This window comes from Oncorhynchus mykiss, chromosome 11 (assembly GCF_057628025.1).
Source record: "Oncorhynchus mykiss isolate SJ-2025 chromosome 11, ASM5762802v1, whole genome shotgun sequence".
Taxonomy (NCBI): domain Eukaryota; kingdom Metazoa; phylum Chordata; class Actinopteri; order Salmoniformes; family Salmonidae; genus Oncorhynchus; species Oncorhynchus mykiss.
In genome coordinates, this window is record NC_143032.1 from 82,212,811 (window position 1) to 82,281,815 (window position 69,005).

Sequence of the window (69,005 nt, forward strand, 5' to 3'; positions counted from 1 at the left end):
AGGGGTGTGAATACATTCTGAAGGCGCTGTCATAAAGAGGCCCTGTATGTACACAACAGGATGTACATTTTTCAGTCATTAAAAAAAAAAAAAACACATCAGGCATTGAACCAATCAGGATAACTTGTGTTACCGTCTAGACTGGTCTACAAGGGTCTTGGGTGGGTGGGTGTGTTACCGTCTAGACTCGTCTACAAGGGTCTTGGGTGGGTGGGTGTGTTACTGTCTAGACTGGTCTACAAGGGTCTTGGGTAGGTGGGTGTGTTACTGTCTAGACTGGTCTACAAGGGTCTTGGGTGGGTGGGTGTGTTACCGTCTAGACTCGTCTACAAGGGTCTTGGGTGGGTGGGTGTGTTACCGTCTAGACTGGTCTACAAGGGTCTTGGGTGGGTGGGTGTGTTACCGTCTAGACTGGTCTACAAGGGTCTTGGGTGGGTGGTGTGTTACCGTCTAGACTGGTCTACAAGGGTCTTGGGTGGGTGGGTGTGTTACCGTCTAGACTGGTCTACAAGGGTCTTGGGTGGGTGGGTGTGTTACCGTCTAGACTGGTCTACAAGGGTCTTGGGTGGGTGGTGTGTTACCGTCTAGACTGGTCTACAAGGGTCTTGGGTGGGTGGGTGTGTTACCGTCTAGACTGGTCTACAAGGGTCTTGGGTGGGTGGGTGTGTTACTGTCTAGACTGGTCTACAAGGGTCATGGGTGGGTGTGTTACTGTCTAGACTGGTCTACAAGGGTCTTGGGTGGGTGGGTGTGTTACTGTCTAGACTGGTCTACAAGGGTCATGGGTAGGTGGGTGTGTTACTGTCTAGACTGGTCTACAAGGGTCTTGGGTGGGTGGGTGTGTTACCGTCTAGACTGGTCTACAAGGGTCTTGGGTGGGTGGTGTGTTACCGTCTAGACTGGTCTACAAGGGTCTTGGGTGGGTGGTGTGTTACCGTCTAGACTGGTCTACAAGGGTCTTGGGTGGGTGGGTGTGTTACTGTCTAGACTGGTCTACAAGGGTCATGGGTAGGTGGGTGTGTTACTGTCTAGACTGGTCTACAAGGGCCTTGGGTGGGTGGGTGTGTTACTGTCTAGACTGGTCTACAAGGGTCATGGGTGGGTGGGTTACACCATGCATGTTCTCTTGACAAATCTGCTGTGTCTCTCTCTCTATGATGTAGTCAGAGCTCTGTGTGTGTGTCCTACCAGCTATAGGATCCATGGCCTCCCTGTTGTAGTTGGAGCTCTGTGTAGAGGTCTGTGTGGTAGAGCTCCCCCCGGAGGTTGAGGAGGTGAAGTGCATGTTGGATCGACGAGCCCTCGGCCCCCCTAGACCCCGACCCGGGTGGAACATCCTACGCACGTGCCGCACCCCGCTCGACTCATCGTGGAGCAACACCGTCAAGGAACATCATGGGCACGTCATGAAATACACACACACAGTCTCTCTATGCCCAGAACTAAAAACACACTCACAAGAGGCTAAACGGCAACACACATCAGACAGACAGCAACACACACAGAGACAGAGTTTGTTGCAGTACCCAGTGGTGATCAGCGGATGGCCCTGTGGTTCTTGATGAGCTTTACACTGACATGTTGTTGTTTCCCTGTGGAGGTTTTCCATGTTACATAGTAGACCTTCAGTGGAAAGCCCCACAATTGGAGCATTACATTGTAAGAGTAAAGTAGAGTAGTATTCTGTTTGCCTGTAAAAAGGATATCAAGTTTCTGAGTTAGGGTTAGCCTGAGTGGACTGCAGAGCAGACCAATCAATCACATTTTATTTTATATCGCCCCTTTTAAACCAGAATGCATTGCAGTTAGACAGTCTAGATTCCAAAGCAGAAACGAAAGCACAGTTGAAAGGGGAGAAGAAAAAAAAAAATCACCAAGAGGAACCAGGTTCAGAAGGGTAAAGGATATCAAGTCTCTGGGGGCTCTGTGTTCAAGTGTGAGATGAGCAGCGAAGTCGTCGGTCACATGATTAGGGTCCCCGCCGGGCAGCGAAGCACATATGGGACAGATCTGCAGAGGAGAAGGAGAGGACACAAGCCCATCTGAGCATGCTCCACATCTAATGCATTTCAACACACTGTTTTTTTTGGGGGGGGGGGGGGGGGGTTGTTCATTTTACTGAACATGGCTGCTGGATGTTGATTTGGGGACATTTTTTTGCCCCTCCCTCCTGTCTGGAAAACAATCTAGAGGAAGCACTGGTCTCTTTCCCACTGCAGAGATTTACACTGGTGCTTGGCCTAAAGACTTGCGTTTCCATGCCCGGGTCCAAGAAAAGCAGAGGTTAGACTTACCACCTCTGAGGAGGTCTCTGTGTGCTCTGCAGCAACGTGCTCCTGAAGGGAGGTCTCCGTGTAGCCCATCCTGCCACAGTAGGGACAGGTAAAGGCCTGTGGCTGCTCCACTGACAAGGCCTCTCCTCCATAATATAGGTCTATAGTAAGACAGACAGAAGTGGGGGGGACAGGGTTAGACAGTAAGGACAAGTGAAAGCAGGAACTGCTCAACAGAAGGCCTCCCCTCCATAATAGGGGTCTGGAAGGACAGAATCAGTGCAGGCAGAATCAACGTGCTATCTGACCGAAAGACAATCTGTTTTCAGGGTGTTTAGTTGTGGTGTTTGTCTTTTACGTCTCCCGTCTGGTTAATAGCTATGTACTTACCGAAGTCGACCCTGGTTAGTATGCACTGCATGGCGTGTTCTGTTGTGTGCCTGGTGGTCGTGGCTCCGCCCTCGTAGCACGACGCACACAGGTCGTAGTCGTAGCAAATTAAACACTTGTACCGCCGCCCCCGGAAGTTACCCTTCAAACACGCATCGCAGCTCACACCTGGGGAAAGACAATTCACAGACGGACCATTTTGACCAATACCCTGTCCTATAACCCCACAACACACAAGTCAGAGTATTAGAATAGATCACACGGATAGGGGTGTTGGTCAAACACACAGCAACAAAGACAACACGTTGCAGCATTTAGCTAGCTATAATACACAACCAGCACATTGGCATAACACTCATAACATGAACTAGCCTATTAGCTACACAAACACAGCAGGTTCACATTTCCAGTGTCCGTGTGACTAATCCAACAAAAAAAGATGCTGAACTGCATTGGCCAATATAGCTGCAACTCTGGTGCAGAATTGATAGCCGGTGTTATTTAAGACGATGAAAGACTGACATGAATGTAAAATATGTGTAAATGCATTGACCCAGCATGGACAGCTATCTCACCGACCTTTTTTTTTTTTTAAGGCAGGCAATTGCACGACTGGCTCTGTGCAGAACTGATGGCCCTTTTGTTATTTAAGACTGGCATGAATTTAAAATAAAATGTGTAAATGATTTACCCATCTAGATAGCCATCTATGCGGACCACCGACGTTTGAGGACATGCAGCTGATTTAGACTACAACAGTCGTGCTATATAAAATGCTAAGCTAAAGCTAACTCTGCACAGCGACTCAACACAGCTTGGTCAACATAGTTAACTACCTATAGTTTGTATAACTAGCCGGTTCAGAAGCGGGTTCTCACTAGCTAACTCCTTTTTTTAAAAAATGTATGTTTTGGTGGATATTTAAAAAAATAAATTAAACAACAACCCCATGCTAAATATCTAAAGCGCTAACTAGCTATTGATGAAGGCCTCTGTTACAAGGCCTCGTCCAAAAGGCTACTTTGATGACAGTGCAAAGAAAACAAGAATAAAAACTAGCCAGGACACTTTTTCCCAAAGGTGATGTTTTGACAAGACACGATAATGAATACATTTCCATGTATAAAATGTTGTTTTTTCCCCCTCATTTTGTTGCCGTAAACCTAGTAAAACTAGCTCGCTAGTAGTTAACTCACGACAGGTTATAAAAATAACATAAAAAGAGAGCTAAACTCTCCAGTTACCTAGTTATCTAGTTTAGCAACCTAGGTGCTATCCAACTAGGTTAACTACCGTACGAATTAGTTTAATTAAGTCTGGAAAATGGGAACTGTTTTCTTGGGCAGTGCCATTGCGCCCCAACTAACGTTAGTAAGTTACCAAGATACGTTTAAGTGTTTTAGCTATAACAATATACAAAATAAAGCACAGGAACTAGATAAAGTGGGTAAAATGTATAGCGGCAGCCATTCTAATACAGCGTTCATTACAAAATACACGAAGACCTTCATGTAACGTTAGTTAGCCAGCAATCGTTTCGCTGCGGTCTCTCGTCCAGCACTTTGTCTTTCTGTGTGGGTTATTAAACTTCTTACCTTCATGACGGGACATCCTATGGACATTAACACAGCCCCCCTTACGGGCTCACTCTGGCTTGAACCACGCAATTTAATATCGGCTGGAGAATAGAAGCCGGGGCTGGATGTCCCTGGCCTCTTCCTCATGAAGGATCCGGTTTGGCACAGTGACAGTGTCTTCTCCGCCGCCTGCTTGCTGTGTCACCGTCCAATGCGCCGGAGAAACGCCAGAGGGCACTGTTGTCCACATACCGCTACTCAAAATCAAACTTTATTTAAAACAAGTGTAACTTAGATTTTACCGTGAAAAGCTTACTTACGAGCCCTTAACCAACAGTGCAGTTCAAGAAGAGGTTAAACAATATTTACCAAATAAACAAAATAATAATAAAAAGTAACACAAAATATCAATAACGAGGCTATGTACAGGGGTTACCGGGTCAATGTGCGGGGGTACAGGTTAGTCGAGGTAATTTGTACAAGTAGGCAGGGGTGAAGTGACTATGCATAGTTAGCAGCAGCAGTGTACAAAACTGACTGTCCCCATCAGTTTTAGTGAGATCCAGAAAGTTGAAGATCATGGTGCACATATTGTGATGTAGTGCACCATTTTCGGGGACCACTTTTGGCTCCTGAGTACAACTTTCAGAACTACCGGCTAAAAAAGTATTTAAAAAACGACCTGAGAATCTCTTTAATATGATATCTGAGTGAAAGTGACTAACAAATCAATGTGTAGGGCCCTTGGGCACGTGATTACTACAAATTTAGACAGCTGGCTAGACAAACTAGATTAAATTGACCAATCTTTAAAAAGACGTTAACTGACATGGGCTAATTGAGTGACTGTCAGTGAAGGACATATAGCCTAACAAGAGGGAAACTGCTGATGCATAACCAAGTTTTGATATTGCACCTTGTGTGTTCTACTACTCGAACTCTCAACAGTAAGTTGAGACCTCAACTGAGTTTCCCCAAAAATGATTTGTTATCTACATTGTAAGGACCTCGGTGTCGCCCATCAGATACACATCAAGGCAGGTAGATACTTGAAACCTAAGATGTAGGTTAATTAACCATTTGTTTGTGTCTTTATCTTTTATAATTTCCGGGATTGTTGTCTCCGTGTTTTAAAGTAACCCAACCCCGACCACAGAGAGCAAGCAAGAACCACAGCGGTCCAGGAAAAAAACTGAAGAAACCTTAAAAGGAACCAGGCTCACAGAGGAAGCCAATCCTCTTCTGGCTAAACAAGGTAATGTATGACTATATCTGACTGTATCTAGCTATATCGAACTAGCTTACCTGGTTAAATAAAGGTGAAATATATATATATATATATATATATATTTATTTCACCTTTATTTAACCAGGTAAGGTATATATATATTAAATAGCTTTTTGGATGATTGATTGATTAAGAACTTTATACTGTGTGTTCTCCTGGCTCTTGTGTTGCCTGTCAACTGTCAAATGGTGTTATTTGTAATCCTACATCATCTCTGTGTCTTGCTGCATGTGCCATGTACCAATTCTACACTACAAGTACCCTCACAGGAACATACATCTTTACCTGATCGATCTCTGAATTTGTTTAAACTCCATTCCAATACAGCTTCTTGTTATACAGTGAGGACGTTGTAGTGTCTTTTGTTGGCCACTAGAGTGCGCTAGAGTTGAACTTTTGATACATTTCTATTGTTTTTAACCACATAAAAGTGCTATTAAGGAGAAAATAACTGTTAGTAGTCTGCCAGATTAAACTATGTACATAGACATGAGTGAAACATAGGGTTGGGTGGAAGAGAATCAAAGGACCATGATTGATAGTAATAATAAGAAACCTTAGGTGCTGGTTTAAGGCGGGTAGGAACCACAGCAGAATGTCCGGTCAGAACAAGGATGAGTCGGTTATGGGGGTTTAATTGGGGGGGGAGAGACAGACAGACAACCTCTGACCATTCTAAAATCCTATCCAGTACTGATAACTGTGGTTCTGGAAAGAAAAGAAACGAAACATGCCTTCAGAAAGTATTCACACCCCCTGATTTTTTTTCCCCCACATTTTTTGTTGTTGTTGTGTTACAGCCTGAATGTAAAATTTAATTACATTGAGATTTTTAGTCACTGGCCAACATTGCTAGAAAGCTGGCTGTTTTTACAGATTTGAAATCAACAACAAAGGGAAGACAGTCACTAAGGGGGGTGACATGAAGTCTTGTAGTCATCGAGCGAGGCAGATAGAAGTAGACCAGATGAGCTACTGGTCCAACAGAAATCCTGTCTCTTGGTGCACCTGGCCAAGGTCTTTGATACGATTGACCATAACAATCTCCACACTTTCATTCAAAGGTTGACTAAAATAGGCCTGGATCAGGTTTCTTGCAAATGGTTTGAGAATTATCTGTCTGGGGCGGCAGGGTAGCCTAGTGATTAGAGCATTGGGTTGGAAACCGGAAGGTTGCAAGTTCAAATCCCCGAGCTGATGTTCTGCCCCTGAACAGGCAGTTAACCCACTGTTCCTAGGCTGTCATTGAAAATAAGAATTTGTTCTTAACTGACTTGCCTGGTTAAATAAAGGTAAAATAAAAATAAAAACAGGACTCAATGTGTGATTTCTGATGGTGTTCAGTCTAGTTTCCTGGGTATTACAAAATGTGTACCGCAGGGGTCTGTACTGGGACCTGTTCTCTTTACTATTTATATAAATATAATATTGGTCTATCTGTTAAAACATGTGATATTCACTGTAAGTATGTATGTCATTGACCCAAATGTAGACCAGGTGTTAGAGCTGAAATCGTACTTTGTTGCCTTACAAAAAGCCCTATTTGGTTTCAGTGGTGTAAATGACTTAAGTAAAAAATACTTTAAAAGTACCACTTATGTAGTTTTTGGGGTATGTGTACTTTCCTATTTATAGTTTTGACAATTTTTACTTCCCTACATTCCTAAAGAAAATTACATAAGTTTTAGTCCCATACATTTTCCCTGACACCCAAAACTACTTGTTACATTTTGAACAGTTAGAATGACAGGAAAATGGTTCAATTCACACATTTATCAAGAGAACATCCCTGGTCATCCCTACTGCCTCTGTGATCTGGCAGACTCACTAAACACAAATGCTTTGTTTGTAAATGATGTCTGAGTGTTGGATCGCGCACCTGGCTCTCCGTAAATAAATAAAAACACGGAAATTGTGCCATCTGGTTTGTTTAATATAAGGAATTTGAAATGATTTATACTTTTGCTTTTACTTTTGATTTATACTTTTGACTTTTACTCAAGTAGTATTTTACTGGAGTCCTTTTCTATTAAAGTATATTTACTTTTACTCAAGTATGACAATTGGGTACTGGTTGGTTTAAAACGTTCTTAATGTGGGCAAAACGAAATATATGTTCTCTAAATCTCGCAAAAAAAGGTTTCGGATGGACTACATATTTATTAGTTGAATGGTTCTCCCATCAATCGGGTTCCCACCTCTAAGTATCTGGGCTTTTTGATTGACGAGGATTTAACGTTTATTTTTTTTTTAAACGTAACTGTTGAGCTAGTTAAAACGCTACGATTTAAAGTGGGCTTCTTTTTTAGAAATAGATCTTGCCACTCCCTAAACAGCGGGAAGCAGATCGTACAGTCAATTGACTATGTTAATGTAACAGTATAACTTTAGACCGTCCCCTCGTCCCCATACCCGGGCGCGAACCAGGGGACCCTCTGCACACATCAACAACAGTCACCCCTCGAAGCATCGTTACCCATCGCTCCACAAAAGCCGCGGCCTTTGCAGCGCAAGGGGAACCACTACTTCAAGGTCTCAGAGCAAGTGACGTCACCGATTGAAACGCTATTTAGCGCGCACCGCTAACTAAGCTAGCCGTTTCACATCCGTTACATTAACACAATTTACCATCTACCGTAGCGCCCTTCGCTTTATCACAGGTGACAGTTTTAATACTCATCACTACATCCTGTACCAAAAGGTTGGCTGATCCTCATTAACGCTTCAGGTTCCTCGGACCTCCACCAATTTAGGTAAATCCGCTGTTAGTTTTAATGTGCCTCGCTGCTGGAACAATTTGCAGAACTCATTACAATTGGAATGTTCTGGTGCCGCTCGGACAGTTTAGGGTTGATTGAGGACCTAGTAGCTGAGCTGTTGTTCATCGACAATGTGTTTTGTTTTACGTTGTGTTTGGTTGTTGTATTGCTTTGATCAGAGCAGCCATGGGAATGAGACCCTGGTCTCAATGGGTCTTTCCTGAATAAATAAAGAACTTAAACTTTTTAGTGACCTAGTCTCTTTTGTCTGGAGTATTTCTCCTATCTTATCCGTTGTCCTGTATGAATTTAAGTATGCTCTTTCTAATTCTCGCTCTCTTTTTCATCTCTCTCGGAGGACCTTAGCCCTAGAACGATGCCTCAGGACTACCTGGCCTGATGACTCCTCGCTGTCCCCAGTCCACCTGGTCCTGCTGCTGCTCCAGTTTCAACTGTTCTGCCTGCGGATATGGAACCCTGACCTGTTCACCGGACTTGCTACCTGTCCCAGACCTGCTGTTTTCAACTCTCTAGAGACAGCAGGAGTGGAAGAGATACTCCTAATGATTGGCTATGAAAAGCCAACTGACATTTACTCCTGAGGTGCTGACTTGCTGCACCCTCAACAACTACTGTGATTATTATTATTTGACCATGCTGGTCATTTATGAACATTTGAACATCTTGGCCATGTTCTGTTATAATCTCCACCCGGCACAGCCAGAAGAGGACTGGCCACCCCTAATAGCCTGGTTTCTCTCTAGGTTTCTTCCTAGGTTCTGGCCTTTATAGGAGTTTTTCTTGGCCACCGTGCTTCTACACCTGCATTGCTTGCTGTTTGGGGGTTTTAGGCTTGGTTTCTGTACATCACTTTGTGACATCAGCTGATGTAAGAAGGGCATTATAAATACATTTGATTGATTGATCTAAATAAATAATAATTATTCCCTCTCTGTTGCCACAATATTTAAAAGAGTTCCCCACCCCAGATTCTAATTGGTTTCATCCTGAGTTTGAGCACAAACGTCCTGTTTATGTACACATGCACGTACTACTAACTGTTTAAGTGAGAAAGATGAGAAATGCCAGAAGCGTCTAAATCTCAGTAGTTTTCCCACTACTGAGTTGAACACACTCTGCATCACTGAGTGAGCGTAGGCCTATCAATTCCTAAGGGAATATTGCACAGTCATGAAGCTACTCACTGTGGCATTGGACATATTGCAAGTGGAGGAAAACTGTTTCTACGGCACTGTACTACCAGCCCTGGAAATCTTGTTGTCCAAAACACTGAAGGACGGTGTGTGTGTGTGTGTGTACATTAGGGGCCAGTTTCTTTCCAGTCAAGGCAAAGACAACTGATCCTCTGAAACAGAGTCTTAGGGGCCCTGGGCTCCAGTCAAACCTACAGGCCTCACACTGAGAAGTAGCAGTAGCCTTGTAAGCAGTCAGACTGCAATAAAGTCGAAGGGCGTTTGGCTATTTCTAACAGCAGGTGTCAGCAGTCCACTCACGGTGTCCAACATTTCTGATGATGCAGAGATGATTCAAAATATCCAGATCTATCTATATCCGCAGACCCAGATGCTTTGAATAGAACCAATTAATATCCTTCCTTAGAAATACATTTTGGAGCAACTCTTAACAGTGCTGACAACATTATTTAACACAAGCTTACCCTTAGCACATTAGAAAGATATTGAGAGAATGGAGCCAGAGAGAATGGTGGCTATTTTATAGACTCCTGACCAATTGTGTGTATTTTCTCCATGCGCTGATCTTAACTTGTACATTTCCTACGACTGAAAATCACTTCTGGACATCAGAACATCGATCACTAACCTCCACAAGGACTTCTACTTCAATGAGTCAGAGGTGAAAGACATATTGATTATCATGGACCAGGTCCCCGACACTCGAAGGAGGAGGAGACGGTGCTATAGAGGCCAGCGTGTGGGATACCTGACGAGACTACGTCGGAGAGTGGATAAACCACCTCTACCCTCCGTTCTATTGGCGAACGAGCAATCACTGGAGAATAAACTGGACTTAAATACAGGAAAACTGAAATCCGTTTGACCTCATTTCTACCAGCATGTGGAACTAGAAGAGAAAACAACTCTAGATCACCTTTACTCCATACTAGGGTTGCAAAGAGTCAGATCTTTGTCTGTAATTTTCCATAATTTTCCTGGAAATTTTCCATGGGAACTGAAGCCAGAAATTTGGGAAATTTTGCTTAAATTCATCAAAAAAGTTAGCTGATAACGGTGAACCTTTTTAGTGGGATACACATACGTCAATTCGAGATATTGTGGCATATTTTGGTTAAACTATCCCCAATTCAATGGAATTGCATCCCTCTGCATGCACAGTGCATTCTTCCATCACATGTACAGCTGATTCTCAAGATCTTGCACACTAATGAGATGCTATTGAGCCCACACTACTACAATGTCTGAGCCAAGGACTACATGCTTTCTGGTAAGTTTTGATAACAATACTGGGTGGGGTGAATATATTTTATATGACATACATGATTTTGTTAACTAGTAAATAGTGGCCTACAGCAAAGTGTATTTAAATCATTTCTAATTTGTTAACAATTTCTGCTAGTTAGTTTTTGCAACCATGTGGGTTTTAGCTTGCCTGCTAACTGAGAAGTGTTAAATCACCTGTTTCCATACATGTTTCATTTTAAAACATTTATCTTACAAAGGAGATGTTTAATCAAACTGCACCATTGAGAGCATCTTGACTGTCTGCATCACCGCTTGGTACGGCAACTGCTTGGCATCTGACCGCAAGGCGCTACAGAGGGTGGTGCGTACGGCCCAATACATCACTGGGGCCTTAGCTCCTTGCCATCCAGGACCTCTATACCAGGCAGTGTCAGAGGAAGGTCCTAAAAATTGTCATAAGACTCCAGCCACCCGAGTCACAGACTGTTCTCTCTGCTACCACACAGAACACTGTACCAAGTCTGGAACCAACAGGACCCTGAATAGCTTCTAACCCCAAGCTCTAAGACTGCTAAATAGTTAACGCTTTGTAGTTAACGCTACAAAGTCCACCTTGTTAACATGCGACATGTCAGCATCCCTCTGTTGACAAGGAACATCATGTGGTGTCTCTGCTCCTACTACCATTACTTCTTCAACTTCACTCCTTTCTTCCACTCTTCTCAACTCCTCCGGATAGGAGACATTCTGGACAGCCCTTACTGTCAACGCCTCCGGATAGGAGACATTCTGGACAGCCCTTACTGTCAACGCCTCCAGATAGGAGACATTCTGGACAGTCCTTATTCTCAACGCCTCCAGATAGGAGACATTCTGGACAGCCCTTACTGTCAACGCCTCCGGATAGGAGACATTCTGGACAGCCCTTATTCTTGACATCTCCAGATAGGAGACATTCTGGACAGCCCTTATTCTCAACGCCTCCGGATAGGAGACATTCTGGACAGTCCTTATTCTCAACGCCTCCAGAAAGGAGACATTCTGGACAGCCCTTACTGTCAACGCCTCCGGATAGGAGACATTCTGGACAGCCCTTACTGTCAACGCCTCCGGATAGGAGACATTCTGGACAGCCCTTATTCTCAACGCCTCCAGAAAGGAGACATTCTGGACAGCCCTTACTGTCAACGCCTCCGGATAGGAGACATTCTGGACAGCCCTTACTGTCAACGCCTCCGGATAGGAGACATTCTGGACAGCCCTTATTCTCAACGCCTCCAGATAGGAGACATTCTGGACAGCCCTTACTGTCAACGCCTCCGGATAGGAGACATTCTGGACAGCCCTTACTGTCAACGCCTCCGGATAGGAGACATTCTGGACAGTCCTTATTCTCAACGCCTCCAGAAAGGAGACATTCTGGACAGCCCTTACTGTCAACGCCTCCGGATAGGAGACATTCTGGACAGCCCTTATTCTTGACATCTCCAGATAGGAGACATTCTGGACAGCCCTTATTCTCAACGCCTCCGGATAGGAGACATTCTGGACAGCCCTTACTGTCAACGCCTCCGGATAGGAGACATTCTGGACAGCCCTTACTGTCAACGCCTCCGGATAGGAGACATTCTGGACAGCCCTTACTGTCAACGCCTCCGGATAGGAGACATTCTGGACAGCCCTTACTGTCAACGCCTCCGGATAGGAGACATTCTGGACAGACCTTACTGTCAACGTCTCCAGATAGGAGACATTCAGCCCTTACTGTCAACGCCTCCAGATAGGAGACATTCTGGACAGCCCTTACTGTCAACGCCTCCGGATAGGAGACATTCTGGACAGCCCTTACTGTCAACGCCTCCGGATAGGAGACATTCTGGACAGCCCTTACTGTCAACGCCTCCGGATAGGAGACATTCTGGACAGCCCTTACTGTCAACGTCTCCAGATAGGAGACATTCAGCCCTTACTGTCAACGCCTCCAGATAGGAGACATTCTGGACAGCCCTTACTGTCAACGCCTCCGGATAGGAGACATTCTGGACAGCCCTTACTGTCAACGCCTCCGGATAGGAGACATTCTGGACAGCCCTTATTCTTGACATCTCCAGATAGGAGACATTCTGGACAGCCCTTATTCTTGACATCTCCAGATAGGAGACATTCTGGACAGCCCTTACTGTCAACGCCTCCGGATAGGAGACATTCTGGACAGCCCTTACTGTCAACTCCTCCGGATAGGAGACATTCTGGACAGCCCTTACTGTCAACGCCTCCGGATAGGAGACATTCTGGACAGACCTTACTGTCAACTCCTCCGGATAGGAGACATTCTGGACAGCCCTTACTGTCAACGCCTCCAGATAGGAGACATTCAGCCCTTATCTTTCTCCTTCACCCTAACAGGACACTTCAGATGGAGTGGGCCACCATACGGGTCAGTCGTTGTGCACCATTCACTTGATCCAATTCTTTATGTACAGTACCAGTCAAACGTTTTTTTGTTGTACTATTTTCTACATACCAAGACATCAGAACTACGAATAAAGCTGGTTGAGAGAGTGCCAAGAGTGTGCAAAGCTGTCATCAAGGCAAAGGATGGCAACTTTGAAGAATCTAAAATATAATTTATTTTGTTTTAACACTTTTTTGGTTACTACCTGATTCCATATGTGTCATTTCATAGTTGATGTTTTCACTATTATTCTATAATGGAATGAGTAGGTGTGTCTGGAATGAGTAGGTGTGTCCAAACTTTTGACTGGTACAGTACATCACTCGTTGGCCTCTGTACTGGTACAGATCTACTACACACAGGGATCCTCTCAGGATCCATCCACCTTGACCCATCTTCCTCTACTTTCTCCACTGCCTTCTACACTACTCCAACCCCGGAAACCTCAACCTGCCTCTCTCACACCGGACACTTCTGATCCCCGGCTCCATGGGCACCCCTACAATTAACACATACCACTACTTTCTCCAATGCCCTTCTGTACACTTCTCCCACCTAGGATCCTCCCTCCTTCACACTTGCCCTATGATCATAAACTTGACACCTGTAACAACGTAATGTAATTGGCACAAAAGCTTGTACTGGCAAAGACTAAACATCAAAACTCAAAAGGACAGACAATGACTCTTCTGTTTCACCCTGTCTGCGTCGCACCAACCGACGAGCATCACAAACACCGGGAATCTTCCCTTTCAGGTGGTCAACTTTTACATTTACCACTACCCCAGTAATCACTCTTCTCAATGGAGCCCTTACCTCTCTTGTCCCCATTCGTTTAACACGGAGAGCCTGCTCCCTCTGACCAGCAGAAACACAAACAATTATCACAAGACCACTTCTGAGTTACCTTCACCGATTCCACAGTACCCAACTCTGTTTTCACCCACCCTGAAACCACAATGGATGTCACTCCCACTGTCACACTCATCTTTATCCTGACCCCCGGTGCAAGCCTCGGTCTCTGAGAACTTCACCACATCTACCACCTCTGATACTTTGCCCTCATTCACTTCCATTTCTCCTCCTGTCTTCGATCCGGCGTACAGCTCACTCTGCTGACACTGTTCTACCGTTCTTCTTCAACACATACTTTCCCTTTATCCCGCTTTATCCCATTTTAAACAACGTAAGCTGCTCCCTCTTCTTCCCTCTCTCTTTCTCTCTTCGACCTCCTCTGCCTCTCTTCTTCCCTCCATTCCTCCTCCCTATTCCAAGTATACAGAGCCTTCGGAAAGTATTCAGACCCCTTGACTTTTTCCACTTTGTTACGTTACAGCCTTATTCTAAAATGGATTAAATAAAAAGAATCCTCAGCAATCTAGACACAATATCCCACAATGACATCACAATACCCCACAATTACATCACAATACCCCATAAGCACAAAGCGAAAAAAAGGTTTTTAGAATGTTTGCAAATGTATTAAATATCTTATTTTACCTTATTACCTTATTTACATAAGTATTCAGACCCTTTGCTATGAGACTTGAAATGTAGATAACGTGCATCCTGCTTCCATTGATCATCCTCGAGATGTTTGTACAACTTGATTGGACTCCGCCTGTGGTAAATTCAATTGATTGGACATCATTCAGAAAAGCACACACCTGTCTATATTAGGTCCCACAGTTGACAGTGAATGTCAGAGCAAAAACCAAGCGATGAGGTCGAAGGAATTGTCTGTAGCGGTCCGAGACAGGATTGTGTCGAGGCACAGATCTGGAGAAGGGTACCAAAACATTTCTGCAGCATTGAAGGTCCCCAAGAACACAATGGCCTCCATCATTCTTAAATGGAAGAAGTTTGGAACCACCAAGACTCTTCCTAGAGCTGGCCGCCCAGCCAAACTGAGTAATCGAGGGAGAAGGGCCTTGGTCAGGGAGGTGAACATGAACCCGATGGTCACTCTGACAGAGCTCCACAGTTCCTCTGTGGAGATGGCAGAACCTTCCAGAAGGACAACCATCTCTGCAGCACTCCACCAATCAGGCCAGACGGAAGCCACTCCTCAGTAAAAGGCACATGAAAGCCTGCTTGGAGTTTGCCAAAAGGCACCTAAAGACTCTCAGACCATGAGAAACAAAATTCTCTGGTCTGATGAAACCAAGATTGAACTATTTGGCCTGAACGCCAAGCATCACGTCTGGAGGAAACCTGGAACCAACCCAGTGCCAGGTGAAGTATGGTGGCAGCATCATGCTGTGGAGATTATTTTTCAGCTGCATGGAATGCGACATCAAGGCAAATATGAACGGAGCAAAGTACTGAGAGGTCCTTGATGAAAACCCGCTCCAGAGCACTCAGGACCTCAGTCTGGGGTGAAGGTTCACCTTCCAAAAGGACAACAACCCTAAGCACACAGCCAAGACAACGCAGAAGGGGCTTCAGGACAAGTCTCGGAATGTCCTTGAGTGGCCAAGCCAGAGCCCGGACTTAAACCCGATCGAACATCTCTGGAGAGACCTGGAAATAGCTGTGCAGTAACGCTCCCCATCCAACTTGACAGAGCTTGAGTGGATCTGCAGAGAGGAATGGGAGAAACTCCCCAAATATAGGTGTGCCAAGCTTGTAGCGTCATACCCAAGAAGACTCAAGGATGTAATCGCTGTCAAAGGTGCTTCAACAAAGTACTGAGTAAAGGTTCTCAATACTAATGTACAGTGCCTTGCGAAAGTATTCGGCCCCCTTGAACTTTGCGACCTTTTGCCACAATTCAGGCTTCAAACATAAAGATATAAAATTGTATTTTTTTGTGAAGAATCAACAACAAGTGGTACACAATCATGAAGTGGAACGACATTTATTGGATATTTCAAACTTTTTTAACAAATCAAAAACTGAAAAATTGGGCGTGCAAAATAATTCAGCCCCTTTACTTTCAGTGCAGCAAACTCTCTCCAGAAGTTCAGTGAGGATCTCTGAATGATCCAATGTTGACCTAAATGACTAATGATGATAAATACAATCCACCTGTGTGTAATCAAGTCTCCGTATAAATGCACCTGCACTGTGATAGTCTCAGAGGTCCGTTAAAAGCGCAGAGAGCATCATGAAGAACAAGGAACACACCAGGCAGGTCCGAGATACTGTTGAGAAGAAGTTTAAAGCCGGATTTGGATACAAAAATATTTCCCAAGCTTTAAACATCCCAAGGAGCACTGTGCAAGCGATAATATTGAAATGGAAGGAGTATCAGACCACTGCAAATCTACCAAGACCTGGCCGTCCCTCTAAACTTTCAGCTCATACAAGGAGAAGACTGATCAGAGATGCAGCCAAGAGGCCCATGATCACTCTGGATGAACTGCAGAGATCTACAGCTGAGGTGGGAGACTCTGTCCATAGGACAACAATCAGTTGTATATTGCACAAATCTGGCCTTTATGGAAGAGTGGCAAGAAGAAAGCCATTTCTTAAAGATATCCATAAAAAGTGTTGTTTAAAGTTTGCCACAAGCCACCTGGGAGACACACCAAACATGTGGAAGAAGGTGCTCTGGTCACATGAAACCAAAATGTCACTTTTTGGCAACAATGCAAAACGTTATGTTTGGTGTAAAAGCAACACAGCTGAACACACCATCCCCACTGTCAAACATGGTGGTGGCAGCATCATGGTTTGGGCCTGCTTTTCTTCAGCAGGGACAGGGAAGATGGTTAAAATGGATGGGAAGATGGATGGAGCCAAATACAGGACCATTCTGGAAGAAAACCTGATGGAGTCTGCAAAAGACCTGAGACTGGGACGGAGATTTGTCTTCCAACAAGACAATGATCCAAAACATAAAGCAAAATCTACAATGGAATGGTTCAAAAATAAACATATCCAGGTGTTAGAAGGGCCAAGTCAAAGTCCAGACCTGAATCCAATCGAGAATCTGTGGAAAGAACTGAAAACTGCTGTTCACAAATGCTCTCCATCCAACCTCACTGAGCTCGAGCTGTTTTGCAAGGAGGAATGGGAAAAAAATTCAGTCTCTCGATGTGCAAAACTGATAGAGACATACCCCAAGCGACTTAGAGCTGTAATCGCAGCAAAAGGTGGCGCTACAAAGTATTAATTTAAGGGGGCTGAATAATTTTGCACGCCCAATTTTTCAGTTTTTGATTTGTTAAAAAAGTTTGAAATATCCAATAAATGTCGTTCCACTTCATGATTGTGTCCCACTTGTTGTTGATTCTTCACAAAAAAATACAGTTTTATATCTTTATGTTTGAAGCCTGAAATGTGGCAAAAGGTTGCAAAGTTCAAGGGGCCGAATACTTTCGCAAGGCACTGTACATCTTGTTCTTGCCCTCTCAAGGGACACCATTTAACCTGGTGTCACAATCTCTGTACAATCTGCATAAACCCATCGGGATGTAGCCTCAACAGTGCAAAAACAACAGTAAACGGGATCAGAGGGTAGTGCGTACGGCCCAGTACATCACTGGGGCAAAGCTGCCTGCCATCCAGGACCTCTACACCAGGCGGTGTCAGAGGAAGGCACTAAAAATTGTCATAGCGGTACCGGAGTGTCAAGTCAAGGACAGTTTTTACCCCCATGCCATAAGATTCCTGAACAGGTAGCCAATGGTTACCCGGACTATTTACGCTGCTGCTACTCTCTCTTTATCTTATATGCTTAGTCACTTTAACTATACATTCATGTACATACTACCTCAATTGGGCCGACCAACCAGTGCTCCTGCACATTGGCTAACCGGGTTCTCTGCATTGTGTCCCACCACCCGCCAACCCCTCTTTTTACGCTTCTGCTATTCTCTGTTCATTATAGATGCATAGTCACTTGAACCATACCTACATGTACATACTACCTCAATAAGCCTGACTAACATGTTTCTGTATAGAGCCTTGCTACTCTTTTTTCAAATGTCTTTCTACTGTTGTTTTATTTGTTTACATATCTACACACACACACACCTTTTTTTTGCACCATTGGTTAGAGCCTGTAAGTAAGCATTTCACTGTAAGGTTTACACCTGTTATATTCTGCGCACGTGACACATACACTTTGATTTGATATAATTCTGTCGGGCAGAAATGAAGGTTAGAATCAGGAACGTTTCCTCTCACAGCTCTACACGACAGAATGTTGAATAACGTGATATATTAAAGTACTTTACCGGTTGTAGGTGAACGCGGTCATTTTTAGCGGTAGGTATGTGAGACAATATATCCACAGGAAAGTATAATTACATCAATTTTTTAAAGCGCTAGTAGTGCGTTCAATTTCTATCACCTGAAGCACGCGCACAATATTTTAAAAAATACATGCCGGAGATGCATGCTGCATGCTGAACGTGTTTACGAGGTTAATTAAAGACATATGAACGCAGTACCAGCGTTTTGAAAAGTTGATTTAATTTATACTTTCCCGTGGATATATTGTCTCACATACCTACCGCCAAACAGACCAAGTTCACCTACAACCGGTAAAGTACTTTTGACATATCATTTTATTCAACATTCTGGTGAATGGAAACTTTACCGATTCAAACGCTCATTCCTGAAGAAGAATTTTATGCAATTCAATTTCTGGTTTCCAGGCAATATTGAATGCAACCAGAAGTCACACAATTGAAATGTAATCATCGATTACACTAATGACATTTCCTCTCTGAAACACAATAGGCTAGTAAAGAAATTTGTCTACCAGATCACTTGCTCAGTGTTTTTACGGTCAATTTAATAAAGCATCTAAATATGAGAGATTACTATGGGGTAAATGCCAAAGGAAGGAGAGACTAGAGGTCCAGTTTGACTTGTAAATGTACAGACAGTATAGTGCTGCTGTGATGCCTACAGGTTGTGACTGCGGTATTGGCACTTGTCGTCCATGCGTAACTGTAGTGGTTCTATTCAACGTAGTCTAATCTGTGTACTCCCCATAATCCGAGCCATACATGGTCGGATCACATGGGGGCATTGTTTGTTTTCAGAGACCGCTCATAAAATAGTTTAAAAGACAACGTGAGGCTACTACAAATTCATTCATGAATTCTTCGCCACGCCTTTAAAACGTAAAGAAATTGTGCTTGACCAATTGCAAGCCTTGAATCCTCACATAGCGCTCTGCCGATTATCAGACGACTAAAGGAGAAACTATTTAAATCTCTAATGAACAACTTGACTCCAGGTCACTCAACTCTCACTGGTCTCAGGCGTACAGGAACAACAGTCTCGCTGATACTTGGATCATTGGACATAAACTCACTGAACACACGAGTAACTGTTAAATAGAGCCGGTTGTCTTTACATCGACGGACTTCACATTTTGTTTGCGTGAGAAAGAAATGAAAAATATAACTTTTTCTTTGTGGGTTGTCCTACTTTGTGCAATTGCGCTCTTTGCGTCGGGAGTGGAAGACAACGAACTTTTCAAAGGTAAGAAATACATCTAATCAGACTATTTCATTGACACTTAACAGCACAATCCAGGGTTTCCCCCATACTGGTTCCTCGGACCCCTAGGGGTGCACGTTTTGGTTTTTGCTTAACACTACACAGCTGATTCAACTAGTCATCAAGCTGTGATAATTTTGAATCAGTTGTGTAGTGTTGGAACAATACACAACGTGCACCCCCTGGGGTACCGAGGTTTGAGTTTGGGGGAAAGTTGACATTAGCCTATTCGGAATGCCTACATTTAAAAAAATAAATAAAATAAAAATACTAGGCTATCCACTACAAGAATGAGTCAATGGGAATATGCTGCACACCATGAGTAAAGGGTCATTCAGACAAGAAGCAGGTTCAATGGAAATCAGAGTTCATTTTCAATTTGACCCATTAGCACAGCATATCTTGGATTTGATTGCATTGATCGTATGAGGATCAAGTGGTGAGATAATGGAGACCGGGATGAATGGGAATGGATTTTCATGTGAGATACGTGTCCTTGGGAAGTGCTCGTGATGTGGCGCAAAAGCAGGACTAGACGTCGTCACATCTCGTGGTTCTATTTGGTATTGAGATTTTTCCGATGACTCCGCGTTTTACCGAGAACCGCAGTGCCCCGCCGGGGCTGTTGGCTTGTTCTACAAGTCTGTAATCAATCAAAAATGATATTAAAAGTTTGCTTTCATTTTAGAAAAAACACTTATCTGATGTCCATAATTATTCCACTATCCTGTTCCGGAGAATAATTCATACAAACTTGGCAGTCAAATGTAAATTCTTAACCAATCCATAATATAATATTTGTCTTGAGACACTTAACGTCTTTAGTTTTTTAGTACTTTTCCGGTTTTTCGCGTGAAAGCGTGTCAGCAAGAGCACAAGGCCATATGGCATAGAAGTGCCGGAGAGTTCTGGAGTGCCGAGAGATTGCAGTATAGTAGGCAGCTGGCTTTGTCTGTACAGCCAACTGATACTGTCACAGAGCAGTTGTAAGCTACAGTACATTCCTACATTTTTATACACTGTCTGTACAATAGTAGCAGGTTGCCTTCACAAAGGGATTGCCAAAGGCTGCTTCTCAGTAACCCCCCCCCCCCCCCCCTCCCATGTGCACTAAACTCCACACATAGGCTAGATGCTAAACGGGGGGAATGAGAAGCACAGGTCTTGATCGGTATCCCTATATTGCTTTCACCAGTCTGGTGCAGTGAATGGAAGAACCAAGTGAACACTGAGCCTCCTTCAATATACTTACACTTTAATTTTTTTATTTTTTATTTTTACCTCCAATGCCAGGGAACAGCGATGGTGTGGCATGGGTGTAAAATTATGCCAATTCCTTTCTGGGGTGAAAAATGAGTTTACAATGCTATATCTAATCTGTTCTTTTCTAATCTCCTGTGGCGCCGATACATTGATGGTAGTCTGGAGGGGCACAGGAGGATTTGAGTAGACTTTTGTTGTATGCAAACTACTAATCCCCATTTTTATCATTTACAGAAGAGCGTTGCACCTCGCTATTTTTATAGGCGACAGCTTGAAAAATGCTTTTTTTTTTTTTTGCAAACGCTCTTAACATGCTGACTAGACTGGGCGTGCGTATCTGCTATTGCACGCATGTTTTTTTGTACACCCACACCAGACGCGATCAGGACACGCATGCTGACCACACCCGCGAGCATTGCAAAATAAATTTGAACATGCGTGTTATTCAATCATTGCATCGACACTGCTCTCGCGTGTCTGCGTAGCCAGGCGCTAAACTAGAACTTGTTTCTATTTGTGACACTTGATGCGCTCCAAATCCTGCCTCTCCCATCTCCTCATTGGTTTTTAGGCACATATACCAAGGTGAGTGGTTGAAAGATGAACTGAGGTCCACACTCCAGTCCAGTTGGTGGTGGTAATGCACCTTAAAATTGGTTGCCAACTGCCATATATAGTCCGAAGAAGCCTGAAGGAGGAGAGATTACTAAACTAACTAGATTACCCTTTTATCTGTGGCTGAATTGTAGAGGACCTTGTGCATTTCAGGTTAAATGACAACCCAATATTTATATCCCAGTACAAATTAGCTAGCAACATCAAGCTAGCTAGCTAAATTGCAATACATGTTTAATGCTTTCCGACCTGTCCCCAAGTTTTTAATGTAGTTGGTTCAGAGTTCGTTTTGATATTTCAACATGTGTCCTGATTCGTGTCTGGTGTGGATCAACATCAGCGTGCACGCTATGGCGCACGCGGTCAGTGTAGTCCGCATGTAAGGTATGATCATGGCTTCAATTCTGATCCAAACGCTGAACTAGCTAGCTAGATGGCGCGTGAGCAAGATGAAACATCACTGAGTCGAGAGAGAGAAGAAACTGGTTGAGTGAGCAGAGGACCAGTCCCGCGAGCACAGGCCAGTCAAGAACACAAATTAAACTTGAGCACTTGCAAATGCCTTTTGAGCAAGCAGAACATCATTGGCACAGATAAAATGTCAAACGTTACATATAACTAAGCAAAGAAACGTGCTTAAAACCAGTGTTTGGTGCATTCAATTGTCCACCAGCAGTAGTCACTTGTCATAGCTCGCCGGGTTGAGCAGGGAGTGCCAAACGACTTGGGTAACCCAGCAGTATGATAACCAAATCAATTATTTCCCCAATTAATAATAGGTATACCTGGAGTTGAGTGGAATCTACTTGCTAAACTTAGCTAGCCTATTACTCGTTAACCACCAAAGCGGACTGTCTCCATAAAGAGTCCACAAATTGCTGGAAGGAGCCAATATTTAAGGGTTTCAGTCCAGGGAAGGACACATCACATGAGGGATTTTGAATTACAGTACCATTCAAAAGTTTAGACGCCTACTCATTCAAGGGTTTCTCTTTCAAGGGTTTCTCCTCTGGACAGTTGTCTGTTACTTGAATTCTATGAAGCATTTATTTTTGGCTGCAATTTCTGAGGCTGGTAACTCTCTCTAATGAACTTATCCTCTGCGGCAGAGTTAACTCTGTCTTCATTTCCTGTGGCGGTCCTCATGAGAGCCAGTTTCATCATAGCGCTTGATGGTTTTTGCAACTACACAACTTTCAGTCTTGCGGTAATGCTGGACTATTGTTTCTCTTTGCTTATTTGAGCTGTTCTTGCCATAATAGGGACTTGGTCTTTTACCAAAAAATTTTATCTGCTATATACCACCCATACCTTGTCACAACACAACTGATTGGCTTAACTCATTAAGAAGGGAAAAAAATGTCAAAGTAACTTTCTTTCTTTTTTTTTTAGCAAGGCAAACTTGTTAATTGAAATGCATTCCAGGTGACTACCTCATGAAGCTGGTTGAGACCGTGCTAAGAGTGTGCAAAGCTGACATCAAGGCAAAGGGTGGCTACTTTGAAGAATCTCATAAAAAAAATTAAAAAAAATTGGGGGGGGTGTTAATACATGATTCAATGTTTCATAGTTTTGAATGTCTTCATTTTTCTACAATTTAGAAAATAGTAAAAACGGTGTCCAAACCTTTTGACTGGTACTGTATATGAAGGGGAGAATCTGCTACCATTCATTGGGTACATAATCAGTCCCCAAGAATACAATGTAAACTGACAAACCAGAACCCCGAGTTTAGCATGTCCGAATCGGCTTTATCCGCCAAATCCATTCGCATGTACAGGGACCTGTGAAATGGTGCTGGCACAAATTTAAAATGTGTCGATGCTGAATTTCCACAGATCCAGATATAGAATGAACACTAAGCTGCAGGTAACCTAGTAGGTTACTGGCACAACGTGATTGACCATTAAGGTTGATGTGGGAAAAATCTGTGCACTTGAATGAAGCACTTAAACCCTAATTGGCTCTGGATAAGAGTCTGCTAAATTATGCTGGAAGATGATCTGTGCAGTTTTGGGATGACTGTGCAGGGTAAATGGTGCGTAGTCCATGGATGAGAGGACCAGGTGGACTGTTGATTACCACGGCACGTGGGAAGTAACTGTTCAAGTAGTGGGAGGTACTGGTCGCGCTTGACCTGAACTGTTTCCCTGGGGGCAGTCTTTGGCGGAAGGGGGTCGATGGTTATCTTTACCGCAAGCTTCCTTGCCCTGGAGTCGTACAGGACCTCAATAGAGGGCAGGTGGCAGCCAATGGCCCCCTCAGCAGACCAGACAATCCATTGCAATGATGGTGAGCATTGGACTCTTATGCTAATTTAGAATTTGAATCCGTACACACAGCATTCATTGGAGGACAGAACAACTGGAGTGAGGAGTTAAATGTTTTAGCATCTTAATGTTGCGTTCGCGGTAGCAGTCCATTTTTAAGACTGCTGTATCGATAGCGTAAACTATGGCTAATAATTTAGCCGAATAAGTGATCAGATGTGGGCCTTGACTGAGCCCAGCTGTGGGGATATTCCATGGGAGGAGTGATGCTGATACTCACAGGTGCTTTCCTCCTATAGGTTCATAAAGTCCACTATACAGTGTAGGTGACCGTAATCATCCTAAAACTCTCGAACGCAATATTCCTAGACTAATGCGAAACTGCAGCAAATCAAATGATTGCGACGTGAAGCTGAAATGAGGTGGCTCGAACACGGCTCATAAACGAGCACGATTGACTGGTAGAGCCGCCCTCCTCACAATAAAGACAAATGTGAGATCTGCTAGGGGTACAAGCTGATTATGTGATTATTCAAGTGTAATGTTTGTAGGAATCTTGTATAATGACCATACTCTTGTTTTTTTTTTAAACATTTTATTTGAACCTTTTTAACTAGGCAAGTCAGTTAAGAACATTCTTATTTACAATGACTGCCTAGGAACAGTGGGTTAACTGGTCTAGGAACAGTGGGTTAACTGGTCTAGGAACAGTGGGTTAACTGGTCTAGGAACAGTGGGTTAACTGGTCTAGGAACAGTGGGTTAACTGCCTGTTCAGGGGCAGAACGACTTTTTTTCGTATCTTGTCAGCTGTCAGGTTTGCTCTAGCAACCTTTTCGGTTACTGGCCCAACACACCAACTACTAGGCTACCTGCCGCCCCAATAACCTGTGGTTCCTGCTGCTACAACTGACAGTAATAGCATGTTTGCTTTGAAATGAGGGACACTCTCCATGTGAGGGTATATAGGTACCTCCCTCCATGTTGTATTCCAAGGCTCTGAAGGTGACTCCCGCTGAACTGTAAACCAAAGCTGGGCTGAAGTACTTTTTTTTTTTTTTTTTTGTATCTTTTTCCATGCAGCTAGAGATATTGCTCATCCTAATGCCCTCCTATTGCTCACCCCTCCCTAGATGAGGAGTTTAAAGTGCTCTACGACGACGAGGCGATCCACGACCGGATCACATACAACATGAGGAAGAGCCTGAATCTCGACGCGGACGGCTGTATCCTTCTGCCTGGTGAGAAGAGGAGTCTGCAGGAGTGTGGCTTCAACGTCACAGCCAAGACCTTCTTCATCATCCACGGCTGGACGGTAAGCACACTCCTTATCCCCTCGTCTACCTCTTTGTCACAGGTTGCTTTAGTGAGCCTTTGCTGTGTATTTTATTTTATTTATTTAGGCAGAGGGTTGCTCTTCAAAGGGTTGTGTGTGTGTGTGTGGATCACCGATTTGCTCTCTCCTATACAGACGAGTGGGATGTTTGAGAGTTGGATGCAGAAGCTGGTGGCGGCCATGATGCAGCGAGAACCGGAGTCCAACGTGGTCATCGTTGATTGGCTTCCCATGGCCCACCAGCTCTACCCCGACGCGGTCAACCACACCCACCAAGTTGGCCTCAGTGTCGCCACCACCATTAACTGGCTCCAGGTAATGTGTGTGTGATTTGGTTGTTCAGCGGTCTATTACATTACAGTATCAGTGAGGAGGGCTGTTGAAAACATTGATCTTTAAGCTTACATGTACTGACTGTGTTCATAGGACACTATAAGGGGTGACGTGTTTTTCTCTCGGGGACGTTTATCTAAATGATGTGGGACAGGGCCTCGTTTTCCAGTTGCGATATAACTGTAGCATTACGATCGTAGCGGCAGCGTCGTTATTTAAGAGCCAACTTGTTTTATTTAAAGAGAAATCTGTTTACCAAACCAATCATGTAAGAGTTCGTTAAGTGCCTCGTTAGACCATGTGTCTACCGATGAGATCGAAAGAATAGCAACGCTGCTCTCGGATCAGCCTTAACATTATAATTATTCCACAATACTGACAATGGATCGGCTCCTAGAGAGATTACTGCTTATGGCTGCAAATTTGAGGCGGTTTATGATGCTTACCCCGTAATAATGCACTAAATTAGACTGTGCACACCTTGGTACACATGAAACGTATTGAGGCTAAAATGAGGCCGTACCCTAGTGTCTACTGAATGCAGTATTATTATATCATCTCGGTTTTTATTTGCATAGTTTTCTTTCACTTGTTTTGTAACAATTGCAAATAATTTGGCAGCTTATTTAAAATTTTTACCTTTTAAAAAAATGTTTTTAACTAGGCAAGTCGGTTAAGAACAAATTCTTATTTTCAATGACGGCCTAGGAACAGTGGGTTAACTGGCCTAGGAACAGTGGGTTAACTGGCCTAGGAACAGTGGGTTAACTGGCCTAGGAACAGTGGGTTAACTGGCCTAGGAACAGTGGGTTAACTGGCCTAGGAACAGTGGGTTAACTGGTCTAGGAACAGTGGGTTAACTGCCTGTTCAGGGGCAGAATGACAGATTTTTACCGTGTCAGCTCAGGGATTTGATCTAGTAACCTTTTCGGTTACAAGTCTAACACACTAACCACTAGGCTACCTGCCGCCCGACTAGTAGTCCACTTCGTTCTGACGTTATCGGCCGCCAGTCTGATGGATGCCTAGCCTACAAATCTTGATTCTGCGTTTAGTGGAGATCTTCTGTGAATAATAATACAAATACGATCTAATGTACATTGTCTGCTCTACAAGTGGTCTTGCTCAAATGGTCTGGGGAAACAGAATGGCTTTTAATAAAGATGGTTTTAATGATTTTTTTTATTTCATCTTTTATTTAACCAGAACAAGTTCTCATTTGCAACTGCGACCTGGCCAAGATAAAGCATAGCAATTCGACACATTCAACAACACAGTTACACATACAGTAGAAAGTCTATACAGTGAGTGCAAATGAGTTAAGATAAGGGAGTTAAGGCAATAAATAGGCCATGGTGGCGAAGTAATTACAATATACCAATTAAACACTGGAATGGTAGATGTGCAGAAGGTGAATGTGCAGGTAGAGATACTGGGGTGCAAAGGAGCAGGATAAATAAATACTGTATGGGGATGAGGTAGGTAGATGGGCTGTTTACAAATGGGCTGTTTACAGGTGCAGTGATCTCTTAGCTGGTGCTTAAAGCTAGTGAGGGAGATATGAGTCTCCAGCTTCAGAGATTTTTGCGGCCATTGGCAGCAGGAAGGAAAGGCGACCAAAGGATGATTTGGCTTTGGGGGTGACCAGTGAAATATACCTGCTGGAGCGTGTGCTGCTATGGTGACCAGTGAGCTGAGATAAGGCGGGACTTTACCTAGCAGAGGCTTGTAGATGACCTGGAGCCAGTGATAATCTTAATACTGAGAAGGCTCTGGACCGTCTCCAGTAGTTTAGAGAGTTGAGAGCTCCAGTGTGCTAAGAGGACAGCTGAGTATCCCAATACCCTTCCAGTCCAGCGCTGACTACAGTAGTGGTGATGTGCAGGATTGGCTGGCTGGGAACTTTTCCCTCAGGAACAGAACAGCTGGCAGTGTTTTCAGGTGTTTGTGGGAACTCCTGGTATCCTGTGAATTCTAATGAGGGAGTTGTGGGTATTTCTGTATTTTCCATTTGGTCATACGGGAACTCGCCAGATGCTCTTGGGGAAGAGTTGTCCTCTGTCTAGTTTGCAATGGGTCTCGTTCTCATCACGAGTCAACTGCTGTGTGATCGTGTCTCTCCATTGTGACTTCCACTAAGAGCAGAGACTGGGTGTGGTTCCAATCCACTGTACTGCTTTCTATCTAATCTTTTCAGATGGCTGAAGGGAAAGGAGGCTATTTAACAGTATTGGGATTCATTATATGTCTCATTCAGGCCAGGCTCTCAGGCTCTGTCCCCTTTACAGGCCAGGACACCGCTGACAAGCAAGCCCAGGGTTCAGGCTGTGGGTAAGAGGGTAGACTGCCTTCTGAGACAAGCAGAGGGTGGAAGTGCTTTTGCATGGAAGGGAGAGCGTGAACGTATTCTGATACCTCATTATCTCCACTGGGATTTGCTGGTGCCCAGGGAACGACTGACTGGCTGAGGGCCTGTGTGTGGCAGCAGCTGATGTTGGTTGTCATGTATCCGATAGGAGGAACAGCAGCTGCCCTTGCAGAATGTGCACCTGATTGGCTACAGCTTGGGGGCCCATGTGGCGGGCTACGCCGGAACATCTGTGAGAGGGACTATTGGCAGAATCACGGGTAAGTTGTGGGAGGTTTATGACCTCATTCACTGTTGCTCCTCAAGACTCTGAACAGGCAGCGGTCTGAACCTTTGTAACGGTGCCAATCCCCTTTAAATAAAACTCAATATAGTCAAGTATGAAACCAGTACCACCTTACCAACGACATGTCTTCATGGAGTGATGGCTGTGGCTATAGTCATGGTGTATTGACTGTTAAGCTGTGGCTGTATGCCTATAGATATTAGAGACACCTGTCTTGTCCACCAAATGAGACGTTCCTGTTTCTCCCATCTCTCCTATAGGTCTAGACCCGGCAGGGCCCATGTTTGAGGGGGTGGGAGATGATAAGCGCCTCTCATCGGGCGACGCCGACTTTGTGGACATCCTGCATACGTACACGCGCGAGGCACTGGGTATGAGCATTGGGATCCAGCAGCCCATTGGAGACATTGACATCTACCCCAACGGTGGAGACGTGCAGCCTGGCTGCTCCCTGCGTGAGATGCTTACCAGTACAGCTGGAGGAAGTGAGTACCACACACAGGAAGAAGTCACTGAGGGTGTGTTTCCCCCCCCCACAAGTCTAAAAGCATTGGATTGGTGTAGGCATAGGCTAGTCCATGAAAGGAAAAATCCATGAAAGGAAGTGAACAAGTGCAAACTTTGGGTGGAAGGAGAGATTGTTGGGACGCACCACTAAACGCAGTGTTGTACCAAGTTCAACTGACTTTTTTTTTTCTGCTGTTCTTTGGCTAGATGGGAGTTGGCTGCTTGTCATGTGACTGGTTAGCTGTTCCCTTGTTGCTTATCAGTGCTGTTAACTCTTTCCTCCTCAGGCTTCATGGATGTGATTAAGTGCGAACACGAGCGGGCTGTGCTCCTGTTTGTGGACTCGCTGATGAACAACGAGTACATGAGCCTTGCCTACCAGTGCACCGACCCCGAACGCTTCAAGAAGGGCATCTGCCTGAGCTGCCGCAAGAACCGCTGCAACAACATTGGTTACAACACCAAGAAGATGAGGAAGAGGAGCAACTGTAAGATGTACCTGAAGACCCGTGCTGTCACACCCTTCGGAGGTGAGCTGGGGATTATTTTAATTTTGGGGGGGGGGGGGGGAAATGTGCAGTTTTATAATGCTGTTCTTCACATTTAGCTATTTTCCCTCAACCACATGGGTTGGTGTCCACCCAACAGATTTTCATGCAAATAGTCTTACACATTGTTTTTATTAAAAAAAGTATTTTCCCAACAGAGAACCGTTTTTCATCTAATTGACTGTTATGCGTGATGACATGGTGCACATACCTTGACCCTTTGGTTAATTTTCCATGTACCAAATACAGTGTACCATGTCCCGACCCCATTTTTTTTCAAATCTACTGATGGGTTTTCGCACTTGTGTAATATAAATCAAATGATTTGTCGCGTGCGCTGAATGCAGCAGGTCGCGTGCGCTGAATGCAGCAGGTCGCGTGCGCTGAATGCAGCAGGTCGCGTGCGCTGAATGCCGCAGGTCGCGTGCGCTGAATGCCGCAGGTCGCGTGCGCTGAATGCCGCAGGTCGCGTGCGCTGAATGCCGCAGGTCGCGTGCGCTGAATGCCGCAGGTCGCAGAATGCCGCAGGTAGCGTGCGCAGAATGCCGCAGGTGTAGACCTAACTGAAGTGCTTGCAGTTTAAGAAAAATAAGAGTGAAGGAAAATATTTAATAAACTGAAGTAAAATAGTCTGGGTAGCCATTTTATTATCTGTTCAGCAGTCATGGCTTGGGGGGTAGAAGCTGTTAAGGAGCCTCTTGGACCTAGACTTGGTGCTCCGGTACCGCTTGCTGTGTGGTAGCAGAGAGAACAGTTTGACAAGGGTGGCTGGAGTCGTTACATTTTTAGGGCCTTCATCTGATACTGCCTAGTATAGAGATTCTGGATGGCAGGAAGCTTGGACTTAGTGATGTACTGGGCTATACGCACTACACCCTGTAGCACCTTGCGGTCGGTTGCTGAGCAGTTTCCATACGATGGTGCAGCTGTAGAACCTTTTGAGGATCTGAGGAGCCATGCTAAATCTTTTCACTCTCCTGTGGGGTAAGAGGCATTGTTGTGCCCTCTTCACGGCTGGATGAACAGGGAGTACAGGAGGGGACTAGGCACACACCCCTGAGGGGCCCCTGTGTTGAGGGTCAGTGTGGCGGATGTGTTGTTACCTACCCTTACCACCTGGGGGGGGGGGGGGGGGGGAATCAAGAAGTCCTTTTGCAGAGGGAGGTGTTTAATCCCAGGGTCCTTAGCTTTGTGATGAGCTATGTGGGCACCAAGGGATTTAAAAAAACAAAACATTTTATGCTCTAACTAGGCAGTTCAGTTAAAATTCTTATTTACAATGACTGCTTACACTATGGTGTTGAACACTGAGCTGTAGTCAATGAACAGCGTTCTCACGTAGTTGTTCCTTTTTGTCAGGTGTGAAAGGGCAGTGTGGAGTACAATGCAGATTGCGGTATCTGTGGCGCTGTTGGTGCAGTATGTGAATTGGAGTTGGTCTGTTCCCATACTTTTTATAGTCTCGTACCCCTTCAAACAGTCAACCTCCAGCTGCGTACCCCCTCTAGCACCAGGGTCGGCGCACTCTAATGTTGTTTTTTGCCATTGAGTGCCTGCCCCACATACTATGCATTTATTAAATATAAGACCTAGGTTTTTTTTCACAACCCGACTCGTCGGAAGTGACAGCCTTTTTTATAGGATCGGGGCACAAATAATAATCAGTTATTTTGCCATCTTACACACTCAACCTCATTTGTTCAACAAAAAATTGGTTAATGAGACGGTGTACTTGAAGGGATACCTGTAACTCTGCAATGTTGTATTTAGTTGTCATGCTAGTGAGGGCTGAGAATCCACACTCGGATAGGTACGTGGTTACAAAGGGCCTCGGTGTCTTAATTTGCCGTGGCAAAACTCTGAGTGCAGCTCTAGCCATGAATCTGACAGTGGCTTCTGATTTTAAATTCAATTTTCACAGAACCGCTTGTTTCGATGAGGCTCTTGTTCAGATCGTGGTCAAATGGACTGGCTGCAGGGCATGACAGGGATAACGGATCCAGTTCGTCTGTTTCGGGAAAGTAATTGGGCACCCACCTCACTCAGGTGCTTCGCTATATCACATGTGACATTGTGTGTAAGCTTGAGTTCATGTGCATGGTAATCATGCATACAATGATGGAAAGACCTGTTGTCCTTGTTAATGCAGACGGAAAATAGCTCCAACTTCTTAGCCTCAATTTTGTACCACACAAGTCCATTTGATGTCACAAAGCTGTTCAGTACTTTAAAAATATCCTCATGTTGTCCTGGTTTGCTGGGGATGTCTTCCTTAATTGCCCCCCCCCCCCCCCACCATGTACCAGGCCTGCCACGGCTGACTCATCCAGCTGTAACGCATATAATTCACTGGCTTGTATGCTAAGCAGTAATTGTTTCAAAACATCTCCTGCCATGTCACTGAAGTGTTGTGAAATTGTCTGTAGTTTTTTTTTGCCTTTTCCCCCAGTATTGTTCCAGCCATATTTGCAACAGCAGGAAGAAATAAGTCCAACACAATAGTATGGGGCTTGCCTGTCCTAGCCACTTGGTAGCTCACCATATATGTCACTTCTAGCCCCGTCTTATTAATGGTATCTGTTGCTTTTATACATGTCTAAATTCTCGCTTAATTTTTCTTTTGACTCAGTCAGGAACAGGTGGAAAATGTCAGTGAAGAACCTTACAAGTAGGTCAGCGCTTTCACTGAGTAAAAGTCCTGGTAATCCGTCTGGCCCTGCGTCTTTGAATGTTGACCTGGTTTAAAAGTCTTACTCGCAACGGCTACCGAGAGTGGGATCCCAGTCGTCCGGAACAGCTGGTGCTCTCATGCGTGTTGCTTGCCTTGACGCATGCATGAAGTCGTTTAGCTCGTCTGGTAGACTTGTTGCTCGTAGCTGGGCTTCTCCTTGTAGTCCGTAATAGTTTGCAAGCCCTGCCATATCTGACGAGCATCAGAGTAGTAGGATTGACTCTTAGTCTTGTATTGACACTTTGCCTGTTTGATGATTCGTCGGCGGGCATAGCGGGATTTCTCATAAGCTTCCGGTTTAGAGCCCTGCCCCTTGAAAGTGACAACTCTACCCTTTAGCTCAGTGTGGATGTTTATATAAATAAAAGATTCCAGAAGTTTACCATATGCACAAAGGTTATTTCTCTCCGATTTGTCACAAATTTGTTTTCGATCCCTGTTACTGAGAATTTCTGGGGACAATAAAAGTTCTAAAATGTGCAGTTTTGTCACATCCCAGTGCCACAGATGTCTAAGTTGAGGGCGTGCACAAATTGGCATGCTGACTGCAGGCATGTTCACCAGCGCTGTTGCTAGATTATTTAATGTTCCTTTCTCTACCATAAGCCGCCTCCAATGTCGTTTTAGAGAATTTGGCAGTACGTCCAACCGGCCTCAACCACAGACCATGCGTAACAACGTCAGCCCAGGACCTCCACATCCAGCTTCACCTGCGGGATCATCTGAGACCAGCCACGCTGATGGAACTGTGGGTTTGCACAACCAAATATTTTTTTTTCACAAACTGTCTCAGGGTGAACTTATCTGCGTGCTCGTCGTCCTCGCAAACTGCTTGCCCACACAATGCCGTACATGCCAGTACAGTTGAAACCGGGATTCATCCACGAAGAGCGTGCCAGTGGCCATCAAAAGTGAGCATTTGCCCACTGAAGTAGATTACAAGGGCAAACTGTAGTCAGGTCAAGACCCTGGTGATGTCAACATTGTGATCGGAGTGCCTCATGGTGTGGTTATGGGCAGGCATAACTTAGATGACACCATTTGCAATTTCGATGTTAATTCTGAATGCACAGAGATACCGTGACAAGATCCTGAGTCCCATCGTTGTGCCAGTCATCTGCCGCCGTCACATATTTCAGAATGATAATACACAGCCCCATGTCGCAAGGATCTGGACACAATTCCTGGAAGATGAAAATGTCCCAGTTCTTCCAAAGCCTTCCAAGGCCTACATACTCGACAGGTCACCCATTCAGCATGTTTGGGATGCTCTGGATTGACGTGTAGTACAGCATGTTCCAGCTCCTGCCAATATCCAGAAATTGAAGAGGAGTGAGACAACATTCAACCGGCCACAATCAACAGCCATGATCAACTCTATGTTAAGGAGATGTGTCGAATGGTCATCACACCAGATACTGACTGGTTTTCTGAGCCACACCCCTACATTAAATGTTTTTTTTATTTTTTAAAGGTGTGTGTGTGTGTGTGTGTGTGTGTGTGTGTAATCAACCGATGCATATCTGTATTCCCAGTCGCGTGAAATCCATAAATTAGGGCTTAATGAATATTATTCCAGTTGACTGATCTCCTTTTTTAAAAAAAAAAAATATATATATATATATATATATATATATATGAGAACTCTAATTCAGTAAAATCTTTGCAATTGTTGCACTTATATTTTTGTTCAGTGTGTCAAAACAAAAATAATTCAATAGAATAACAAAGGCAGCTAGTTTTCTGTCGTTTCAGTTTGAAGGGATTTGTGTTGGCTAGCTCCTCTGAATAGTAACCTGGCTTGGAAGCAAATGCTCTACGCCAGGGGAATTTGCCCATTTAGCTCGTTGTTCTAGAAAACAGCTTAAACAAACGCATGTCGCTACTTTTCTGTTATTCTGGCTGCGCTGTTTGACATGACTGTTGGCAGATGTTTTTATGGCTAGCAAGCGAGGGATAAGAATGTTGCCAGCCGTCATTGCAACGCAATATTTAGACCGTACGCCTGGGTGGTGTCCATTAGATTTATAACGAGACCTAACTTGTCTCTGGCAAGTGAACGAACAGGTGTCTAGGGTAGCAACCCTAGATTTGGTTCAGGACTATCTTTGTGGAAGGCTGAAATGGTATAAATACATGCATAATATCAGTTATTTCAATATGTTAACCTGTTGCATAAAAGTGATGCCTTGTGGAACATGTTTTTTTTTTTTGGAGGATCTATTGCCACAGTTTCTCTACTTCTTCTCGGGCTTAACACTTGTGACAATATCCTCCAGACACCGGCTTCTCGGACATTATCACTTAAACATAACACACCTTATCAGTACTTGATCAGTAGCCAAGCGATTTATCTCTGAACCTTCTTTTTTTTTATGACTCAGTCACACCTTGCAGTCGTAAAGCTACTGTATTGGCTCCTGTTTATGTCCCTGTCCTGTGATATTTATTTTGCCGTTTTGTATTGTTTGTCCCTCCCTAGGCATCCATTATCAGATGAAGATGCATGTGTTCAACAGAAAGCAGGCTGACGATGCTGACCCAACCTTCCACGTCAAGCTGTATGGAGCTCACAATGACACCGATGACCTGCATGTAGACGTGTGAGTACTGCTGCTCTCTACTCAGTGGCAGGTAGCCTAGCGGTTTGGCCCTGATTTAGAAGACTTAGGAAATGTACGCCTTTCCTAGGCACTTAGAAGTTGGTATTCAGACTTGCCTTATGCAGGTTTGTAAATAAGCTTTCCTTGTGCGCACTGAATACATTTTTAATTCGACCCATGAAAACCCTTTTCACTTGCTGGCAAACAGATTTTCTATGGGTTGTCATTCAATCGGGTTTTCTAACATTTATCTAAATACGGTGTAATTAAAAAAATAAATGTATTAGAATTGCAGACACTCACTAGAATGTATGGACATATTTGTCTGTTTCAGCTCCAACTCAATAGTAGCTAGTTTTTTTTAGGTTAGGAACGTATGAATCATAAGAAATAATAACCACCAAAAGTGGTTGAGTCGTCCTGAAGATTGTCATATTCAAGTTCAATCTATGAAATATTGGAAGATGAGCAGTGTACAATAGGGGTTGACCAGTAATAATCCTCAGTGATCATGGAACTGTTTTGACGGCGGTCCTGTTGTCGTGAACCATGCTCCAGATTTAAACTGCTAGGTATGGTCTTCATTCCATAATGATTCAAATGGGTTACATGGTACCAAATGATTGCACAACTTGTGATGCGTTAGCCTATTATGATCCACTATCGCTAGTGACCCTCAGGAACAACTACGCCAAAATTCAGAATAACGGCACAGCTATCTATAGCCTAATTCACGCCATGTTGAGGAGATTTTCAGTTTGCTTCCAAATGACTGGTTTCACATTTGTCTCCAGGGATCATAAGGAAAATAATCTAAAATAATTGCTATGTGCATTTCCACCAGTGGAGACGGCTCATAATAATGGCTGGAACGGAGTGGATGGAATGGCATGAAACCATGTGTTGGTTGCACTTGATACTATTTCCGCTCTAGCCGTTACCACGAGCCCATCCTCCCCGATTTTTCAAGTTACCCACCAACCTCCTCCTGTGACTCCCTTCTCCAAATGGATTACTCATTTACCTTATCAATGTGTAAATTACAGTGCATGTAGATTTATATTTACAACGGGGGTTGTTAAGTGATGCAGAATACAGCATTGACACCGACCACACCTTTTAATTTCAGTGCTCTCCACCACGCGAATAGCAGGTGAACAGTGATGATGGCAGTACTAGACTTAGGTTCTGCTGCTTACGGTAGAGGTTAGAACTCATAGAGAGGAGTATAACAAGGGATTTACCTTATACATTAAAAATGTGTAATTCTAGTCGGTATTCACCCACTTAGAGCTTTTGGGCCAGTAACCAAAAAGTCTCTAGTTCAAATACCCGAGCCGACAAGTAGAAAATTCGGTGCTCTTGCGCCAGACACTTAACCCAAGTTGCTCCAGGGTCGCTGTTGAAGGTGGCTGATCCTGGCCGTGACCCTTTGGGATATGCAAAAAAACACATTTTCCAATTCACACTTGTGTATAAAACACACTATGTATACGTGGGAAATGGAGCAAATATATAAACACGTTTACTACTGTGCTCATGTAAAAAGAAACTAACACTTGCGTAGTCCTAATGCACTGAAGTGTAATGGAAATTAGTGAATTCATTTATTTTTTTTTCTGGGAGAGGTTCACCTATTTAGTAGCCATGTTGAAACATAAGAAAGGACATGGACATCCTGCAGGTGATGTACTATAATAAGTATTCAAAAACACCCCTAAACTAGACTAGCCTACTTCACCAACAGCTAACCAACCAAAAACACCCCTAAGCTAGACTAGCCTACTTCAATACAGCTAACTAACCAAAAACACCCCTAGACTAGCCTACTTCACCAACAGCTAACCAACCAAAAACACCCCTAAGCTAGACTAGCCTACTTCAATACAGCTAACTAACCAAAAACACCCCTAAGCTAGACTAGCCTACTTCACCAACAGCTAACTAACCAAAAACACCCCTAAACTAGACTAGCCTACTTCACCAACAGCTAACTAACCAAAAACACCCCTAAACTAGACTAGCCTACTTCACCAACGACTAACTAACCAAATATACAGTGGGTGGTCCGCCCAGTTCTAACTAGTGCTCTTATACAAAGTTTACCTACAGGTAGTGTAGGCCCATGGGGGACTTGTCTTTTCCCACCATCAACAAAAACAATACTCACAGGTGGGGACAAAGTGACATGCAGTTGAAAAAAACTAAAGAACCACCGAGAGATTGAGCTTCTGAGAAAACAACGGTCAGGGTTTTTAAGCCAAGGGAATGTGATTGGGTAATGGAAACAGGGAGGGGTCTTCTGATTTTGAAGGCTGTTTGAGGAATGATTGCCACCTGTGAGGGGAGAAGGAGAGAGAAGAAACACAGGATACCTGTATCTGTAACAACCTGTGATCGGCACCTTTTTGTGTCCCTCTCCCCCGCCAGTCCAAACAAAGTGGGTCTGAACCTGACCAACACCTTCCTGGTCTTCACCGAGGACGACATCGGGGATCTGCTGAAGATTCGTCTGAGCTGGGAGGGGGCCCACGAGTCACTAGGGTCCATCTGGAAGAACATGAAGAAGTCTTTCTGGTCCTGGAACCGCACCGGCACGCCCATCAACCAGGTGCTAGAGGTCCGTAGGATCCGTGTCAAGTGTGGAGAAACGCAGAAGAAGTAAGTTGGGAGGCAGAAAGCGGTGGCCATTTTTGTTTTTTTTCCCCACATACCATTCAATGAGTGGTTGGTTCCAAAGAATGGAAAAAGAGCTCAGAATTGGGATTTCCAGTCTAGTAATTGTATTTCTATGGTTAGTTCACCAAGCCGAGTCGGCTGTCTTTGATTTGATAATGCTCTCACTCAAACGGCCTTTGTTTATAACTCAGGAAATGGAGCCATTTAGTCTTGAATCAAATGCATCTTGCTGTTAAACATGCTCTTTTTATATTTTCATTTTTTAAACTATCATTTGGTTGTTTTTAGCATCTAATCTGCTGCTCGACGTTGTGCTATCGGTTCCTTGTTTCACTTATTGGTTTGTGCTTGTGTAGGTTCACATTCTGTGCCCAGGACCCCTCAGTGACTGAGATCTCTCCAGGACAGGTCATCACGTATGTCAAGTGTCGTGATGGCTGGGAGGTCAAACCAAGTAAAAAAAGGTACAGCACAGCCCGTTCAGTTAGTGTTGCGTTCCCTAACGGTGTCTTATTCTTAGATACAGAATTGTATTTTAAACCATTAGACAAGGTCCTTAGATGAATGGATACATGTCTAGTCAATCCAGCATATTGACCGGTCCTCTTGCTTTGACAGGTTGCATAACTTATAAGGATTCAGCACTTCATCAATCAACGCACCAATAGCATGGGACCTAAAGTCAGAAGGCATGTCTGTAAGGGCCCGCCTTTTTCTTCATCTGAGCACTTTGATTGGAGGAGTGATGAGCACACGGTGGGAGGCCTTGGACTTGGGATGCACCTGGATGTTTACTGGTGGTCACATGACTCTGGGCTCTGGCCAATGGGACGGCGGGAGGCTTCACTGTCAGGACCTGAGAATTCCTTTGTACAGAGACTGTTCAACTCGGAAAATAAATGGTTGTGTTATCCATCGGACATTTTCCCCCAACAAACCTAGTCTCTTTACTGTATATTTGTATTAATTTTCTGAATTGGAAGCACTGCAAGACCATGGTTATTTATCGAGCACATTGTTTGAATAATTTCCTCTGATGCAGTGTTTGTGGTTGAGTGTGTGTTTGCATGCCGTTAGTGTGTGTGGTGTGACCAAGGGTATGAGCGTGCCTATTGGCTAGAGCGAGCTTAATGTGACTACACTGTAAAACTGAAGGACGTGACTGGGCTACATGCACTTGATCTTTCACTGTGTTTTGTAGGGTTGCAAAATTCCCAGGTTTTCCTGAAATCTTGGTTGGATGATTGTGGATTTGTTAGTCCCTTCGGTGTCCGGTCATATTCCTTCTTGGAATTTGGGGGGGAAAATTTGGGGAAATTTTAACTGAAATTTGCTACCTTACTTCTGTACAATGTGTTGCTATTATTATTTCGATGTTCCCCATATGTGGCTGTGTGTGTGTATATAATGTAAAAAAAAAAAAAATTGGGGTGAAAAAAATCACTTTTTGGGGTGTTTTTCTTCAGCTGGATGACCAAGGTGCTAAAGGCTGTTTTATTTGGCTCATCCTCAAAGTCAAGAGGAGTTGCAATTTCTGCAGAAGTTTTGATGTCCAGTTTTAGCTTACTACTTTAAGTATGACACTTACGTTGCACTAACCCAAAAATCAGATCATTATTCCCAGATGTTCAGTAACCACGATGCTGAAAAGACGCGTTTTCAACATCGTTAACGTCTATGTACGGCCTTCCTGAGGCCTGGAAGTACTGTTGCCACGGTTTCAGATTCCTTTGCTTGCCTGGGTCAGTGGTATTGACGGTGCTACTTTTAGTTGTGTTACAGTGCTGGGAAGTATGGCCTCATTTTGACAGTGGAAATGCAACTCTAGCAGAAGTCTACGTAGCCCATGGTGTGATGCTGGGATTAATCTTATGGAATCTGGTAAACGTGGGTCATATTTTTTTTTTTAAATTGGCACATCTGCTAAAGTCCCTGTCGGTTGCACTGTTAGAGTAGACCACTTCTGTATAGCTATTTCCTTGTTTGGTACACATGGCACGGCTAGAGTAGGACACTACTCTTCCCGTATTCCTCTTCCTTGCCTCTTTCCCCTCCACCTTCTCTAAACACATTGAAGATGCGAGAAGAAGTTCCAAGAGGATGCTGCTTGGCTCTTCTCCAATATAGTTTGCGGAGGTGGAGAGAAGACTGAAATGCCTTCTGTCTTGCGTAGCTAGTTAATCGGCACACCGACTCAGCTTATACTTTCTCTTTGATGTGCTTCCCAAACCTCACAGGTGATGTTCTAAGGCGCTGGAATTCTTGGAAAACCTCAAAAGGATGAAGAAGAAAATAAATCCCAGATGGATTGGATTTATGACGCACTTTCACAGCTGCTCCAATAACTTCACAGTATGTGTGGTGATCCTTAGTTTGTCTAATCCACCAGTAAACTTCTCTCACACGGTTTCAATACTTTATATAGGGGGGAATAGTTTTAAAAAAAATTTTTTAAGTAAACCATAAGGTTCATAAGATTGCTGCACATATCTCACTGAATTGACAGGTTTCAAATCTTCAACATAGCAAACCAGGTGTGACGATTTTGGCAGCGACGGTACCCCAAAAATGAATTAGGACTTCTGACCTTACTGTGCAGCCATATTTCATAGGAAATTGGCCCAATGTTTTTAAACCGTACATTTCTGTGGCTGCAGTATGACATAAGGTTTCAGGCTGCATCTGTTACTACTTATTGGCCTGCATGTCACAATCAAGAAAGTGAAGTGATTCTTGGAGAAGTTTGAGAAATTGAAATTTCCCACCGCAAATGTGCGCTCTGCCTTCCAAAAAAGGAACTGAAATTAAACCATCTGGCACAACTCCAACCAGAAAATGGACATTGTGTGGCATTTCTTACTGTAAATAAATACTAATGAATTTGTCTTAGATGGATAAGTAATTCAATCAGTCAAGTTTCAGATTAATACTGTCAAAGTTGATTTTTTTTTTTACAGAAATAGAGATCACCTTTCAATTCTAAGGCTTTTAAAATCTGGTGAATTATATTTTGGTATGCAAATAACATTTCTAGAATGAATCTGTAATATAAGCTAAATCAACATGATTACTACTGTTGTCCCTTTTTAAAAAAAATATATATATTTTTAATTTCACTGTGTTGGTAGTGACACATTTAGTGGGTTGGTAGGGAATTTTGGTAAATATTTAAAGTACAAAGTGTATGTTTACCTCAAGTTGGAAGACTTGTGCGGAAGTTTGTGAAAATAAGACAACTTTATTTTAGTTATATACAGTACCAGTGAAAAGTTTAGACAACTACAGTTGTCTAAATACATGTACTTTTTCCTACATAGTTGTCTTCACTATTCTACAATGAAATAACACATGGAATCATGGAATCAAAATATATTTGAGGTTCTGCAAAGTAGCCACCCTTTGCTTTGACGAAAGCTTTACACACTCTTGGCATTCTCTCAACCAGCTTCACCTGGAATGCTTTTCCAGGTGAAGTTCCCACTAAGCCCAAACCAGATGGGGTGGCGTATTGCTGCAGAATGCTGTGGTAGACATGCTGGTTAAGTGTGCCTTATTGTAAATAAATCAAGTGTCACCAGCAAAGCACCATCACACCACCTCCATGCATCATGGTGGGAACCACATGCAGAGGCACATTCATGTACTCTGCTTCTCACAAAGACACGGCGGTTGGAACCAAAAACCTCCATTTGGACTCATCAGACCAAAGGACAGATGTACACAGGTCTAATGTCCATTGCTTGTGTTTCTTGGCCCAAGCAAGACTTCTCATTGGAGTCGTTTTTAGTAGTGGTTTCTTTGCAGCAATTCAACCTTGAAGGCCTGATTCACACAGTCTCCTCTGAACAGTTGATGTCTGTGACTTGAATACTGTGAACCATTTATTTGTGCTGCAATTTCTGAGGTGCAGTTATCTCTAATGAAATTATCCTCTGCGGCAGAGGTAACTGGATCTTTTCCTGTGGCGGTCTTCAGAGCCAGTTTCATCTGTGCTGTGATGGTTTTTGCGACTGCACTTAAAAACATTCAAAGTTCTTAATTTTCCGGATTGACTCACCATGTCTTAAAGTAATGACGGACTTGTTTCTCTTTGCTTATTTGAGCTGTTATGGACTTGGTCTTTTACCAAAAAAGGTATATTTTTGGTAAAATCAAAATCCACCTCTACCTTGTCACAACACAACGGATTGGCTTAAACACATTAAGTTGGAAAAAAAATGTCACAAATGAACTTTTAACAAGGCACACCTGTTAATTGAAATGCGTTGTCCAGGTGGGAAAGGGCAGTGTGGATGCAATAGAGATTGCATAATCTGTGGATCTGTTTGGGCGGTATGCAAATTGGAGTGGGTCTAGGGTTTCTGGGATAATGGTGTTGATGTGAGCCATTACCAGCCTTTCAAAGCACTTCATTGCTACAGACGTGAGTGTTACAGGTTGGTAGTCATTTAGGCTGGTTACCTTTGTGTTCTTGGGCACAGGGGCTGCTTGAAACATGTTGGTATTATAGACTCAATCATGTTGAAAATGTCAGTGAAGACACCTGCCAGTTGGTCAGCACATGCCCGGAGCACACGTCCTGGTAATCCGTCTGGCCCCGCGGCCTTGTGATTGTTGACCTGTTTAAAGGTCTTACACACATCAGCTATGGAGATGGAATCCACTTGTGATGAAAAGGCACATGACAGCACGCCTTGAGTTTGCAAAAAGACACGTTAAAGACTGGGAGAATAAGGCAAAAGATTCTGTGTCGGTCTGATGAGACAAAAGTGTAACTTGAATGTAAAGTGCTATCTGGAGAAAACCAGGCACAGCTCATGACCCATCTAACACCATCCCTACCGTAAAGCATGGTGACATCATGTTATGGGGATGCTATTCAGCGGCAGGGACTGGGAGACTGGTAAGGATAGAGGGGAACAACGAATGTAGCCAAATACAGGAAAATCCCTGATGTGCAGGGGAAATTCAGCCCACTGTGTGGTGCCTACCGTGGGAGAGAGAGAGAGATGATATGAGGGAGGACTTTCCCACCACCCCACGGAACAGCATAAGAGGTGAGCTACAGTTTCCATCAATTCAGCGATTTCTCAAGAATTTCACTTCCCGTAATGTCCCTTGTATGTATAAATATGGTGCCAGAATGAGAGGTGCCAAGAAACACGACCTTGCCTTTCTCAATTACCATATGACTGCTAAATAGCCATAATATATGAATAATAATTCATGGTTACTATCTGCACTGACCCTATGCACACTCCCAAGACTACACTACCAGTCAAAAGGTTTAGAACAGCTACTCATTCAAGTAGTTTTTCTTTTTTTTTTTTTTTTACTATTTTCTACATTGTAGAATAATAGTGAAGACATCAAAACTATGAAATAACACATATGGAATCATGTAGTAACCAAGAAAGTGTTAAACAAATGAAAATATATTTTATATTTAAGATTCTTGAAATTTGCCACCCTTTGCCTTGATTACAGATTGACACACTTGGCATTCTCTCAAGCAGCTTCACCTGGAATGCTTTTCCAACAGTCTCGAAGGAGTTCCCACATATGCTGAGCACTTGTTGGATGCTTTTCCTTCACTCTGCGGTCCAACTCATCCCAAACCATCTGAATTTGGTTGATGTTGGGATATTGTGGAGGCCAGGTCATCTGATGCAGCAATCCATCTCTCTCTTTCTTGGTTAAATAGCCCTTACACAGCCTGGAGGTGTGTTGGGTCATTGTCCTGTTGAAAAACAAATGATAGTCCCACACAAGCACAAACCAGATGGGATGGCGTATTGCTGCAGAATGCTGTGGTAGCCATGCTGGTAAAGTGTGCCTTGAATTCTAAATAAATCACACTGTATCACCAGCAAAGCACCATAACACCACCTCCTCCATGCTTTACGGTGGGAAATACACATGCACATCCGTTCACCCACGTCGCGTCTCACAAAGACATGGCCGTTGGAACCAAACATCTCAAATTTGGACTCCAGACCAAAAGACACATTTCCACCTTGTCTAATGTCCATTGCTCGTGTTTCTTGGCCCAAGCAAGTCTCTTCTTATTATTGGTGTCCTTTAGTAGTGGTTTCTTTATAGCAATTCGACCATGAAGGCCTGATTCACACAGTCTCTTCTGAACAGTTGATGTTGAGATGTGTCTGTTACTGTTACTCTGTGAAGCATGTATTCGGGCTGCAATTTCTGAGGCTGGCAACTCTAATGAACGTATCATCTGCAGCAGAGGTAACTCTGGGTCTTCCATTCCTGTGGCGGTTCTCATGAGTGCTAGATTCATCATAGCGCTTGATGGTTTTTGCGACTGCACTTTCAAACTTTTCAAAGTTCTTGACATTTTCTGTATTGACTGACTTTCATGTCTTAAAGTAATGATGGACTTTCGTTTCTCTTTGCTTATTTGAGTTGTTCTTGCCATAATATGGACTTATTACCAAATAGGGCTATCTTCTGTACACCACCCCAACCTTGTCACAACACAACTGATTGGCTCAAACTCATCAGGAAGTAAAGAAATTCCACAAATTAACTTTTAACAAGGCACACCTGTTAATTGAACTGCATTCCAGGTGACTACCTCATGAAGTTGACGAGATTGTCAAGGTGTTCCGCGCCAGGCGGACGGAGAGGGTTGGCTTCATCCTGCGGGGAAATTGGGGCCGAAAGGCCAAGAGGAGGCGAAGAGGCGCCATATTACTCAGTGCCGACCTCTATTGCAGATAGAGGTCCTGAGTACGGAGCGAGAGATTCAGTGATGAGATTTCCTCTGCTTGCTTAGAAATCAATATTTCCATCTTCATCACCTGAGTTCTCTCGTCATTCATTTGGTCAGCGACTTCAATGAGTTCTGCTGACCTGTCATCCAACTTGGTCATTGTGTTCATTAACTGATCGTCTTAGTTCTACAGCATTTGGAGTAGAACATTGTTACTTTGAGTAACGTTCAACAACACTGCATGCATGTTATCAAGTTGCTCGCTCCTGTTTGTAGATAACTTGTCAGATTTATCCAGTTTGGCATGGACATCGTCGTATTTAGTTTTGGCTAAAACCAGTTTTTGTTCCTGTAGAACAGGATTTTGTTGAAGAGTTTGTGCTCCTTCGTCGTCATAAGTTTTTTGCAATTACATTGTTCAGTTTTCAAACGCAGTTCCATAGCTAGCAGAATTTTTCCCTTTTCTGCTTTTGTCATCAGCTTCCCGGGTTCTCTCCACCTGTCCCTTTATGTCTACCGTTTCCGGCTCGGGCTTCAGCTGCGGTATTGGACCGATGCCAATCTTGGGTGGCAAGGCATTAGGGCTACACTGGAGAGAACCTTTACAAGACCTGCGCCCTATGGTTGATTTTGGAGCTATTTTCGCGATTTGTACTGTTTTTCCGCTAATGGCTTATTTAGAGTTGATATTGCTGCTGAGGTCAGCGATCAATCCTTTTATGGGTGAGGTTTCACTAATTAGCAGGGGAGTGGGCACCAACCCCTCTGATAGCTTGCACATTAGAACATTTGAGAGGAGGAAAAAAAAAAAGTTAATATTTTTCCAGATTGATGTTGGAATACGTTGGAAGCTGCAAAGATGATTTTAATCTATTTATATACTTTTAATCTATTTACAGTACTGATGGTTAAATGAACCATCAGTACAGTATCGTTAATGTGGGAGTTGGACGTGAATGAATTTGCAGTAGCAAATTGACTTGATTAATCAATGATAATGATTAATCATACCTGTATAGGAAACTGGGAATTCAACTTTAATTAACCTGAAAAGTTGGTTCATCTAGGTTAATATGGGAACGTTTAAAATGTCTAATTTAATTGGAAGAACCTGAAAATGTATGTTTGACAATTTCACTTATTAAATTGAATGAGACGATGATATCCAATCAAATCCCTTAAGCCGTTTTCCTAATAACACCTTTGGTAGTCCTGTTACCGGAACTTGCTGTCAATTTAGGAAAAAGATACACTTGTGCCCTACCCACGCTACTGAAAATGCAGGGGACCGAGATGTATCGCTTGGTCAAGCTAATATATCCTCAAATTTCAAATCGGCTGTTCCTATGTCCTCGCTCGAGAAATTAATAATGATCGAGTCTACCCGCTTCTGAAACACGAGAGACAGAAATGGCACGTTTGGCCCAACACATCTATTTGTCAAATTTCTAGAAGTAGCTGGATTGTGTCCAAGCACAATAAATGTATCACTAACTTTACCAACTCAGAAGACACTCTGACATCATCAGATACGCGACACCGGGACAACTTCTATGGGCAACACACACACCAAACAGCTCTATTCGTATCTCATGCAGTCTGTTTGTAAAGTAATCTGTTTGCACAATTAATATATATACTTAATTCAATCATGAAGACCTATTTTAGATTCCTTGCAAGGGGTGTCAAAGTGTTGTCTTGTGTATTATTAAATGTGAAGACTTATTTATATAAAATCAGTTCTCTAGGTTTAATTATTACGTGATTAAACTAATCATGTAAATATTAATTAACTAGGATGTCGGGGCACCACAGATTTTTTTTTAGAGTTACAGAGTTAGAATTTCCCGGATATAACTCTTCAGATATTTTAATATCTTATCAATTACAGTCTTCCATGAATTATTATTAATTGTTACCTTCCAAATTCCAAACGTCGTAAAATTGTTGGTTATCTGCACGAACCCTAGTTTCTGTAATGAATCAGCAATATACAAATTGACTTAATCATTTATTTACTAACTAACTAAATAATCACAGAAATACATACCAAACAAACAGTAGATATTGGTTACTAACAATGATAGAAAAGTCCCTAGTGGACTAAGCCGATATGACGGCTTGGTAGACAAAGGAAAGAGGTGGGGCAGACAAAGAGCAGGAAAGACCAGATGGATTGCACACACAGTTGATAATTGTACTCATAAACATGCTAATACTTTGCACATGAACGGCCACTCATTCTTCAAGAAATTGCAATGTACTGTACATATTCACGATTGTATGTGGTTACGTAATTCTCGCTGCAGTCTAGTAATTTGTGTCATCTAGAATTTGCTCCTTCTGCAGTGAATCGATAGTCTGAGTTTAACTATTTCTAGCCATGTAGCCATAACTACAGCTGTATGGTCTCAGTGGCCTATAGATCTGTAGCCATTCCAATGTGAGGACTCCTTCCCGAAGTTCTCTGACTTAATGTATATTTTTTATAGGAAGTGGATTTTATATGGGCTGTTCTATGATGCCTGATGTAATGTCTGGGCTCACGGGGATGTGGCCACTGACTAGTTAAAACTTTTAACTAAACAAGTATCTCGTTTAGAAGGCCAACATGACATTACATCTTCTCACAAATAGTTTCATATTCAATCATATATTTTACACAACATTCAGGTAGAAAACTAATAACTGAGAAATGTACACTTCCAAAGCTACCGTTATTCCTGATGTCACAACCAAAAACAACTTCGACAGGATTGCTCTTTAAATACCCATGGACCATTCCCACATTCTCAAAAATATAAATATTGTTTAATCCTCAAATTTTGGGGAATAGGAGTTGATACATAGGTTTATTTCCCCTCTCTTTCTGCATCACCAGGGGGAGAGAGTCTCTGACAGGAATTTATGACCTTTTGTAAAGTCATGAAACTTGTGATGGGAGGGAGTGAGAGAGAGTGGAGCCACGATATATACCTCAAAGGGCCACATTGTGACAGGGGAGTTTCTCCCATTCTTCTCTGCAGATCCTCTCAAGCTCTGTCAGGTTGGACGGGGAGCATTGCTGCACAATTATGTTAAGTTCTCTCCAGAGATGTTTGATCGGGTTCAAGTCCGGGCTCTAGCTGGGCCACTAAAGGACATTCAGAGACTTGCCCCGAAGCCATTCATGTGTTGTCTTGGCTGTGTGCTTAGGGTCGTTGTCCTATTGGAAGGTTCACCTTGACCACACCCCTTAATCAGGTCACCTGACAGGAGCCTCTTACACGGCTCACCTTGACCACGCCCCTTTAGCAGGTCACCTGACAGGTCCTCTTCCATGGCTGGCCTTGACCACACCCCTTTAGCAGGTCACCTGACAGGTTCCTCTTCCATGGCTGGCCTTGACCACACCCCTTTAGCAGGTCACCTGACAGGTCCTCTTCCATGGCTGGCCTTGACCACACCCCTTTAGCAGGTCACCTGACAGGTCCTCTTCCATGGCTGGCCTTGACCACACCCCTTTAGCAGGTCACCTGACATGTCCCTCTTCCATGGCTGGTCTTGACCACACCCCTTTAGCAGGTCACCTGACAGGTTCCTCTTCCATGGCTGGCCTTGACCACACCCCTTTAGCAGGTCACCTGACAGGTTCCTCTTCGATGGCTGGCCTTGACCACACCACTTTAGCAGGTCACCTGACAGGTTCCTCTTCCATGGCTGGCCTTGACCACACCCCTTTAGCAGGTCACCTGACAGGTTCCTCTTCCATGGCTGGCCTTGACCACACCCCTTTAGCAGGTCACCTGACATGTCCCTCTTCCATGGCTGGTCTTGACCACACCCCTTTAGCAGGTCACCTGACAGGAGCCTCTTACATGGCTCACCTTGACCACGCCCCTTTAGCAGGTCACCTGACAGGTCCTCTTCCATGGCTGGCCTTGACCACACCCCTTTAGCAGGTCACCTGACAGGTCCCTCTTCCATGGCTGGCCTTGACCACACCCCTTTAGCAGGTCACCTGACAGGTCCCTCTTCCATGGCTGGCCTTGACCACACCCCTTTAGCAGGTCACATGACAGGTTCCTCTTCCATGGCTGCGTCCAAACACTTAAAAGACACACCCTATCCCCCCAGCCCTCAAATTAAGTGGACACTTCGTATCATGACGTATCACTTCGTATCATGACGTCTGATAAGTATACACTTGCGAGGGAGGAAGGAATCATTTTAAATGGACCAATCTTGGCTGGAATTTCGTCAGTCGTTCATCCCGTGATGATTGTGTTTCCAGCCGCCGGGAGCTTGTGGGTGCTTGATATGGGCTACAGTCAATTATGAGTGCATGTCTACTTATATTAAATATATAATTATTAATATACGCCTACTGTATGACAGCTAGCAAATTCATTAGCTAACTGACATTAGCCTGCCTACTGTATGATAGCTAGCTAATTAATTAGCTAACTGCCCACTGTATGATAGCTAGCTAATTAATTAGCTAACTGACGTTAGCCTGCCTAGCTGGAACTTCTGAAGAAGGAAAATGTTTTATTTCTACAATTTCCAAAAGATAACCAAACAAAAACATATTTACTTTTTACGAGACGTGTTTGTGCCGTCGTGTGCATTTAGTAGCACAATTTCTAACTTATTTGCATTCGTTTTTACTAACACTTATATGTTGACTCCTCCATTGATGTTGTTTTTATGTTTTCGCTGACTTTTCTTCGCTTATGTACAATCGTCGCAAATTTAATCATGGGGAGTTTCAGGTCCCGGAGTGAACATCATTGTACGCTCGCAAAGCCGACTAAAAACGAGGGCTGAAGGGGCTTACGGTGCAAACTTCCCTTGCTTGGCTAATCATTTGGACCGCCCTCCAAGATGGTGATGGGGATTCCCCCAAGAGCATAAAGCGAGGGTAAGTGGACGAGGGTGTGTCTTTTAAGTGTTTGGACCGTAACCAATGACTGGCCCTGACCACGCCTCTTTAGCAGGTCACCTGACAGGTTCCTCTTCCATGGCTCAGTTTGACCACACCCCTAATCATCTGAAATGACACCCTATTCCCTATATAGTGCACTACTGTTGACCAGAGCCCTATTTCCTATATAGTGCAGTACTTTTCCCCAGTCCATAGGGAATATAGAGCGTCATATCAGCCCCAGTGTTACAACAGGCGACGCCTCCTTTTATGGAAATCAACTGGAGATAGAGAACACCCAATCACAAGAAAACTGCCCATCCACCAGAGCCAAACAACGAGAAGCTGCAGGTCTTTTTCCTGACGGTCACAACGGATACATTCCCATTGCAGGGTGTGAATCAAACAAATGGCCAATCTGGAGAGATGTGACCCAGACCTCCTACACTGGGTCGGGTAGAACCCCTGCCCTTATCGACACGACCCAGGTAGAACCCCTGCACTTATCGACACGACCCAGGTAGAACCCCTGCCCTAATCGACACGACCCAGGTAGAACCCCTGCCCTTATCGACACAGCCCAGGTAGAACCCCTGCCCTTATCGACACGACCCAGGTAGAACCCATGCCCTTATCAACACGATCCAGGTAGAACCCTTGCCCTTATCAACACGACCCAGGTAGAACCCCTGTCCTAATCAATATGACCCAGGTAGAACCCCTGTCCTTATCAACACCACCCAGGTAGAACCCCTGTCCTAATCAATATGACATCAAGTAGAACCCCTGTCCTTATCAACATGACTCAGGTAGAACCCCTGTCCTAATCAACATGACCCAGGTAGAACCCCTGTCTTAATCAATACAACATCAAATAGAATCCCTTTCCTAATCAATATGACTCAGGTAGAACCCATGTCCTTATCAATATGACCCAGGTAGAACCCCTGTCATAATCAACACGACCCAGGTCAAACTGATTCAGAGTCAGTTTGGGCCCATTCCTGGCCATTCAGGAGAGTGCAACCACTGGGGTCAAATGTAATAGGGCAGCCATATGTGTTCCCGACAGGCCACGCCACACAGACTTGGCCTTTTATTTCTGAGGTCACCAACGCTTCACAGTCTCAGGACAATACAACACACCCAGTGGATGCTCTCCATCCTCAAACTTCACTGTGGACCTGGAAGTCAGTTCCAGCAAGTTTTATTTTTCATTGTTCCCCTCTAATCAGGGAGTGATTTAGACATGGGACACCAGGTGTGTGAAATTAATTATCAGGTAGAACAGAAAACCAGCAGACCCGGACCTCGTAGGGGCAGAGTGAGAATGCCCCGGCTCTAGAGTAGATGAGTTGTGTGCCAAATGACAACCTATTCCCTATCAGGGGTGTCCAACTCACTCCATGGAGGGCAAAGTGTCTGCTCGTTTTGTTATTTCCTTTACATTTGTTTTCACCTCAGACCTAGACAACCAGGTGAGGGGAGTTCCTAACTAATCACTTCAGACCTAGACAACCAGGTGAGGGGAGTTCCTAACTAATCACTTCCGACCTTGACAACCAGGTGAGGGGAGTTCCTAACTAATCACTTCAGACCTAGATAACCAGGTGAGGGGAGTACCTAACTAATCACTTCAGACCTAGACAACCAGGTGAGGGGAGTTCCTAACTAATCACTTCAGACCTAGACAACCAAGTGAGGGGAGTACCTAACTAATCACTTCAGACCTAGACAACCAGGTGAGGGGAGTTCCTAACTAATCACTTCAGACCTAGACAACCAGGTGAGGGGAGTACCTAACTAATCACTTCAGACCTAGACAACCAGGTGAGGGGAGTTCCTAACTAATCACTTCAGACCTTGACCAACCAGGTGAGGGGAGTTCCTAACTAATCACTTCAGACCTTGACAACCAGGTGAGGGGAGTTCCTAACTAATCACTTCAGACCTAGACAACCAGGTGAGGGGAGTTCCTAACTAATCACTTCAGACCTTGACCAACCAGGTGAGGGGAGTTCCTAACCTTGACAACCAGGTGAGGGGAGTTCCTAACTAATCACTTCAGACCTAGACAACCAGGTGAGGGGAGTTCCTAACTAATCACTTCAGACCTAGACAACCAGGTGAGGGGAGTTCCTAACTAATCACTTCAGACCTTGACAACCAGGCGAGGGGAGTTCCTAACTAATCACTTCAGACCTTGACAACCAGGTGAGGGGAGTTCCTAACTAATCACTTCAGACCTAGATAACCAGGTGAGGGGAGTTCCTAACTAATCACTTCAGACCTAGACAACCAGGTGAGGGGAGTTCCTAACTAATCACTTCAGGCCTTGACAACCAGGTAAGGGGAGTTGCTAACTAATCACTTCAGACCCAGACAACCAGGTAAAGGGAGTTCATAACTAATCACTTCAGACCCAGACAACCAGGTAAGGGGAGTTTCTCACTAATCACTACAGACCCAGACAACCAGATGAGGGGAGTTCCTAACTAATCACTTCAGACCTTGACTACCAGGTGAGGGGAGTTCCTAACTAATCAGTGACCTTAATTCATCAGTCAAGTACAAGGGAGGTGTGAAAACCCGCAGACACCTTAAATAGTGCACTACTTTTGACCAGGGCATCATTTGGGACACATCCAACTAAATAATGGATAGAGGAAACCCAGATGGATAGAGGAAACTCAGATGGATAGAGGAAACTCAGATGGATAGAGGAAACTCAGATGGATAGAGGAAACTCAGATGGATAGAGGAAACTCAGATGGATAGAGGAAACAGATGGATAGGGGAAACCCGGATGGATAGAGGAAACTCAGATGGATAGGGGAAACCCAGATGGATAGAGGAAACTCAGATGGATAGAGGAAATTCAGATGGATGGAGGAAACTCAGCTGGATAGGGTAAACTCAGATGGATAGGGGAAACCCAGATGGATAGAGGAAACTCAAATGGATAGAGGAAACTCAAATGGATAGAGGAAACTCAAATGGATAGAGGAAACTCAAATGGATAGAGGAAACCCAGATGGATAGAGGAAACTCCGATGGATAGGGGAAACCCAGACGGATAGGGGAAACCCAGATGGATAGGGGAAACCCAGATGGATAGAGGAAACTCAGATGGATAGGGGAAACTCAGATGGATAGAGGAAACTCAGATGGATAGAGGAAACTCAGATGGATAGAGGAAACTCAGATGGATAGAGGAAACTCAGATGGATAGAGGAAACTCAGATGGATAGAGGAAACTCAGATGGATAGAGGAAACTCAGGCGGATAGGGGAAACTCAGATGGAAAGGGGAAACTCAGATGGATAGGTGAAACTCAGATGGAAAGGGGAAACTCAGATGGATAGGGGAAACCCAGATGGATCACAGGGGGTGAAAATGTGCAGCATCTGGTTGGAACTTCCACTCACCACCAAATATGATAATGAAAGGAAGTCCAGTTGTAGGAAATGGTAGAAGATGGATTTTGGCCGACATTCTGCAAATTTTCTCATCGATGAAACATTCGATCTCAATACAGTTTTCTTTTTCCAAAACTAAAATCTGTTACTAACAGTTTTGTAGACTTAACTCTTTACCAAAGTTTCAAAACATTTAGTTGTTTAAGAGTGCGAGGGTGAATTGAGTTATTGCACACGAGCAATTCACAGAGTAGGTGTTGCCTAACGGAAATATGCAAATACATGCTGAAACGCACCAGTAGGATCTGGCTAGCTCATGCTTGGTTCTGCCCACCTCCTTGTTTGTTCTGCCCGCTGTGCTAATTTGTTCCCGTTGTAAACAACGCAGATTAACTATCTTCAGGTAATTGTAAGTATCTTTGAAAACTGTCTCCGTGATCCCTGATATATAGCAGTGTTGCCACAACAGTTTTTTCCTAAACAGGTGGGAGATAAAGAATATATAATTGGCCTACGTCCTAACGCTCCCTGTTGCCAGTCACTAGCTAGTCACCACAGCCATTAGCCAACCATGCAGGACACAGAACACTAGCCAGTCACCACAGCCATTAGCCAACCATGCAGGACACAGAACACTAGCCAGTCGCCACAGCCACTAGCCAACCATGCAGGACACAGAACACTAGCCAGTCACCACAGCCATTAGCCAACCATGCAGGACACAGAACACTAGCCAGTCACCACAGCCATTAGCCAACCATGCAGGACACAGAACACTAGCCAGTCACCACAGCCATTAGCCAACCATGCAGGACAAAGAACACTAGCCAGTCACCACAGCCATTAGCCAACCATGCAGGACACAGAACACTAGCCAGCCACCACAGCCATTAGCCAACCATGCAGGACTCGGAACACTAGCCAGTCACCACAGCCATTAGCCAACCATGCAGGACACGGAACACTAGCCAGTCACCACAGCCATTAGCCAACCATGCAGGACACAGAACACTAGCCAGTCACCTCTGCCATTAGCCAACCATGCAGGACACAGAACACTAGCCAGTCACCACAGCCATTAGCCAACCATGCAGGACACAGAACACTAGCCAGTCACCACAGCCATTTGCCAACCAGGACACTGAGCACGAAGACAAGTCATGCGAGAGATTTCATGTATGGAACAATTAGAGTCCTGTTGTAGAAAATGGGAGTATGTGTAAGGGCGTTCGTCTGTAGGAGGAAGAGAAGCGGACCAAAGCGCAGCGTGGTGGTTATTCATATTTTAATAAATCACTACACATGAACAAACTAACGAAAACAAGAAAAGTGAGAACGCAAACCAGTCCTATCCTGTGACGACAAACACAGTGACAGGAACAATCACCCACAAACACAGTGAAACCCAGGCTACCTAAGTATGATTCTCAATCAGAGACAACTAATGACACCTGCCTCTGATTGAGAACCATACTAGGCCGAAAACATAGAAATGCCCCAAAACATAGAAAAACAAACATAGACTGCCCACCCAACTCACCCCCTGACCATACTAAATAAATACAAAACAACAGAAATCGAGGTCAGAACGTGACAGTACCCCCCCCCAAAGGTGCGGACTCCGGCCGCAAAACCTTGACCTATAGGGGAGGGTCTGGGTGGGCGTCTGTCCGCGGTGGCGGCTCTGGCGCGGGACGCGGACCCCACTTCACCATTGTCTTAGTCCGCCTTATTGTCCGCCTCCCTGGCTTACTCACCATGGCCACCCCTCTCAATGACCCCACTGGACAGAGGGGCTGCTCGGGACAGAGGGGCAGCTCGGGACAGAGGTGAAGCAGCTGCTCGGGACAGAGGGGCAACTGCTCGGGACAGAGGGGCAGCTGCTCGGGACAGAGGGGCGATAGCAGCTCGGGACAGAGGGGCGATAGCAGCTCGGGACAGAGGGGCGGCAGCTGCTCGGGACAGAGGGGCGGCAGCTGCTCGGGACAGAGGGGTGGCAGCTGCTCGGGACAGAGGGGCAGCTGCTCGGGACAGAGGGGCAGCTGCTCGGGACAGAGGGACAGCTGCTCGGGACAGAGGGACAGCTGCTCGGGACAGAGGGACAGCTGCTCGGGACAGAGGGGCGGCAGCAGCTTGGGACAGAGGGGCGACAGCTGCTCTGGACAGAGGGGCAGCTGCTCAGGCGGCCCCTGGCTGACTGACGGCACTGGCGGCCCCTGGCTTACTGGCGGCCCCTGGCTGACTGGCGGCACTGGCGGCCCCTGGCTTACTGGCGGCCCCTGGCTGACTGGCGGCACTGGCGGCCCCTGGCTGACTGGCGGCACTGGCGGCCCCTGGCTGACTGGCGGCACTGGCGGCCCCTGGCTGACGGGCGGCACTGGCGGCCCCTGGCAGACGGGCGGCACTGGCGGCTCCTGGCAGACGGGCGGCACTGGCGGCTCCTGGCAGACGGGCGGCACTGGCGGCTCCTGGCAGACGGGCGGCACTGGCGGCTCCTGGCAGACGGGCGGCACTGGCGGCTCCTGGCAGACGGGCGGCACTGGCGGCTCCTGGCAGACGGGCGGCGCTGGGCAGACGGGCAGCGCTGGGCAGACGGGCAGCGCTGGGCAGACGGGCAGCACTGGCGGCGCTGGGCAGACGGGCAGCACTGGCGGCGCTGGGCAGACGGGCAGCACTGGCGGCGCTGGGCAGACGGGCGGCGCTGGGCAGACGGGCGGCACTGGCGGCGCTGGGCAGACGGGCGGCACTGGCGGTGCTGGAGAGGAGGAAGGCTCTGGAACCGCCGGACTGACGGGCGGCACTGGCGGCGCTGGGCAGACGGGCGGCGTTGGCGGCGCTGGGCTGACGAGCGGCACTGGCGGCGCTGGAGAGGAGGAAGGCTCTGGAAGCGCCGGACTGAGTAGCTCTCGTAGCGCCGAACAGGCGGGAGACTCCGGCAGCGCTGGAGAGGAGGAAGGCTCTGGTAGCGCCGGAGAGGCGGGAGACTCCGGCAGCGCTGGAGAGGAGAGAGCCCCTGCAAGGATGGGCCGGAGAGACAGCCTGGTACGGGGAGCTGCCACCGGAGGGCTGGTGCGTGGAGGTGGTGACGGATAGACCGGGCCGTGCAGGCGCACTGGAGCTCTTGAGCACCGAGCCTGCCCGCACTGGGCTATGCAGGCGAACCGGGGACACCGTGCGCAAGGCTGGTGCCATGTAAGCCGGCCCAAGGAGACGCACTGGAGACCAGATGCGTAGAGCCGGCTTCATGGCACTTGGCTCGATGCCCACTCTAGCCCGGCCGATACGCGGAGCTGGAATGTACCGCACCGGGCTGTGCACCCGCACTGGGGACACCGTGCGCTCCACAGCATAACACGGTGCCTGCCCGGTCTCTCTAGCCCCCCGGTAACCACAGGAAGTTGGCTCAGGTCTCCTACCTGGCGTAGCCATACTCCCTGTTAGCCCCCCCCCCAAGAAATTTTTGGGGCTGACTCCCGGGCTTCCTTGCCAACCGTGGTCCCTCATATCCGGCTCCTCTCTCCGGCTGCCTCTGCTCTCCTCGCTGCCTCCACCTGTTCCCATGGAAGGCGATCCTTTCCCGCCAGGATCTCCTCCCATGTGTAGCAACCCTTGCCGTCCAACACATCATCCCAAGTCCATTCCTCCTTGTGCCGCTGTTGCCCGTTACCACGCCGCTTGGTCCTGTTGCGGTGGGTGATTCTGTAAGGGCGTTCGTCTGTAGGAGGAAGAGAAGCGGACCAAAGCGCAGCGTGGTGGTTATTCATATTTTAATAAATCACTACACATGAACAAACTAACGAAAACAAGAAAAGTGAGAACGCAAACCAGTCCTATCCTGTGACGACAAACACAGTGACAGGAACAATCACCCACAAACACAGTGAAACCCAGGCTACCTAAGTATGATTCTCAATCAGAGACAACTAATGACACCTGCCTCTGATTGAGAACCATACTAGGCCGAAAACATAGAAATGCCCCAAAACATAGAAAAACAAACATAGACTGCCCACCCAACTCACGCCCTGACCATACTAAATAAATACAAAACAACAGAAATCGAGGTCAGAACGTGACAGTATGAGAGAGTGTTTTATTGTCTTTACTTTGTGTCACCGTCTGCATGTATCATACTTACCTACTTAGCAGTTAGCTACTACACCACAGCACCCTGTGCTACCATCATGTATTAGCTTAGCCTTAGAATCTATAGGCACAACAATGTACACTGCCAAGTGGTATGTCGTTATGGAGCATTATACTCCTTTTATAAAGCATTATAACCTCTCGAAGTCAACCTCCCCAATCCATTTTTGTTTGTATCCAGACCAAGTAGACAGCCCTCTCCTCTTGTCCGCCTGGAGTGTGGTGTCAGGAAAACAACCTCTTGACTCAGCGTCAACACAACAAAGGAGATGATCGTGGACAGTTTTAAGTACCTCGGCTTACACATCACGGACAAACTGAAATGGTCCACCCACACAGACAGTGTGGTGAAGAAGGGAGCAGCAGCACCTCTTCAATCTCAAGAGGCTGAAGAAATTTGGCTTGTCACCTAAAACCCTCACAAACGTTTAACAGATGCACAATTGAAAGCATCCTGTTGGGCTGCATCACCGCCTGGTATGGCAACTGCACCGCCCTCAATCACAAGGCTCTCCAGAGGGTAGTGCGGTCTGCACAATCACCAGGGGCAAACTACCTGCCCTCCATGACACTTACAGCACCCGATGTCACAGGAAGGGCAAAAAGATCATCAAGGACAACAACCACCCGAGCTACTGCCTGTTTACCTCGCTACCATCCAGAAGGCGAGGTCAGTACAGGTGCATTAAAGCTGGGACCGAGAGACTGAAAAACAGCTTCTATCTCAAGGCCATCAGACTGTTAAACAGCCATCACTAACACAGAGAGGCTACTACCTACATACAGACTTGAAATCATTGGCCACTTTAATAAATTGACCACTAGTCACTTTAATAATGCCACTTTAATAATGTTTACATATCCTGCATTACTCATCTCATATGTATTTACTGTATTTTATACCATCTATAGCGTCTTGCGTATGCCGTTCGGTCATTGCTCATCCATATATTTATATGTATATATTCTTATTCCATTCCTTTACTTAGATATGTGTGTATTAGGTATTTGTTGTGAAATTGTTAGATATTACTTGTTCGATATTACTGCACTGTCGGAACTAGAAACACAAGCATTTCGCTACACTCGCAATAACATCTGCTAACCATGTGTATGTGACCAATAAAATTTGATTTGGTGAGGATCAACCTATGATGAAATCAATGTACACTGCCTATGTCAAGTGGTATTCCTTCAGGAGGCATGATAGCATTGTCAGCCTAGTGGGAGAGGAGATGATGTGAGGTGAGGTGAGGTGAGGTGAGGTGAGGTGCCCCCCCCTGGCCAGAAGGCAGTTATACCAAGTAGGCTACATCATACTACCACAGAGAAGTGTCTGTTTGGCAGAACATGATCAGATTCCCAACACGGAACTTTATGTGTCGACGCCAGCCAAGCAGTTTTCTCCCTTTCCCTGCCTTAAGGTCTTAAAAGGGTAAGATATTCTTATGAGAAAATGGCCAGATGGAAGGAGGAATGTGAGAATAGAAATGCCGCTGTTGTCAGTTTTGAAGGGGGGGAGATAATAATCAGAAATAGATAGTATAGATAGTAATCAGAAATAGATAGTATAGATATTAATCAGAAATAGATAATATAGATATTAATCAGAAATAGATAGTATAGATAGTAATCAGAAATAGATAGTATAGATAATAATCAGAAATAGATAGTATAGATAGTAATCAGAAATAGATAGTATAGATATTAATCAGAAATAGATAGTATAGATAGTAATCAGAAATAGATAGTATAGATATTAATCAGAAATAGATAATATAGATATTAATCAGAAATAGATAATATAGATATGAATCAGAAATAGATAGTATAGATAATAATCAGAAATATATGGTATAGATAGTAATCAGAAATAGATAGTATAGATAATAATCAGAAATATATGGTATAGATAGTAATCAGAAATAGATGGTATAGATAGATAGTAATAGACATGAATCAGTAATTACTGGTTACAGTAAATCTGATGTTGAAAAGGATTTCTGTAATTATCACAAACAGGGGCGGACTGGGACTGGTATTTCTAACATACCGGCTGATTTAATTATTTATTATTTATTTTATTTTTATTTTTGCGGGGGGGGGGGGGGGGGGGTCCATTTATTTCTTCCCTGAGGACTTACCAGATAATGGTAATGTTGCATGAAAATACTAATTAGACAGGCCAACTGGTCTAAAAATGCACCGGCCCATCAGGCATTTGCCCAAAATGAGGTGGGGGCCGTGCAGATGGGAAAGGGGGAATTAAAAGTGAATTTAGATAGCTTTAGTCTTTCAATAACATGACTTAGTTATTTCGATTGCTGCCTGCTAAAATCAGCCTGGTGATTGTTCTAGGATGACCTGATAGAATCAGGTCGGGCACTGAGCTCTGTGGAATGCTGTTGTGTTGGGTAATTATAGTGTGTGCATATGCTCAATTTTAACGAGTATTGTGAAAGGATGGATGTGTGTTCGTGGCACGAGACAAACGCATTGTTTTCAGTGGCGTGTTACTATTCAAGGGGGTGAACGTAGAAGTGTTTGTAGAAGTGTAGACGTGTTTATACTTTTGGGGGAGGATCCTTATTGTTTTCTTTTTGTTGCTGTGTTTGTTTACAGGGTTGTCATGGTTGTGGTTCTGTCAATTTAATATACATAGCAGACTCATTCCATAAAGAGTTCAACAACAAAAAGTTCTCATGCTCTAAGTGTCTCATGTATGTATGTATGTATGTATGTATATATGTATGCATGTACAGCATGTATGTATGTATATATGTATGTATGTATTAAATAATGCCTGTATCTATATATATATATATATATTGTGTGTTCTGTATGTAGACTAACTCTTCTAACGCATGACTTCTGACCACGCCCTTTATGACCAGTCACTGTTTCTCATTGGCTAGTATCCAGTATATTAGGAGGCCCTTGTGAACTGGATGAAACTAAGCCATTGTTTTCTGGGTGGGTCTAATCCTGGATGAGGATTGGTTAGAACCACGTCCCAGACTGTGTCTATTCCACAAGTTACCACCAGCTAAATCTACCACCAGCTAAATCTATGTTGAAATGCCTATTTACTCTGTTCCATCTGACTGCGCAATCCAATGTCTCAACAGCCCAGCCAGGCAATTTATAAACTTGATCTCCACTATAAAAAGCATCTAGACATTATCTCACATTTATTTTAGACGAGCAATTGGTTTTCAACAGAGGAGATTTGTACAAACCTTGCTGTCTGTCTCTCTGACGTTTGCAACATTGTTTCAATATTGTAATTCGATCTTCCAGCTGTCCCATAGTAATGAACGTGTAGGTGTCAGGACGAGACAGACAGGCAGCCAGCCAGCCAATCATGACTCTGTATTATTTGTTATGGATATATATTAAGAAATGTCAATAGGAAAACATTAAATGCAGCTAGTTTGCTGTCATTCCAGCTGTTAGCCAAAGTTGACTAGCTAGCAAGCAAGGGAAGAAAACGTTGCCAGCCATCATGGCAATGGAGCATTTAGAATGAACGACTGGGTTTAGAACAAAAAGACTTAACGACTGAGTCACGTCTCTGGCAGCCGAACCGATAGAACGAACGATGGACGACCAGCCGGCTTGGGTAGCAACCCTAGAATTGTGTTCGGACTATATCTAGCGAGTGTTACTAGATAGCTACAGTGTCAGGAGGTCTATGTGTAGCTGGTGTATAGGAGTCAGGCGCAGGACAGCGGATATGAGTAAATAAACGTATTTATCCAACATATAATAAATGCAATACAAAAACAGAGCCCACAATAACGGATCTTCCTACATAGAAACAATCACTCACAAACTAACATGGGGGAACAGAGTGTTAAATAATGAACAGGTAAATTGGGGGATTGAAACCAGGTGTGTAAGACAAAGACAAAACAAATGGAAAATGAAAAGTGGACCGGCGATGGCTAGAAGGCCGGTGACGTCGACCGTCGACCGCCCCCCCCCCCCCCCCCCCCGAACAAGGAGAGGGACAGACTTCGGCGGAAGTCGTAACATACAGCAGTTTCCGTGGTAACCATGCAGTAGTTTCCGTGGTAACCAAACAGACTTGCTAGTTTAGCTAACCAAACCATCAGCCATAGCATGCATTTTACTATTATAATTATTACATTTTGGTAATTTAGCAGGGAGAGACTTACAGTAGGTTCCTTTTTTTGGTGGGGGATAATTAAAGATTTGTTTTTTGAAGAGCGGGAGCTGTTCTAGCTTCGGGGGGACGCTGGTTCCATCATTGGGGTGCCAGGACAGAGAAGAGCTTGGACTGGGCTGAGCGGGAGCTGCCCTCCCGCAGGGGTGGGAGGGCCAAGAGACCTGAGGTGGCAGAACAGAGTGCTCGGGTTGGGGTGTAGTGTTTGAGCATAGCCTGAAGGTAGGGAGGGGCAGTTCCTCTTGCTGCTCCGTAAGTAAGCACCATGGTCTTGCAGGGTATTCCGAGCTTCAACTGGAAGAAAGGGGAGTGTGTGGAGTAGCGCGGTGTCATGGGAAAACTTGGGAAGGCTGAAAACCAGGCGGGCTGCAGTGTTCTGGATAAGTTCCAGGGGTTTGATGGCACATGCCCGGAAGCCCAACCAACAGCGAGTTGCAGTAGTCCAGACGGGAGAGGACAAATTCCTGGATTAGGACCTGCGCTGCTTCTTGTGTGAGGAAAGATGGTACTCTACAGAGCGAGTCACTGCTTTCATGTTTGCAGAGAACATCGGGTTGTTGTACAGGGTCACGCCAAGGTTCTTTGCACTCTGGGAGGGCAACACTCTGGAGTTGTCAAGCGTGATGGAGAAAACTTTAAGCAGGCAGGCCTTCCCCGGGAGACAGAGCAGCTCCATCTTGTGGAGGTTGAGCTTCAGGTGATGGGCCGACATCCAAGCTTAGATATCTGCCAGGCACACAGAGATGCGTGTTGCCACCTGGGTGTCAGAAGGGGAGAAGGAGAAAAGTAGTTGAGTGTCATAGCAGTGATAGGAGAGACCATGTGAGGATATGACAGAGCTGAGTGACTTGGTCTATAGAGAGAAGAGGAGAGGTCCATCCTCATAGCAGTGATAGGAGAGACCATGTGAGGATATGGCGGAGCAGAGTGACTTGGTTTATAGAGAGAAGAGGAGAGGGCCACCCTCATAGCAGTGATAGGAGAGACCATGTGAGGATATGGTGGAGCAGAGTGACTTAGTGTATAGAGCAAAGAGGAGAGGGCCTAGAACCGAACCCTGGGGGACACCAGTAGTGAGAGTATGTGGTGCAGAACCAGATCCTCTCCACATCACCTAGTAGGAGCGGCCTGCCAGGTAGGATGATCCATAGGGAACATAGAGGCACCCATAGAGGCACCCATGGGAACATAGAAGCACCCATAGAGGCACCCATGGGAACATAGAGGCACCCATAGAGGCACCCATAGAGGCACCCATGGGAACATAGAGGCACCCATAGAGGCACCCATGAGAACATAGAGGCACCCATAGAGGCACCATAGAGGCACCCATAGAGGCACCCATGAGAACATAGTGGCACCATAGTGGCACCCATAGAGGCACCCATAGAGGCACCCATGAGAACATAGAGGCACCCATAGAGGCACCCATGGGAACATAGAGGCACCCATAGAGGCACCCATAGGGAACATAGAGGCACCCATAGGGGCGCCCATGGGGAACATAGGGGCACCCATAGAGGTACCCATGGGGAACATAGGGGCACCCATAGAGGCCCCCATAGAGGCACCCATAGAGGCACCCATAGAGGCACCCATAGAGGCACCGATGGGAACATAGAGGCACCCATAGAGGCACCGATGGGGAACATAGAGGAACCCATAGAGGTGGTGATAGGAGCCCGTAAGGTGCCTCTATGACTTCCACTATGGTCCCTATGGGGTGCTCCTATGTTCCCTATGGGGTGCTCCTATGTTCCCTATGGGGTGCTCCTATGTTCCCTATGGGGTGCTCATATGGTCCCAGAGGGTGCTCCTATGGTCCCAGGGGGTGCTCCTATGGTCCCAGGGGGTGCCCCTATGGTCCCAGGGGGTGCTCCTATGGTCCCAGGGGGTGTCCCTATGGTCCCAGGGGGTGCTCCTATGGTCCCTATGGGGTGCTACTATGGTCCCGGGGGGGGCTCCTATGTTCCCTATGGGGTGCTCCTATGGTCTCTATGGGGTGCTCCTATGGTCCCAGGGGGTGCTCCTATGATCCCAGGGGGTGCTCCTATGGTCCCAGGGGGTGCCCCTATGGTCCCAGGGGGTGCCCCTATGATCCCAGGGGGTGCTCCTATGGTCCCAGGGGGTGCCCCTATGGTCCCAGGGGGTGCCCCTATGGTCCCAGGGGGTGTCCCTATGGTCCCAGGGGGTGCTCCTATGGTCCCTATGGGGTGCTCCTATGGTCTCTATGGGGTGCTCCTATGGTCCCAGGGGGTGCTCCTATGATCCCAGGGGGTGCTCCTATGGTCCCAGGGGGTGCCCCTATGGTCCCAGGGGGTGCCCCTATGGTCCCAGGGGGTGTCCCTATGGTCCCAGGGGGTGCTCCTATGGTCCCTATGGGGTGCTCCTATGGTCCCTATGGGGTGCTCCTATGGTCCCAGAGGGTGCTCCTATGGTCCCAGGGGGTGCCCCTATGGTCCCAGGGGGTGCCCCTATGGTCCCAGGGGGTGCCCCTATTTTCCCAGGGGGTGCTACTATGGTCCCTATGGGGTGCTCCTATGGTCCCTATGGGGTGCTCCTATGGTCCCAGAGGGTGCTCCTATGGTCCCAGGGGGTGCCCCTATGGTCCCAGGGGGTGCTCCTATGGTCCCAGGGGGTGCTCCTATGGTCCCAGGGGGTGCTCCTATGGTCCCTATGGTCCCAGGGGGTGCCCCTATGGTTGGGGGTGCCCCTATCCTCCCCTTTCTTCCTCCTCTTGCCAGACCACCTCATGATTGACATGGCTCTGGTAAGGCTGGCGAAGTTGACGTGGCTGTGGTAAGGCTGATGAAGTTGACGTGGCTGTGGTAAGGCTGGTGAAGTAGACGTGGCTGTATCTCTACATGGGTTCGTATGGTAGTTTAGTGTGGCCAGAGAGACAACAGTGACCACCGACTCCCAGCCAATCCAGGCTGTGTCTCTACATGGGTTCGTATGGTAGTTTAGTGTGGCCAGAGAGACCACAGTGACCACCGACTCCCAGCCAATCCAGGCTGTGTCTTAACTCTATTACTGTAGCTGTCAAAAAGAAGAACACGTTTCACTGATTGTGATACGTGATTGTTTTACATTCCTTAAGTGAATTATCCATGGCAATTCAATGGCTCTATTCTAGCTGTCAGAAAGAACAAGGTGGTAACTTAGAAGATAAAAATAGACTCCGAACATTCCAAAATCGTAGAAAAACTTTAAATAAACTTAACATTTTTCTACGATTTTGGAGTTTGTTTATTTATTTAACTTGGCAAGTCAGTTAAGAACAAATTCTTATTTACAAGGACGGCCAAACCCTAACGACGCTGGACCAATTGTGCGCCGCCCTATGGGACTCCCGATTACAGCTGTTTGTGATAAGCCTGGTATCGAACCAGGGCCTGTGGTGACACCTCTACCACTGAGATGCAGTGCCTTAGACCGCTGCGCCACTCGGGTGCCTAGATGTGTGTGTGTGTGTGTGTGTGTGTGCGTGTGTGTGTGTGTGTGTGTGTGTGTGTGTGTGTGTGTGTGTACGTACGTGTGTGTGTGTGTGTGTGTGTGTGTGTGTGTGTGTGTGTGTGTGTGTGTGTGTGTGTGTGATATCTGAATAGAAAAACTTACTCTTGGCACTGTTTATTCAAGCATTACCTATCGGCCTTCGTCTGAGCTTTTTTTTGTGTGTGGGAACCTCTCACTTTTTTGGGCTGATATTTTTTAGTGGTTTAATGCACCAATGAAACAATCTAAGAGAACAACAAGACTGAATTATGTTCTCCAGGTACATAACCCAATTTAATGTAATTATATTACTCTCAGCCTGCAAACCAGAATGTGTAAGATCCTGGTCGAATGAAACAGACGGAGGCCCAGCTAAATGGTTCAAAAGGTTTATTCACGGGAACGTTCTGGCGTGCACAGTACAAAGACCTTCATTTTATTCTGACTTCTCACGCACACACATACACGCACACACATACACACAACCATACGCACACACATACACACAACCATACGCACACACATACACACAACCATACGCACACACATACACACAACCATACGCACACACATACACACAACCATACGCACACACATACACACAACCATACGTACACACATACACACAACCATATGCACACACATACACACAACCATACGCACACACATACACACAAACAGACGCACACAATGTCCTGCTACGCACACACTGTCTGTCTCACTTCCCAGCCAACAGAGATAGTGACCTTGTCCTGCTACACTGTCTGTCTCACTACCCAGCCAACAGAGATAGTGACCTTGTCCTTGAGACATACTCCCTGTTCTCTCCCAAATCTCTCGTCAGGTCGGCACCGAGCTCAGACAGTCTGTGTTTAGAATACCATAAAAACATATTGTTTTACCCTGATTCTGACTAGGACTACACATTTATTGATTATAATTTTATACATTCTAATCAATTCCATACAATTATATGTTTCAGGACGGAATATTCTCAACTAACAACATCGTTGCTTGACGACTCATCCACTGCCTATCGATCGCTACATACATTGTCTTCAGAAAGTATTCCTATCCATGGGCTTATTGTGTTATTAAAGCCTGAATCCAAAATGTATTTGTATACCCCATGATGATGTCACAATACCCCGTAATGACGTCACAATACCCCATAATGACGTCACAATACCCCATAATGTCGTCACAATACCCCATGATGACGTCACAATACCCCGTAATGACGTCACAATACCCCATAATGTCGTCTCAATACCCCATAATGACGTCACAATTCCACGTAATGACGTCACAATACCCCATAATGACGTCACAATACCCCATAATGTCGTCACAATACCCCATAATGACGTCACAATACCCCATAATGTCGTCACAATACCCCATAATGATGTCACAATTCCACGTAATGATGTCACAATACCCCATAATGTCGTCACAATACCCCATAATGACGTCACAATACCCCATAATGTCGTCTCAATACCCCATAATGACGTCACAATTCCACGTAATGACGTCACAATACCCCATAATGACGTCACAATACCCCATAATGTCGTCACAATACCCCATAATGACGTCACAATACCCCATAATGTCGTCACAATACCCCATAATGATGTCACAATTCCACGTAATGATGTCACAATACCCCATAATGTCGTCACAATACCCCGTAATGACGTCACAATACCCCATAATGATAAAGTGAAAACATGTTTTTAGAAATGTTTGCACATTTATTTAAAAATAAAATACAGCAATATCTAATTTACGTAAGTATTCACACCCCTGAGTCAGTACATGTTAGAAATACACAATATACTGTACCGGTCAAAAATTTGGACACACCGACTCATTCCAGGGTTTTTCTTTAATTTTTACTATTTTCTACATTGTAGAATAATAGTGAAGACATCAAAACTATGAAATAACACATATGGAATCATGTAGTAACCAAAAAAAAGTGTTAAACAAATCCAAATATATTTTCTATTTCAGATTCTTCAAAGTGGCCACCCTTTACCTTGATGACAGCTTTGCACACTCTTGGCATCTTTTGTAAGTGACTGGGTGTATTGATACACCATCCAAAGTGTAATTAATAACGTCACCATGCTCAAATGGATATTCAATGTCTTCTTCTTTTTTTTTTACCCATCTACCAATAGGTGCCCTTCTTTGCGAGTCATTGGAAAACCTCCCTGGTCCCTGTGTTTGAATTTCACTGCTCGACTTACTTAGTAAATATTTGCTTAACTCTTATTTTCTTAACTGCGTCGTTGGTTAAGGGCTTGTAAAATAAGCATTTCACGGTAAGGTATTCGACGCATGTGATTTGGTGCGACTTGATTTGAGTGTTTGGAGGTTTCATGGGTTAGACATGTTGGGATTTATTCTTCGTGTGTTAATCTGTGTCTATGAATGACTAGTCGATGGTAAACAGCCTGCCACAGATCCAGAGCCGGCCCATCCCGGGAGATCTGAAGTGTTGACAGTTACTAAATAGAATTTCAAAAGGATGAAAAAGAGGAGTAAAAAAAAACACACAAATGTGTTGATTGGCTCAGGGCACAGTGCCTGATTCTGGTAGCATTGTGATTGGCCGAAAGGTATGGCCTCACCTTAAAAGAGGGTAACTCCAGTTCAGTGATATTCTCTGAGTGTGTGAGTGTGTGTGTGGGACTCAAGGTTATTATAGTAAACTGAAACTAAGGGCTCTATTCAATCCGTACCACGGAAATTCAGCGTTACATGACCAGCTCTTCCACACTGGTATCAGTCCCACATAGATAACTATTAGACATGACCAGCTCTTCCACACTGGTATCAGTCCCATAGATAACTATTAGACATGACCAGCTCTTCCACACTGGTATCAGTCCCATAGATAACTATTAGACATGACCAGCTCTTCCACACTGGTATCAGTCCCATAGATAACTACTAAACATGACCAGCTCTTCACACTGGTATCAGTCCCATAGATAACTATTAGACATGACCAGCTCTTCCACACTGGTATCAGTCCCATAGATAACTATTAGACATGACCAGCTCCTCCACACTGGTATCAGTCCCATAGATAACTATTAGACATGACCAGCTCTTCCACACTGGTATCAGTCCCATAGATAACTATTAGACATGACCAGCTCTTCACACTGGTATCAGTCCCACATAGATAACTATTAGACATGACCAGCTCTTCCACACTGGTATCAGTCCCATAGACAAATATTAGACATGACCAGCTCTTCCACACTGGTATCAGTCCCATATAGATAACTATTAGACATGACCAGCTCTTCCACACTGGTATCAGTCCCATAGACAAATATTAGACATGACCAGCTCTTCCACACTGGTATCAGTCCCACATAGATAACAATTAGACATGACCAGCTCTTCCACACTGGTATCAGTCCCATAGATAACTATTAGACATGACCAGCTCTTCCACACTGGTATCAGTCCCATAGATAACTATTAGACATGACCAGCTCTTCCACACTGGTATCAGTCCCATAGATAACTATTAGACATGACCAGCTCTTCCACACTGGTATCAGTCCCATAGATAACTACTAAACATGACCAGCTCTTCACACTGGTATCAGTCCCATAGATAACTATTAGACATGACCAGCTCTTCCACACTGGTATCAGTCCCATAGATAACTATTAGACATGACCAGCTCTTCCACACTGGTATCAGTCCCATAGATAACTATTAGACATGACCAGCTCTTCCACACTGGTATCAGTCCCATAGATAACTATTAGACATGACCAGCTCTTCCACACTGGTATCAGTCCCATAGATAACTATTAGACATGACCAGCTCTTCCACACTGGTATCAGTCCCATAGATAACTATTAGACATGACCAGCTCTTCCACACTGGTATCAGTCCCATAGATAACTATTAGACATGACCAGCTCTTCCACACTGGTATCAGTCCCATAGATAACTATTAGACATGACCAGCTCTTCCACACTGGTATCAGTCCCATAGATAACTATTAGACATGACCAGCTCTTCCACACTGGTATCAGTCCCACATAGATAACTATTAGACATGACCAGCTCTTCCACACTGGTATCAGTCCCATAGATAACTATTAGACATGACCAGTCCCACATAGATAACTATTAGACATGATCAGCTCTTCCACACTGGTATCAGTCCCATAGATAACTATTAGACATGACCAGTCCCACATAGACAACTATTAGACATGACCAGCTCTTCCACACTGGTATCAGTCCCACATAGATAACTATTAGACATGACCAGTTCTTCCACACTGGTATCAGTCCCACATAGATAACTATTAGACATGACCAGCTCTTCCACACTGGTATCAGTCCCATAGATAACTATTAGACATGACCAGCTCTTACACACTGGTATCAGTCCCACATAGATAACTATTAGACATGACCAGCTCTTCCACACTGGTATCAGTCCCATAGATAACTATTAGACATGACCAGCTCTTCCACACTGGTATCAGTCCCATAGATAACTATTAGACATGACCAGCTCTTCCACACTGGTATCAGTCCCACATAGATAACTATTAGACATGACCAGCTCTTCCACACTGGTATCAGTCCCACATAGATAACTATTAGACATGACCAGTTCTTCCACACTGGTATCAGTCCCACATAGATAACTATTAGACATGACCAGCTCTTCCACACTGGTATCAGTCCCATAGATAACTATTAGACATGACCAGCTCTTACACACTGGTATCAGTCCCACATAGATAACTATTAGACATGACCAGCTCTTCCACACTGGTATCAGTCCCATAGATAACTATTAGACATGACCAGCTCTTCCACACTGGTATCAGTCCCATAGATAA

General features: G+C 44.9%; 2 protein-coding genes across 2 annotated transcripts in view; one reads left to right on the forward strand and one right to left on the reverse strand.

The window, feature by feature from the left end:
* Positions 1-4,469, reverse strand: part of LOC110536467 (E3 ubiquitin-protein ligase KCMF1) — a 10,843-nt gene extending 6,374 nt beyond the window's left edge. Inside the window, exons 1-5 of the mRNA XM_036936495.2 lie at positions 4,259-4,469; positions 2,664-2,831; positions 2,295-2,434; positions 1,909-2,010; positions 1,189-1,369 (exon numbers count right to left, since the gene is read on the reverse strand). Coding sequence (XP_036792390.1) covers positions 1,189-1,369; positions 1,909-2,010; positions 2,295-2,434; positions 2,664-2,831; positions 4,259-4,274 — 607 coding nt within the window. The 5' untranslated portion in view covers positions 4,275-4,469. The remainder of the gene's footprint in view (positions 1-1,188; positions 1,370-1,908; positions 2,011-2,294; positions 2,435-2,663; positions 2,832-4,258) is intronic.
* Positions 4,470-19,045: 14,576 nt separating this feature from the next.
* Positions 19,046-40,043, forward strand: LOC110536468 (endothelial lipase). Its single transcript, XM_021622239.3, has 10 exons — positions 19,046-19,651; positions 24,950-25,131; positions 25,288-25,467; positions 28,002-28,113; positions 28,400-28,624; positions 28,934-29,176; positions 34,408-34,528; positions 36,959-37,189; positions 37,564-37,671; positions 37,826-40,043. Exons 1-10 carry the CDS (start codon positions 19,561-19,563, stop codon positions 37,839-37,841), a joined length of 1,509 nt encoding a protein of 502 aa, XP_021477914.3. The 5' UTR covers positions 19,046-19,560; the 3' UTR covers positions 37,842-40,043.
* The last annotated feature ends 28,962 nt before the right edge of the window (positions 40,044-69,005 follow it).

Excerpts from the sequence above, each read along its gene's own strand:
- LOC110536468 (XM_021622239.3), top strand. The coding sequence starts at position 19,561 with ATGAAAAATATAACTTTTTCTTTGTGGGTTGTCCTACTTTGTGCAATT. Across the intron at positions 34,529-36,958 it reads GATGACCTGCATGTAGACGT|TCCAAACAAAGTGGGTCTGA; the intron begins GTGAGTACTGCT and ends CTCCCCCGCCAG. Across the intron at positions 37,190-37,563 it reads TGTGGAGAAACGCAGAAGAA|GTTCACATTCTGTGCCCAGG; the intron begins GTAAGTTGGGAG and ends GTGCTTGTGTAG.